This window comes from Stegostoma tigrinum, chromosome 30, assembly GCF_030684315.1.
Source record: "Stegostoma tigrinum isolate sSteTig4 chromosome 30, sSteTig4.hap1, whole genome shotgun sequence".
Taxonomy (NCBI): Eukaryota; Metazoa; Chordata; class Chondrichthyes; order Orectolobiformes; family Stegostomatidae; genus Stegostoma; species Stegostoma tigrinum.
The window spans coordinates 42,238,375-42,305,158 of record NC_081383.1 but is presented as its reverse complement, the minus strand read 5'-3'; the positions used below and the strand labels follow the sequence as shown (position 1 = coordinate 42,305,158).

At 44.3% G+C, this 66,784-nt stretch overlaps 1 protein-coding gene across 1 annotated transcript; it reads left to right on the top strand.

Annotated features, from left to right (window-relative positions):
- Positions 1–9,249: 9,249 nt before the first annotated feature.
- LOC125465670 (cystinosin-like) lies at positions 9,250–42,641 on the top strand. The gene is made up of 18 exons (XM_048559400.2): positions 9,250–9,310; positions 11,832–11,910; positions 12,051–12,139; positions 12,372–12,386; positions 14,208–14,295; positions 15,259–15,396; positions 19,209–19,308; positions 19,875–19,994; positions 23,186–23,356; positions 29,922–30,039; positions 30,686–30,831; positions 33,272–33,332; positions 40,112–40,288; positions 40,537–40,591; positions 41,843–41,990; positions 42,105–42,177; positions 42,404–42,439; positions 42,511–42,641. Exons 1-18 carry the CDS (start codon positions 9,250–9,252, stop codon positions 42,639–42,641), a joined length of 1,806 nt encoding a protein of 601 aa, XP_048415357.2.
- Positions 42,642–66,784: the final 24,143 nt, after the last annotated feature.

Genomic DNA, 66,784 nt, shown 5'->3' with positions numbered 1-66,784 from the left:
AGAGTCAACCACATTGCTGTGGGTCTGGAGTCACATATAGACCTGACATAGTAAGGATGGCAGTTTCCTACCCTAAAGGACAACAGCGACATAGATAACAAAGTGTGGGGCTGGATGAACACAGCAGGCCAAGCAGCATCTTAGGAGCACAAAAGCTGACGTTTCGGGCCTAGACCCTTCATCAGAAAAGGGGTTGGGGAGAGGGTTCTGAAGTAAATAGGGAGAGTCTGTCTCCACCTATCTTCTCCTCATCCAAGTATATTTCAGTTCTGTCTTAATTATGAAAGACAAACAAGATTTTTTGACCAAGATTACAACTCCCCTCACTCACCCAACTGCCTGCACTCTATTCAAAATTGCACACAGTTTTTCATAGAATTCCTACAGGGTGGAATCAGGCCATCCAGCTCATCAAAGTCACACTGACCCTCCAAAGAGCATCCCACCCAGCTCTACCCCTCATTTCCCCTACTAGCCCACCTAGACTTGCATGTCCCTCGACATTATGGCTGATTTAGCATTGCCAAACCATCTAACTTGCATGTCTTTGGACTTTGAAGGAAACCGAGCACCCAGTAAAAACCCGCACAGACATGAGGATAATGTGCAAACTCCACACTGACGGTAACCTAAGGGTAGAACCAAACCTAGTCCCTGGTGCTATAAGGCAGCAGTGCTAACCACTGAGCCACTGTGCCATCCATTCTGTTGTACTAAGATGCCTAATTTTACTTAAACTGAGTTCATTTATACCTGGTACAGAAAAAAAACAGGGTTAGCAAATTTTCTTAATTAACAAACTTCAGTTGTTCTCTCCGGAATGTTTGAATATGCATGTTTAAACTTAGATAAAATTTAGGTTTTAAACAATAAATGTGAAGGTTAGATTTTTAGAAAGACACTAAGATGCCTATCACTCACCCAACTCCCAACACACTGTTAAAAAAAATCATACACAGAACATGATGTGGAGGTGCCCATGTTGGACTGGGATGGACAAGGTCAGAAGTCACATGACACCAGGTTATAGCCCAACAGGTTTATTTGAAATCACAAGCATTTGGAATATTGCTCCTTCGTCAGCACCTGATGAAGGGGCTATGCTCTGAAAGCTTATGATTTCAAATAAACCTGTTGGACTATAACACGGTGTTGTGTGATTTCTGACTTCATACACAGAACAATAATAGAACAGTGAAAATGGAACAGTACAGACAGGAAAGGACGCTCTGACCCACAAAGTTGTGCCAAACATGACGCCAATTTAAACTAATCCCTTCTTCCTGCGCTAGGCCCATATCTGTCCATTCCTTGCATATCCCTGTGCTTATCTAAAAGTCTTTTAAACACCCCAATTTTATCAGCCTTCACCACCTCTCCTGGCAGCATGTTCCAGACTCCTACCTCTCTCTGTATAAAAAAAACTTGCCCCTCACATCTCTATTGAACTTTCCCCCTCTGACCTTAAATGCGTGTCTCCTATTATTAGACATTTCAACTCTGGGGAAAAGATTCTGACTATCAACCCTATCTAGGCATGTCACACTTTTATAGCCTTCTGCCAAGTCTCCCCTCAGCCCCCACCGCTCCAGAGAAGACAACCCGAGTTTTTCCAGCCTCTCCTTGTAGCTCATATCCCTTAATCCAGGCAGCATCCTGGTAAACCACTTTTGCACCCTCTTCAAAGCCTCCACGTCCGTCCTGTAATGCCATGACCAGAACTGTACGCAATATTCTAAAGGATTAATCTTACCCTTGATCAATAATCCTCCTCCTGAAATCAATACTTTCCTTCATGAAGTAATAGTACCACTGTATAATCAATTAAGACCACATTTAAAGCTGAGGGATCAGGAGTCAATGTAAATCAGCAATGAGTAAGTTGATGAAGTTCTCTGATGAAGGGTCTAGGCCTGAAATGTCAGCTTTTGTGCTCCTGAGATGCTGCTTGGCCTGCTGTGTTCATCCAGCTCCACACTTTGTTGTCTTGAGTAAGTTGGACTTGGTGAGAAATGGACATAAGCAATGGATTGGAGCTTTCTTACGATTCTGGATGATCCCACCAAATTTATTTTAGAATCTGGTGAAAGATCAGTTACTCTTTTTGTTTAAAATAGAGGAAGTTTGAAATCCTAAGTACTTACTAAGCGAATAAAGCCTCAGGATTTCATAGCTTTTCTGAAAACCAAGTAAATTTGACTAGAGTTAACAAGAGGTAAACATGGGTTAACAGACAAATCTCACTTAAGGAGAGGCATTAAATCAGATTTCAGATTAGTCTGCAACTCCTGAGGTGAAAGTGACTACCTGGAGTCACAAAAATTCTTTAAAACCTCTTTCTCCTTCATGAGAAAGCTCAGCCTCTCTCATTCAGAGCTGGACTAAGTCCTAACTCTTAGCTCCACTGGAGTAGAGCTGATTCTCATCAAAAGGCACATAATTCTAAATCTCTCTAATATTTGCTCCCAGAACAAATCTTCTTTGTCCTCTTTCCTAGCTGAGCCGACCAACCACTGAAACTTCTTCACCCTGTTATGACCAAACTGAACTCCAGTGTCTAAACACGATTCCCCAGCTCTTCAGCCACACAGCAGGTAACTATTGCTCACCTCCCAACTCTTCTCTGAGCCAGTATCCCTGTGGGCTTCATATGACTGCACTCCAGCGTCTAGTCACTATCACAATTCCAACTGTCCAGGAGGTCCACTGAGCCCCCAGCCCTCCAGAGCTGACTGGGTTCCAGCTGAATGGAGATGGCTAGCAGCACCATGAGATGGCAAACATCTTCAGTTGTTGCTTTCTGACTTTCCAAAACTGGTTGACGCTGCCTGCTGTTCACTGACCCTTCAAAATATCTGACTGACCTACTCAAATACTCTGACATGGTTCTGTCCCCACTTCTCGGTAAAAATCAAACACAGCAACCATTGTGTACCTTGAATGTTACAATCTCTCCAGGCTGTGAGCTTCTGCAGCGTGCGTGGACATAGAAAATTAAATAGATTTTTATCCCAGCTTATAGAGGGTGAAGAATAAGAGGCTGGACAGGTTAGAGTATGTGAGACTGGAGTTTTTGGTTCAAATGAAGCATTTGAGGAGTAGATGTGTTTGGTTAGATAAATGGTGTGACTTATGATAGAGTCCATTGGGTTGACAACTCAGCTCAGGGCCAAGCAGGATACAAAGCAATGGACACGGTCCAGACTGAAAAGGTGGATATGGATTGAAAAAACATTGCTGCTGGAGGGGCAGTAGAGATCATGATCAGGACAAAAGGTGATGGCTTCAGTCATTCTACAACCATCCTGAACTTAATGGCCTGAGGACCAGATCCAAACAGGTCACAATCCACATGGAGGGAGGTGAGTTAAAAACTCCCAAATTTATCACCATCATTCCACCTCGCACAATTATCATAATAAATTGTTGCTGGTCAAGGTCCCAGATCTCTGCCAACACTGTGGGGCTATACCTTCAAAACATGTGATTCACACTGATCACTTTCATCTGAGGGGAATGGGAGGAGGAGAATGCTGCTGGGCTTCTCTTAAAAATCTGGGATCTCCTTTGATCCATCTGCTGATTGGTTTTCTTCATGGGGTGTTCAGCTAGTTCAAACTTTGTTTCACCACTACTTTCCCAGGGATACCAAACTGCATTGTGGGTTCACCCATATCCCAAAGGGAATACATTTAGTGACCGACTCATGAAATTGACTCCTGTGGTGCTGGGTGGAGACAGTGAGCTTTTCCTGGGTGAATTGGTCCACTCTCCCATACACAAATAATCCTCAACTATTTGTCACCTACCACTGGCACGATGTTGAGTTTGTGTTCAAGCAGAGTTGGATCCAGGAACTATCACTGTATCCCTATCACTCTCACTTTGGTCACTCACCCATTGAGATTTACTATCCCACTCCCCAGCTGCCGCCACCCCATCAGTGTCTCTTACCTCCACCACTTAGGCAATGAAAATCCAAACAATCCCATTGGAAGGCAACCTTCCTGTCTCCGCCTACGGGAGGAGCCTGTGGGCTTCATTAAGTAAGTTGATATAAAAGCTGAACCAATAGGGATCTGGAGATTACTGGCTTGATCAGGTGGGTTTGTCATGTGTTTTTGGAGAGATTGGTTTTGGCTGGTGCTGGTTTTCTTACTCCCCCTCCCCCTCCCCCTCCCCCTCCCCCTCCCCCTCCCCCTCCCCCTCCCCCTCCCCCTCCCCCTCCCCCTCCCCCTCCCCCTCCCCCAAATTGAGAGTTTTTCCCCATAGTATATTCCTCTGTGTGTCAATAGTTTGTAGACTGTTTCAGAGGCTATTTACTTACTCTTTGATGTACTGCCCTTCTTTAACCCCATGTTCTTGGGTGTTTGCAGTCCTTTAATCCCATTTGAAAAGTTTTTTTTATTTCTCTTACTTCTCTGCTTGTTCTTTGTAGTCTGTGGCTTGATAAGTTCTCTTTTTTTTTTGAATGAATTGGCAAGTGCTCAGTTTTTTAAAACTGTGACTTGTGGCTATATGGGGAATAGTTATTGAACTTGATTCTTTCTTCCATTGAAGCCAATGGCTAGTGAGAAGATTGATTGATTAATTTCCTTGCTATTTAACCTGAGTTAGTGCCAGGTGTTAACTATGTCCTAATATTTGACATGAGGCCTGGGTTCAAGTCCTGCTTTGTTCCAGAGTTGTGTAATAACACCTCTGGCCAGTTTGGATTCATGCTGATTCTCTGAAATGTTTAGATTGGGGTTTTTTCCTCTTTCTAACTGACCTGTTCAGATGGTATTCCATGCCTCTTGAGCAGATGGCACTTGAATGTAGGCCTCTGGCCCAGGGGTAGGGACATAGCTGTAATGCTGAAAGGGGATTGCTAAAAGCCCTACTTCTGCTTTTACTTTTTTCAGTACTGGTTGCATATTAAGTGTTTTTGAGCCATTGAGGAATTAGATCCCTAGCTATTGGCTGTTTTGGAAGTCCATTGAGTGTCTTCAGGACAATTACAAAATGCTTTCCCCTCTTGAGGCCTCCTTTTTAAAGAAAAATCTGGTATTGCTAGAAATTTCTAAATGTGTAAATGACTTCCTGCTCTACCTCAATACAACTTGTCCTGAGTTGTCTTCAGAGGCTGGTATGTATTCCAACAATGACCTGATCAGAATCCTATACTACAGATTGAGCCAACTGTAGGTTCCTGCCATAAAATCAGTTCCTTGGTCTGACTGTCCCTTTTCTGGCAATGGAAGTTGAGTGGCATTGTCCCCTGCCTCCCCTTATCTTTGACCTCCTACAATCCCCATTACCTCTACTCACTGCTTTATCTTGGCAGGAATAAAAAAATCTTCACTGCTTAAGCCTTTCTAATTCTAAGCCTTCAAAATGCTCCTTTTGTGGTGCTCTGACTTACCTTTTTGGTCTGATTTTCCACATGTGGTGGTAAATTCTACTTCATGACATGCCTTAAATCTTGATGCTAAATAGTAATCTGTTAATCTTTAGGTCTAACTGGTCTGTGTTGAGCTTCTGCAGCTGCAGTAGATTTTGGACCTGCATGCTGTTGGGCCTGGTGCTTCATGGTACAAAGGTTTTTGGAGCTTATGTAGAAAGATCAGTTTTCTTTAGAGGTGACTTGGTTTTCAATAAGTCACTAAACTATTGCTACAAAATGGAAGTGGCTAATGACATTTTCCTCTTAGATTAGAGGAAAACCAAATCCAAAGGATGGAAGTTATTTGAATCCCCACTGAGGTGATAATGCCTCTTCTTAGCTCCCTGGAAGAGAATGTACTGACTTTAAAGGAGCAGTGCTGATTCACTGTATGGAATGTGCTTCCTGAGTTTAATTGAGAACAAGTTGCATTGTTGAGGCTTCAAGTCCCTTTGGCCACAGGTTTTAATGGATGACCTGATCAAGGTGTGTGATACTTGGATTTTAATTAGATTGTTGAGTAAACCGAGGCTCGGCACAACTTAAAACTCTCACCTAGACTGAGTATTCTGTTCCAGTGCAGTTAGAACACTGGCGTCTACCCAGAAATGTGGAAATTACCCAGGTATGTCCTCTGTACACAAAACAATGAATCCAACCCCGTCTACTCAATCATCAGTAGTGATGGAATGTCCTCAACAAAGCATCAAGCAGCACCTGATCAGCGTGCAGTTTAGGTTCCACCAGAGCCATTCAGCTCCTAATCTCCTTACAGCTTTGGTTCAAATATTGGGACAGGAATGGTATCAAGAAACTGGTGTCACTGGGAACTGGAGGGAAGTTTTTCAATAGCTGAAGTCATGCCTAGCACACAGCCTGATTGCAGTTATTTCAGACCAGCCCTCCTGCACAAGAACAATGCTGCTGGAGTTTCTCAAGATGGGGGTTTTAATCAACCTGTTCAGCTATTACTACTCATGTCTGAACTTGGGACTCCTAGTCCAGAGGTAGGTACTCCTCCATTGTGGCACAAGAGCCTCTAAGTGAAAGGAAAATTTCACCTGCCACTCTGGGATTTGAATCTATGCACCTTAGGAAGTTAATACAGAATGCTGGGCTGGTCATCTAATGCCATTAGTTCTCCTCACTACATGCTCTATTATAGTTGTATCTCTGGCAGGGAACTGTCTGAAAGTCCTTCCATAGAACTGGAAGTATGTGTTGGTAACATCTGACAGATTGGTACACTTTCAAATCAATCCAGTCAGCTGTTAGGACTTGGACCTGCCAGTCCTGGTCCAGAAGTAAAGTGTCTGAGATCCAACCAACTTCTCTAAAAAGCCATCCCTCTGAGATTGGAAATGGGAGTAATTGTATATTCATGATGTCTCAGATACTGAAGCAATCAGCAGTTGCCTCACAGGTAGACCTGAATGATCCACACTGGGAGTGATGAATGGAAATGAACACGAATGGCAGTTAATCACTGCTGCCAGCAAATAATTCTAACTATTGCTCCTCCTATTCACTATTAAATTGGAATCACCAGTCACAGCATCCTAGATGTTGCCATTTTCCAGAAACTGGACTAACTACAGTTGAGACAAGATCAGATCAGGCTAGAGATCTTGGTGAATAACTCTCTACCTGACTTTGCCCTAAAGCCTGACCATCCACTGACAAGGAATGCATTAGCAGTGTGAGGAATACACTCTAGTTCCCTGAATGGCTGCAGCTCTGAGAAGCTTGACACCATCCAGGACAAAGCAGCCCACTTGAGTGGCACCACATGCCCAAACATTCTCTTTACTCACACTACCATTCAGTTAGCCTGACTGCAGCTGGAAGGTCATGTCCCAGTTAATATCTTACCCCTTTTACAAAAAGAACATTAAACCACCTTCCTCAATCAGCCAAGGTTGAGGTGGCACTGGCTCACACTTAACTCAGAATGTGGCTGAGATTTGATCTTTTAGGTTTTTAAAAGGACTTTGCAAAGAGCCACTGTGTAACTCTTTATGCCCAAACGTGAATAATTGATCTGCTTTAGTGGGAGGATTGTAAACGCCTGGTCCATGTAAACAGTAACTTGCCAATTGACAGTGGCCAAAATGAAGATAGTATCTTGTGAGCAGCTCTTCAAAAACCTACTTTTACCTCAGCAGAGCCACAAAGGTGCACTGATGGTAGCATTAGGTAAGAATGGCAATGGTGCCTGAACTCTGGTGATTTGAGAAGCAAACATAAATGGGCTGTTTGGATCTAGGTTGTACTAGGTCATGAGAACCTCATGGGATTTTCCTACCTCAGGGCCAGAAGGCCCAGGTTTAAACCCCACTAGTTTTCTACAGCTGTTGTGATAGTTCTAGTTCAGTTTCTTAATCTGGATACAGTTAGAGATTTTGGGGATCCAATTGTCTCAATTTGGAAAAGAATGCTGCAACAAAATACCCCTGGCCAATCCAGTCTAGGTTGATTCATCTCAAATTCTCACTTAATCATGAAGAGCTACTTGCTGACTGAGCTTGTAAGTGGAGGTTAAGTTTCCACCCACTCCCAGATGTTCAAAGTATGATACAGGATAATGCTGGATCATGATAAAGTGTCACTCCAGTATGAAAAAACAACGCCAGCCATTAGTTTGTCCTCCAGCAATGTAACATGCTCAATCTTAGGTGGCATTGACTTGAAGCTTTGCTGTACATAGATCCTATTGTATAGGCCAAGGAAGAAGACTTCTGTCAAAACTGGGCTCAAGCCTATAAAGCAGCACTGATCCTCATTAGATGAGGATACCACTTGCTATGTAGCCATTTGGGGTGTCCCATTTTTTACTAACCTCCTGGGTGAGGAGGGTTTGTCTCTGTCTTTACTCACTTTTCCCAAACCCCCATGGGTCTGTGCAACAATGCCTCTTCAGGAAGGGCCCATTCCCTTGATGTGTTGCAGTCTAAAGGCACTGGAGCCAAATTTAACCAGTTGGTCTGCCCAGCTGACAGCAGTAAGTTGGACAATAGTAGCCAGGCCACGTTTATTTTGTCCTGGAACTGTAACTGGTCCATGGTGTCTCAGGGCTTGGATTTTTTCCTCCTGCAAACAGAAAAATACAGATGAACAGGAAGCAATGAAGACAAAAAACAGACAGCACTTCTCAGCAAAAACCTCTGGGGAATTATGCCCTAAAAGTCAGCACTTTGTTGTCATTGGTGACTAAGTTGGCATGCACTGAAAAGTAACAGCAAGTAAACAATCTTGTGCTGCAGATCAAGACCAACTGTTGCTCACTCCTGGCAAAAAGCCAGGTAAACCAGTGAAATTCCTGTCAAGAAGCACACAGGATCAAAGCCAGGATAAAGCTAACAGAACAAAAGAATCCTGGCCTACAATCCAGTCAATATTAGTATCATTTAATCTAACTGCCATAATGTTCCATCATCATACTTTCAAAATTTGATAGCATAACTTGTTTCTAATGTTTAGAAGTGATATTTTATCATCTTCTCACTTAGCACTGAAAACACTTTCTCCAATTAAAGATAATGAGAACTGCAGATGATGGAGAATCTGATTATAAGAGTGGAGCTGATGAACACAGCAGGCCAAGCAGTGCCTTGGGAGCACAAAAGCTGACGTTCAGCAAATGGTTGAATTATTATTTGGTTGTATGAAATTTGTAACATTGACTGTGCATGATCTGTTAATCTAATCCACTCCAATGTATACAGCCAAGCCTTTGGTCACATCTCTTGCTAGGTATCGATTTAGTTGGGGAAGTTCATCTCCACTAACACCTCTCCTTTTGCTATAGGTTGAAAATTGGCAGTATGAGGCTCCTGGTATTCCTTTTGACTCTCTCTTACAGCCTGATCAACTTGCTACAATGTGGTAAGTTTTCAAGATTAAACCCAATGGCTGTGAAATTGCCCTGGCCCCTAGTGATGCTGTTTATCACTGACAAAGCTATTAAGGTGTCTCTCCTCTTTAAACTAAACTACAATTTTTGTATGTCCCATTCCATCTTTTGCTTTTATTAGTCTAACTGACAATGCAGTTTGCATTTATTTGAACCTCTGGAAACTTGTCCACAAACCTGTTGTAAATATTTTTCAGATTGTTTCATGGAACATTGCATACATACAGAAATAGGGTTACTTTTTTGTATTGACAAAGCTGATCTTTCTCTCATTCAGAATGAAGGGGCTATCGGATGGTCAGAAGTATGGAGCTGGGGTAGCAGGAAAGCTAACACTTTTGGGTTGGGACCCTTCAGAAATGGAGGGGACAGGAGGGTTGGGGCTGGGAAGGTGTGTGGGGTGGTGAGTGAGTGCATGTAGGCAGTAGTCAGGATTGGTCAGTAAGGTGGGAGAGAAGATCAAAAAGCCAGGTCAAGGAGGTGGGGATGAGAGGGACGGTTGGATCTGGGATGAGGCTGGGGGTGGGGAGCTCTTGAAATGAGTTAAGGCCATCAGGCTGTAGGCTCCTGAAATGGTGTTGTGACACTGGAGGTGGCCCAGGATGGACATCCCACCCAGGGAGTGGGAGGGGGCAGTCAAAATGGCTTGTGGCCGGAAGGTGGTGTTTGTCACGACTAGAGCATAGGTGCCCCTACAAAACCAACTCCTGACTAAAATAATCAACGTTCCTGCTATTTTCCTCCAGTTCCATGCTGTTATCACCTGACAATGGGGATATGCCGACTACTGGCTGAAAAGGCAAGTGTTTGCCATCTGGCTCAAGTGCTTCAGTATCTATACTCTGTTAGCATAGAAACAGACTCCGACATGGGACAAGGAACACTTTTTTTTTGCTTTCAGTGGTAGAGGCTGACCTTGGAAACAAACAACAATGTCACTTTGATACTCTAGTGTTGTTTAGTACTTGAGTGGGGGCTATCAGTTAGCTTGGATGGCTGGACAGTGAGATGTAATAGTGATCCAATAGCAGGGGTTCAATTACTGCACTAGCTAACTTTTTCAGGAAGGCCCCTCTTCCTCAGTGCCACCCTTTTACCTGAGGTATGGCAACCATTAATGAGCAGACCTGTGGTCTGCTAGGACTAGGGGCAACTTTACCTCTTTTTTTCAATTTTTTTTAAATTGTAGATTCTGACTAAATAGGTATTTTGCCTACTCCGAGATAGCAGTGCAGTAGAACTCCTCAACTGGTGCTTGCCCACTGCAACCTTTTTGTTTCCTTGAATTTTTATTCTTTCCTAATGTCCTGAACACTCAAACTCCACTCATGCTGTGGGCTGGAGTGAAAGGAATGCAATTCTGAACTTATTTCTTCTAATTTAATCTTGTGATCTGTAATGCTGGCCTCTTTGCTAATACTTGTACTTGAGCTGTACCTAGTACTCTTGTATCCAAGGCAGTGCTGTAAATGGTGACTTTACAATTTTCACTGCATGCATGACTACATGTGACAAATCTAGTATGAGTCAGATTACAAAAATCCATGAAGCCCATTTTTTAAAAAGGGCCCCGAATGTAGGCAAGGTCCCAACTCCACTTTGACCTCAGTGAGTATGTCTAACTGGGGATACTGTCCCAGTGAGAATCTAGCCTTAGAATAAATAGAACAAAACTGAAGACTCTCCCTCAACATCTTGACCAAATTCAAACACTATTTCTCAACTGGAAATACATTCAAGCTCTATATTGGAACTGTATAGGACTGGCTCAACCACATTTGGAATAGTGTACAGTTCTGGTTGTCACATTAACAAAAGGATGTGGAAGCTTTGGAGAGGGTGTGGAGGAGATTCATCAGGATGTTGCCTGGTATCGAGGACACTCTCTATGAAGAGATGTTGAGTAGATTAGATTAGGATTATTTGTCTTAGACATAGCTGGGTGGGCCGGGAGGGTGGGAGGTGTGGCAGACTGAGGGCTTCAAAATCATGCTGAGTATAGACAGTGGATAGAAAAAGCCTGCTCTCCACACCCCACCCCCCGGCCAAGAGTGGGTGACTCAATTACTAGGATTACAATTTCAAGGTGGGTGGGATGGAGGTTAAGGGAGATATGCGGAAGCTCTTCCTACAAAGGATTGTGGGTGTCTAGAATGTGTTGCCAGTAGAGGTGGGCATGATAGTGTGCCTTAAGATGCATGTAGACAGATCCATGAATGGGCAGGGAGCAGACGAGTACAGATCCTTAAATAGGCAACAGGTTTGGAGGATCTGGATCAGCACAGGCTTGGATGGCCAAAGGGCCTGTTCCTGTGCTGTAATTCTTTGTTCTTTTGATACAATGTGTAGTTCCAACAAGAATAGTTACGGGAAAGGGTCTGGCCTGTCCACCAGCTGGTTGGTTTGGAAGGAACTCTAAGTAGCCTTTGAGTTTCCACAGTGCTTTGTGTAATGGGCTACATATGAATGATTGTTGTCACATTGCTTCCACAGAAGCCTCTGTGAAGCTGAGTGTGCCAGAGGTGGTGAGCCTAGAAATCAACAGTGTGAAGGATGTTGATATTGCTTTGAGGTAGGTCCTGCTAAAGTGCCACTTGCAGTCCTAAAGCACTTGGGAGCAAGTGTTCTTAGTTTTAAAAAAACTGGCTATTTTCACAACCATATGGTATGGTTCCTAGTAACAATGGTTTGGTTTTTGTTCATCTCTCCCAGTGCACCCTTGCAGGAGACTATAATCATTACATTCAATGTGAGCTTCTCATCAAAACAAACTTGTATTGTTCAACTACCTGAGCAAGTAAGTAAAAATATTCAGTGCAAAAATGTGGTGACAAAAGGGTTGCATGGTGGTTAGCACTGATGCCTCATGGCACTAAGAACCTGGGTTCAAGTCCACCCCTGGGCATCTGTCTGGAGTTTCTCTGTGGACTAGGAAGAAACCTACATGGACAGAGATAGGCAAGCTAGGTGGACAGGCCAGGCTAAATTGTCCATAGTGTGTAGGCTAGGTGGCTTAGCTCTAGGGAAATGCAGGATTACCAGGACACGGTTTGGGGGTGCAGGGATGGCAGTGGTGTCTGGATGGCATGGACTTGATTAGACAAATGGCCCACTTCCACACTGAATCACAATGCCTACAAAGGAAATAATTCACCACCACCACTGCTACCCCCCCCCCCCCAACCCTGGGAAATGTTGGACCAAATCTTGAACTTTTGGCTGGAGACTCTGCAGATAATCATGTTCCATCTGCATAAAACAGGGTATGTTGGGACTGTTCACAACCATGTGCCCACAATATCTCCTCTTTGCAGCTGGTGAGTGATCTAGTCATGTTTCTCAAACTGGTTGCCTGAGTTTCATTTACATATCACTGAAATGTAATTTGTAGCTGATTTCTAAGCAGAAGGACTATCAGATGTAAAGGCAAGGTGCTGTTAGCTAAAGAAAAGAAATCAGACTGGCATCTCTTTGGGGCTGGTCAGGGCTGCTCTTTACAAAAAGGCAGAACAAGATGGTGGGGAAACTCATGGGAACACCTCCTGTTCTAGCCATTCCATAGGCTAAGATCTTCCATTGGGTTCTACTTGGTGCTTTTGGGTAGCACTAAGCCCTCACTACCAATGCAAACACTGGTAATAGCAGGTGATGAATGCTTCATTGACCAAGGCACCTGGTTCAATTTACTTGAGTGACAACTGATGATGCAATCTGTAGTGTAACATGTCACAAGTAACTGATTACCTTTTTTATGACATAGGTACTCGACTGACCAAACCTGAAGCTAGCTGTTCTAACTAGAGAAGGCCACAATATTTACAGCTGGCCAGCTCTTCAGTTATACAATAAATATAGCTGTGCTGGTCAATAGTGACTCTTTAGGCCAATTGTCTCCAACAAAAGTTTGAGTATTTAGTGTCAGGAAGCACAGATTCTGAAGCTGGTGACTCAATAAGACTATTTTATTAGCATGCTGCTCAAGCATGAGATTGTCTTATCAGAAAATGATCCTGGTCTGGTTTTATATTCTGCAATCTCTTGTCAAACATATCTTTTTTTCTGCTGTAGCCTGTTGGTATGTAGTGTAGGAAACATGGGGTTAGGGACTGGCAAATCTCAGATTTGGCACGAATGTTGTGCAGTGTTTCTGTTACATCGGCTCCCTGCCGTGGAGCAGGATGTGCTGCAGACATGGTTTCACTGGGATTTTAAACAAAAGCTGAAATTACTGGTGAAACCCAGCAGGGGTCAACATCCACAAAAAAAACAATTGAGTCTAGTGACTCTTCAGCAATGTGAGTTCATTGTGAAAGACAAGGCAACTAACATCACTGCCAAGCTTTACTTCATCTGCACCCTACGCTAAAACGTCTCTGCCAAAGAAACAAAGTTTTCCCCAGTTGATTGAATTGGCCTCTAATCACACTCCTTGTCACAATTTCCATACTAAATCTTTGTATGATTTATTAACAATCTGGCCCTTTTTAGTTGACAACTTGTGCTCCTCCCTCTCTTGCTAAACTTCATTGCTCCCCTATTTAATTCTGTATTGGATACCAGCCCATCATCTGCTCATCCAAACCCGGTTGCTAACATCCTTCATGAATCCATCTCATTGGCTGTCCTTGTCAATCTGTGTTCATTCTTGTTCTAATAACTTAAAATACTCGCACTCTCTCCCCCTCCCTGATTAAAATACAATCCCTAAATCCTACTTTTTTTACACTGACTGCCGGACTGACCCTAATCTTTAGCATTCTTTACCTGAAGCTCATTGCAAAGCATGTCTAATGTGACTGGGAGTTTGGCTCCCTCCTAAATCATCTCCTCAATAACTGGAATTTTCTGTTCAGATAAGGGTTCCAAAAGATGTAAATTCAACAAGTTTCACCATTCGAGGAGTTGAAGTTGGCCAGGTGACTGCCCACCTCCAGACCAACAGCAGCAAACTGATCAGGTACACTAACTCATCTCCAGGCTGGGTTGTTGCTCTAAACACTTGCAACTTTGAATCATTTCTTGCCTGTCAGTACAGTCATTGCTCTGCTTAAGAAGCACCCAAGTTTTAACTACTCTTTATTATGAAAATGTCTAGATGTAAAACTTCATAACGAATCAGGCTTGTCTTTCTTTGTAGTAAGAGCTTTTGAAATGTAGGTCAGTATTTCCAGAGGAAGATGAAAAGTAACAAATTGGAGGGACTCAAGATCTGGCACACCTGTGGAAAGAGCAGAATTAAAGTTCAATGACTTGATAACTAAATTAACAATCTTGTCTCTAACACAATGGTGCAATATGATAACTGTATAAATACTATAGGATTAGGCAGTTCAGCTTCTCTTCCCATTCAATGGGACTGTGGCTGATCCAACACTTCAAGTCCACTTGTCTGCATTTTTCCTGTTATCTTGCCTTCTGTACTAATTAAGAATCTCAACCTTAAATGTACACAAGGACTCTAAGCTGAGGGGACAAGGAGTTTCAAGACCCTCTACCCTTTTGAGTAGATACTTGTTTTGTCTGTCTTATTGGTGTCCCCTTATCCTGATGCTGGACTCTCCCAGAAAGGAAACCACCTCAGTATTTACCTTACAAGGGTATTTGGAATCCTTTTTGATATGTGTTCGAAACTCCACTGAGGAGTTCCAACCTATTTAACCCTTTGCTTAAAAGACTGTCCATCAATATCATGGCTCACCTTCATGAATTTTCTCAGCTAGGTCCAACAGACTACAACTTACAAATATCACCTGCCTGCAAACTTCTTCCCCCTCCCATAATCCCTTCTAAAGTTGAGATTTAAATTTGAAGCTTCCTAGAATAGTTGAACAGGCCTATGCTTGAGGGTCCTGTTTTTACACTAATTTGTATGTAACTTAATTTCTCCTCAGCCAGTCTGATGGTCCGAATTATTTTGCAGGGCTCCAGTGAAAATGCGATTTCTAGTGGTACACAGCAATATTCTGCTGATAATAAACCAAGTGATTGGATGGATTTACTTCGTGGCCTGGTCCATCTCCTTCTACCCACAAGTTATTGAAAACTGGCAGCGGAAGAGGTAAAATGTAGATAGTGATTTGATTGTGGAAAATCACACTGCTTCCATATTGCAGACCTCCTAAAGCAAAATACTGTGACATGCTCAGTGTTAATCAAACACCACTGAAGAAACCGGAGTCTGGCACATTAACAAGGGAAACACAATCTCTTGAGTCCTGAATTGATATTGTTGTCAGACCTGTTGAATTTCTACAATGCTATGCAATATGAAGTATATGTTCAGCCTTTGCTAAGCTTGTTCTAGAATGTGATTGACTCTAAACTCTGCAATTCTCAACGCTCATAATTGGGTTGCAGGTTATGCTGCCAATTCCTCCTTTCCTTCCCTTCAAGACATCTGTCAGCATTTGAGTTTAGAGGACCTTCTGCACAAGTGAAAATAGTTGGGTCAAAGTCCATATTAGCTGTTGACTGGTTTACCTAATGGCTTGTTAGGGTTTTTAAAAGTTGAAGTCCTCCTTCCATATGATTGTCCAGGAAATTAAACCTGAATGGGCTAGGGTAAGAATGCACTTGATTGTTAATATAAAATTTAAGTCAGTCTTCTGCTTGAGACATACTGCAGTCCCACAAAAACATTGTAGCTATTGTTCAGTAATGCACAGCAGCTTACAACTTGGTACAGCTTTTTAAAAACTTAGAATGTGATTAAAATTTGTCACTGACATGAAACTCCTGGTAACAGTTAAACTGTACAAGTACCAGCCCCCTGCTGATCTCTTAAAACAAAAGGTTCAGATGTCCTTTGTTTTTTGACAATGCAATTGTCTTCCCTACAGGCAAGGGGAGGTTGTACCTGACAAACCTGTTAGAATTCTTTTGAAGAGGTAACAAGTATGTTAGACCAAGGAAGCCCAGTAGATGTTATCTATCTAGACTTCCAAAAGGCCTTTGATACAGTGCCTCACGGGAGGCTGCTGAGCAAGGTGAGGACTCATGGTGTTTGAGGTGAGCTACTGGCTTGGATTGAGGATTGGCTGTCTGACAGAAGGCAGAGAGTTGGGATAAAAGGCTCTCCCTTTTTTGGAATGGCAACTGGTGACGAGTGGTGTCCCGCAGGGTTCAGTGTTGAGGCTGCAGCTGTTCACCTTGTATATTCTTTTAGATGAAGGGACTAGGGGCATTCTGGTGAAGTTTGCCAATGATACAAAGATAGGTGGACAGGCAGGTAGTACTGAGGTGGTGGGGAAGCTGCAGAAAGATTTAGACAGTCTTTAGGAGAGTGGTCCAAGAAATGGCTAAAATTCAACATGAACAAATGTGAGGTTTACATTCTGGAAAAAAGAATACAGGCATGGACTATTTTCCAAACAGTGAGAAAATTCACAAAGCAGAAGTACAAAGGAATGTGGGAGTGATGGTCCAGGATTCTCTAAAGATTAGCTTGCAGGTAAAGTTGTAATTAAGAAACCAAATGTAATGTTTATCTCAAGAGGGTTAGAATAGAAAAGCAGCGACGTGCTTCAAGGCTTTATAAAGCACTAGTTAGGCCCCGTTTAGAATACTGGTGTCCAGTTTTGGGTCCCATACCTCAGGAAGGACATACTAGCTCTGGAGCATCTCCAGCAGAGATTCTCAAGGATGATCCCTGGAATGGTAGGTTTTAATATATAATGAACAGCTAAGGATCCTAGGACTGTACTCATTAGAGTTTAGAAGGTTGAGGGGAGATCTAATAGAAACTTACAAGATAATCTATGGCTTAGAAGGGGTGGATGCTAGGAAGCTGTTTCCATTAGGCAGGGAGACTAGGACCTGTGGGCACAGTCTTAAAATTGAGGGGGTAAATCTAAAACTGAAATGAGATGACATTTCTTCAGCCAGAGTGATGGGCCTGTGGAATTCATTGCCATGGAGTGCCGTGGATGCTGGGACATTGGATGCCTTAAAGGCATCCAATTGACAAATTCTTAGAAGGAATTGAGGGCTACAGGGAGAGTGCAGTGAAGTGGAGTTGAAATGCCTATCAGCCATGATTTAAATGGCAGAGTGGACTTGATGGGCTGAATGGCCTTACTTCTACTTCTGTTTTATGGTCTAATCCTTGTGGTGCTGACTGGGATTACACTTCACTGCAGTCCTGCTCAGTATTTTGTACTCTCATTGCTTCTAAATGTAGTTGTTTTAGTTCATACTTTGTAACTCCTTACCTCAACATCTACAACAATCCTGCAGCTGTATTCAAACAGTCCCCTGGGTAAGATTCCTCCACTTAGGACAGTGTTCCATGTGGAGTACCCCAGGTTTTCCTCCAGGTGGAACATGAACTGCCTCCACCACCTCAACAGTTCCTGTTTTTCTTGCCAAGACTTCAGGATGTATTTCTTCTGAAGCAAATGGATGTTTTCAACAAGTCAATTTAGCTCATATTTCCCCCCCCCCCACCAGAAATGAGGCTGAAGATCCTGTCTCCCACTAGAATTCCATAGAGTAGACAAAGCAATTATATTGTGTGATACCAGTAGCACTGCTGTTGGGTGAACAGTTAACTAAAAGATGTTTTAACTATAGGTTGACTGAAATTCTCTATCCTGGTTCCTTGTAACATGGGCTAATGTACAGCAGTTTTTAATGGGCCTTCCTACAATGCAATCTTCAGTATACTAGCCCAGTATACTACCACCCAGGGTTGCAGATGACTTTCAACTTGGGTAAAATAGAAACTTCCCTTGACTGGTGTCTGGAATATAAACAGGTGATGTTTTATCCATTAGATCTGGACCCTATCCAGTCTGAGTGGCCAGCCAATCATGACTGACTGTTCTAACCCAATTCTTTTTTTCTTCCCCCAAAACCTTGATCTGCTTTTCTAATCCATAGCCAGTCTTGCTATGGTAATAGCTTCTTTTTGACTTCCTCTTCAGGGCAGCTTTAAAAAGCTGGACTTGAAAGGTATCACTTTGAGGTTCACAGGAAATATTTCAGTTAGTGAATTCCATGCTTAGTTCCATTATCAGCCTGGCTTGGCTTGGCCAAAAGTTCAGTCTAGGGCTTCATGGTTGTAATGAAGATCCATTGGATTCAATCCAATAATTTTCCAAGATAAATGCAACTGAGTTGTTAGCTCCTGCTCACTTTGAATGTTGGTTGGTTTTTCAATGCCTGCTAATACCACAATGACAACCTCTTGTATTCTGGTCCTGTAACTGTTCATTACACTTAAATTCAGCACTGCCAAAGTACTGTTATTTTCAACTATGGTCAAGCACCAGACAGTGTGAACTTTCAGGTTTGAAGAGGGCAGATATCCTCATAGGAAGGATTGTATGAAGAAACTTATTAGGTGTTGCCAGGAAGGGGTGGCATTGGAGTTCCAAAACTGCTAGGACTTTTCACTAGATTGTAGGAATTTGATGGGACACTTTATAGAGGGTTACAAAATCAAAGTAGTATAGATAGGAGACTCAGGTGTCTTTCCCTAAGATGGGGATTTCAAGACTCTAGGCAAATTTTGAAGGTGCAAGGCAAAATCTTTAAAAATAGGGACAATTTTAGTAGATGCAGAAACAGTTAAAATGGTTAAAAACACTTGGATAAGTACTTTACTGAGAGGTTTGAAGAGATTTGGGCCAAATGCAAATAGATAGGGTTATTGTTGGATTATGGTCCACATGGACTGGTTGGGCCAAAGGGTCAGTTTCAATGCTGTGACTCTAGCACTAAAACCTGTTGCTAAGATCAATCATGCACTGTGTTCAATAGTATGATCCCTCTTCTAACAGATTCATCCAAAAGAATAAAGCAGCTTTCCTCTCTGCAGAGACTACTGGGATTTTGGACTGATCTGTTCTTATTCCCTTTGTTAAACAGTGTGATTGGATTGAATTTTGATTTTCTGGCACTGAATGTGACTGGACACTTGGCGTATGGAGTATTTAACATCAGCCTCTTCTGGATTCCAAACATTAAGGTGATGTTTCTAATTGCCTGGCAGCCTTAAGTTGTTAGAGGCATGAATAGAAATGGGCAGTTTTTTCAGGGGGTGGGGGGTTTGGTGTGGGGGCACAGCAGGTGGTCACTCAGTGCTATATTTTTCTCGAGCAATTCCTCACTTTTGTATGGGTCTTCAGTTTGGCCTGCAGAATGATTGTGGTATGTCTTGGGTTCAACTCTTTGAATGTTTAGAGTCACTGATGCCCCCAGTAGGTCTTGTTTCCAACTTTATATAAAAAGCCCATGCTGAGCTATTGATATGACACCTCATTGTGGAGTGTGCCAACATAGCAACAGACTAAGGTTTTTATGTAATCTAGTGAGCAAGCAAGAGATGGTATGAAGATAAACCAAGTGTAAGGTAAGACTTCTGGTGTAGTCTTTTTGTTCTGATATGCTACCAGAAGCCACAGGACCCAGTTAAACCAGGCTCTCAATGGCCATGTCTTTGATTTTACTGTCCAAGTTAAAATGTTTCTTTTTTCTTAATGCCAGCAAGCTGTTCTTTCAGATTTGTCACTGATTAATCAATTCTCTTTGCAGAAACAATTTCTGGAGCATAACCCAGATGGTGTGAACCCAGTGGAAGCAAATGATGTATTTTTCAGCATCCATGCTATACTATTAACAACTTTTACAATCTTCCAGTGCCTTATCTATGAGGTAACAATAGCAGTGGCACAAACTGGGAATCTAACTGTCTGTGAGGGGTTTCCACATTTTACTACTCTTAACAATTACAAAACGCACTAGTCACCAAGGCTATGGGCCAAATACTATAAAATGGGACTAAAATAGTTGGGTGGCTGTCTTTCACTAAATGTGTTGAAGGAACATTTCTGTGCTTATTGGTCAGAAATCAGATCAATGTTGTCTTAAACTTGGGTTACCTATCTAAGTGTCTTCATTTTGGCTTCACAAACAGCTACTTCTCTACACAAACCACTTTTTTTAATATATTGAAACATCCAAGGAGCAGTTTTTTAGTCAGTGACTGCAATAGTCAGACCACACTCGAATGGCTTTGCTTGGAATTCTATAACTCTTCCTGCTGCATTGAGAGATCACAGAACCATATCCTAAATCCTACATTATGGAAACAGGTCACTTGGCCCAGCAAGTCCACACTTACTCTCTAAAGGGTATCCTGCCCAGACTCACCACACATTGCTCATCTTTTATCCCTGGATTTCCCACAGCTAATCTGCCTAACCTACACTTCACTAGTCAGAAGGGCAAATTATCATGGCCAATCCATCTAACCTGCACATTTTTGTCTGCATGTTTCCTCTAATGTGCAAGCTCAACAGTTAACCAAGGCTGGAATCAAACCTGCTTCCTTGGCACTGAAGCAGCAGTGCTAACTATTGAGCCACTGTACTGCCCCTAACCCTTGGAGCACTCAAATGAGGCTTTGTGGGTAGAACTTGAGAATGATTTGATTTGGCTGGGGTGGTGGTTGGTGGTTGGGCTGAGGGGTAATACTTTACTGGGAGTGCTCCAAAGGTCCCCAAAGAGTCAGTGGGGAAATAGAGCAAATATGTAGATGTTTCAGGTATGTTAAAAGTAGTAATCTGGCAATATACTGGCAGGACATCAACCACCCCAATTTATGTTGGGAATGTTGTGGTCTTGACAGTTGAGGGGCTAGATTTCTTTTTGTATCTAGGGAAGATTTTTTATCAATACATAGGCCCAACCAGGAACAGTGCACAGCTTGATCTCTGGGAAAGCAGCCAGATAAGTGTTCCATGGGGTAGTGAGGGAACACTTGGGCGATTAGCAAGCATGTGGTATTCAAATTCCATCTGGACCAAAAGATATAGCTTTAGGTTGGAGGAAGGCAGATTTTATTTAAATGGGGTCCAGTCACTGCAGACTAGGAACAGCTTGCCAATAAGTCTGGAGCAGACCAAGAGGGGACATTAAAGGAGCTGGGGAGAGTACAGGTACAACATGTTTTTGCACTTTCCTGTATGGGGTACAAGAAATTCCAAGAACCCTGGCTATCTGGGTTAATTCAGGACTGAATGAGAAAGAGGCTTCCTTAGCAAGTCCAAAAGAAGCAGTTCAGATCAGGAATAAAGGACATACAGGAGGGAACCTAAGAAAGCAGTTGGAGCAAGAAGGGAGCATGATAAGGACTTGTGAACAGCATTAAGGACAATCCAAAGTTTTAAGCATATTGAAGGAAAGAGGTTAGCCAGAGACACAGGGGGCAAACTGAAGCAGCAGGATATTGAAAGAGTGTTTGGAAAAGACCATAGGTAGAGAAGTTGGGAAGAGACTGAGGAATTTCTTGTTTCCCAGAGGTAATGGAGGCTGTCTCTTAGAAGCAGACAAACTTTGGGCTGGATGAGTTGCATCCCATCCTACTGTGAAGGGAGGCAAGAGATTCCAGTGGCTTGAAGACAATTTTTGAATTTCTCCCTGGCTGCAGGGGAAATGCCAAGTGCTTCCCTTTTAAAGGGTGGTACAGTTGAATCAGAAATTTATAGGCCAATGAGTCTCCCATCAAATGGTAAGGAAACAACCAGAAAATTCTGAAGGAGTGAATTAATACCAGCTTGGAAAGGCATGGGTTAATTAGGATAGTCAGCATGGCTTTGTCAGAGGGAAGTATTGTCTAGCAAGCTGGCTAGAATTTTTCTTAAATACCAATTGTGTGGAAGAAGGAAGTTGTAGTTCATGGATTTTGTCAAAATCCATGAACTAAGGTCCCACATGAAAAACTGAAAGCTAAACAACATAGAATTTTTGGGAAGCGTGGCAAGATGACTCCAACTCCTTTCCTCAGGACAGGAGTGGTGGGTAGTGGTTATAGGCTGTTTGGACACTGGCTTTGGTCCAAGATACCACAAGGATCAATACAGGACCTTTGTTTACGTACACACCTGTTCAGGCATGATAAGCAAATGTGAAAAATTACCAAAACAGCAGTGGTTAATAGCAAAGATCATTGTAGGTAATGAGAAGATTATAGTTGGGCTGCTCAGATGAGCAGACCAGTGGCAAACGATATTTAACCCTGAAGTGCAAGGTAATGTACTCGGGAAGAATGAGATGAGTGTATAATGAATGGCAGGACACTGGGTAGCTTAGGAATGGAGGGATCTTGGGATAATTACTCACATCCCCTGAAGCCAGCAAACAAGAGTAGGATAGCTAAGGCATATGGAACACTTTTTAAATCAGCTGTGGCAGAGTATAAGAAAAGAGAATATTGGAGCTGTACAAGGTGTTGGTCAGGCCATAATTAGAACTGTGCAGTTCTGGTCACATCACTAAAGGAATGATGTAATAGAGTAGTGTGGTACAGAGGAAGCTCACCAGGATGTTGCCTGGGATGGAGAAATTCAGCTAAAGGAGACTAGGCTTGGATTGTTTTCTTGGAGCAGAGAAGACTGAGGTGTGTGAACAGGATAAATATTGCAGCTGCCCTCGGTTGAGGGGTTGATCACAAGGTGGCATGCCCTTTTTATTCTCCTGAAGGGCAGGAGATTCAAAAGGGACTTGAACTTTTTTAAACTCTGCCAGTGGTGAGAATTTGGAATGCACTACCTGGGAAGGTAGCGGAGGCTGGAAACACTAAACCTCCCAATAAAATTGGGTAGTACTTTAAACAGTGAAGATGTGGGACAAGTGGAAGAAATTGGGATTGTAGCTTTGACCACTCAATGTAACTCCTGTTCAGCACATTCTGTCATTTGTAGAGTTTCTCTCCAGTTTAAGATGTGCAAATTTGTCATCTATCCCAGCATCCCACATGACAATAGTAAACTTTTACAACCGCACTCTAACAATATTCTACAAAATGCTTATGAACTGATCCATTGTCTTTGTTTGCTCTACAGCGAGGGTCACAGAAAGTATCCAAGATTGCTACCGTACTAGTGGTGGGTTCATGGTTGTGTGCGCTTGTCACTTTTATAATGGCATTAGTCCATCGAATAACGTGGCTTCAACTTGTCTATTACTTCTCCTATATCAAACTTGGCATTGTCCTGGTGAAATATATCCCTCAGGTAAGATTTTGATATAGTATCTATAATTTAATGCAGATTAAAACAGCAATGTCTGCTTACACCAGTCCTATGGATAAATCTCCAAGCTCAGTGAGCTTAGAGTATGAGGTTGATGTTGCAGTGCACTATTGAAGGAGCACTACTGCTTTCAAGATGTGATGGCATGTTGGCTCAGTTAGCATTGCTCTTCATGGCACTAGGGACTGGAGTTTGATCCCACCCATGGGATCTTTGCAAACTCCAGGCACACACTCTCCATGTCTGGATTTCTTCCAGATGTTCTAGTTTCTTCCTACAGCCCAAAGTTGTGCAGGCAGTGGGGTTTGGCCATGTGAAAAATACTTCTGATGTCCAGGTCTGTGTAGGTTAAGGGCATTAGCTGTTGGGAAATGCTGAGTTTCTGGGTGAGATGCTCTTTGGAAGGTCAGTGTGGACCTGATTGGCGAAGTGGCCTGATCACAACTGTAGGGATTCTCTAAAGTAGTCTGACTGCAGTGGATGGACGATTTGATGGGGTTACTCCAATCCCTAGTGGCAAGTTGAATGCTGTTCTCCAAACAACTTTGTTGTTTCAATCAATAGCAACTTTCCTTGCTCCCTTTCATCCTGCCCTAAAGATGAGCAAAAAGTGACCTGGTAATGGTCCAAGAATCTTATGAAAAATTTGAGGGAAGGGCTTTAAAATGGATATGAGGGACAATTCCTTGATGTGTTCTTTACTGTCAGGCTGCCCTTTCTTTTGAGAAGTGAGGAGCTTCTGTCAGAGGTATGAGTTGGGGAAATTGGGAACCAACAAGAATGTGAAACCAACAGTTGATCAGCTTCTTTCTAGTTTGTTGTTAAATAGAATTTGTAATGAGGGCAGGATAACTATGGCAATTCATATTATCTCAACTAGAGGTTGTTAACTTGGCAAGTTTCTTCATCTTTTTCCTTCAAGGGAGAGGTCACCAAATATTGGGAATGTCCTGCAACAATTCTCTAACACTAATGTTGGAGATGTAAAGGGAGTTGATATTGATGGTGTTAAATTGATAAACTAACATTTGACACCTAATTCACACTTCACAAGACCAGTGTTGCTGTGATCATGGCGTAGAGTGAGATTTGAACACAAGGCTCTGGGTTCTTTGGCCAGGGCCCTACCTGCTGAGCCACAGTGATGCTCTGCTTTGTCCCAGATGGTATTCGGTGGTTTCTGATAAGCCATTGAACTCACACTCAGGTAGGCAACCCAGGAACAATAGGCCATTTTAGTGTTCCAGTCTGTTCTGGCATTCAATTGAAAAATGGCTTGTCTAACTTGCTCACCTGCTTTTTCCTAATACCACTCTCATCTTTTGATTATACTTGGCATGTTAAGTGCAGATACCCTTCAACATTTTCTTTTCTTAAATGTGACCTCTTACTGAAATTATGCCATCTTAGAAAATCTTAGCTAACTTTTTTAGTTTACTGTTGTGCTATTTTGGCATGCTTTATGCCAGAGGATTGGAATATTTTTTAAACTGCTAATATTTCATTTGGAAAAACAATTTTTGGTAGTATCCTTCTTTTAATTGACTTTAATCATTGTTCTGATGTTTAAGAATACATCTGTTCTCTTTTGGGTTCTGGTGCACACTAGCCCCCTCTGCCTTCATATCCTTGCAGTAACACTTTGTTAGCACACACTTTCTCACATTAGGGAGTGCTAAATTCTACCATATTATAGTCACTGGCTTACTAGAGGAGATCCTTACTCCAAGAACTCTTTAATTTTCTTGGAGGATATCCTGAGTATATACTAGCAGATGTGGCCAGCAAGAATGCACACTCAGGCTTTACCAACTGCCTATTTATTAGGCACCTGAACTAACTTACCCCTCTCATTAAAACAATTCCTGCTGGTTTTTTGTTGTATGGAACTAGTCATTTGGGGCTCTAAGCAGTCATCCCCTGGTTTCTAACTTCTTGCATGTGGATTCTACACTTGAACCAAGGTTATTCCCTGCAATGGTACAAACAGTCACTGAAAAGCTCAGCAGGTCTGGCAGCATTTGTGGAGGAGAAAACAGTTAACACTTCAGGTCTGGTGACCCTTCCTCATCTGCAATGGTACCTGCTTCATTCCCTCTAACAAAGTGACTTCCCATCCTTACAGCCTTTTTAAAGTTGCATTTCCCCCAAAATTTAGTTCCTGGCTTTGATCTCCTTGTAACTTTGTCTCTAATGACGACAAAGTAACCATAAACCCATTAACCTATTTGCCAATGTCCCATAGAAGGTATGGTTTTCACTGAGGTTTTTTAATTTCCTGACTATATAAGGCTCTACTGGGCACCTGTGACCAACCTTTTGTAGGGTTTAAGGTTTAGTACATGCATTACTAGCCACAAAAGGCCTGTTAATATTTTGAAGACTCATTCTAGTCCCCTTTTCTCCCTTGAAACAGGGGCAGCTGGTTATGGTTAATTGGGTGGGTGTTCTGTAGGTAAATATACAGCATGGAAATAGACCTTTTTTAGTCCAACTCTCCCATGCTGACCAGACATCCTCAACAAATCTAGTCCCATTTGGCCCATATCCCTCTAACCCCTTCCTATTCATATTTAAAATGGCATCTGGATGATTGTCATAATTGTACTGTTTCCCCACTCATCTGCTGGCAGTTCATTCTATACATACACCACTATCTGAAAATGTTACCCCTTAAGTCCCCTTTAAAACATTCCCCCCCCACCCAGCCTAATCCCTCTAGTTTTGGACTCTACCCTGGGGAAAGACTCTGGCTATTCATCCTCTCCATGTCCCTCTTTTTTTATAAAGCTAAGATCACCCTGCAACCTCTGATCTAGTGTAAAGAGATTGACCCTGTCCCCACAGCTCAAACCCTCCAACCCTGGCAATATCCTTAAATCTTTTCTGAACCCTTTCAAGTTAGCAACATGCTTCGTCTAGCAAGGAGACTAGGGTTACACAACACATTCCAATAGTGTCTCACCAATGTCCTGTGGTCATATCACCTAACTCCTAAACACCACACACTGGCCAATACCAAACACCTTCACCTTTTGCTTTTAGAATGTCCATTAGAACCTGGAAAGATCTCTATCTTCTTATTCCTTTCCACAGTAAACATTGATGCAAAATACTTTTCACATCTTCCCCATTTCCTGTGGTTCCATGTGTAGGTTGGCTTGCTGGTCTCTAAAGGGGTCTATTCTCTCCCTTGTTACTTTTTGTTCTTGTGTATTAGTAGCATCCCTTTGATTCTCCTTAAGCCTACTTGCCAAAGCTGCTATGTCCCCTTTTTTGCTCTTTATTTTCCTCTTAAGCATACTCCTACTGTCTTTTTATTCAGGATTCACTCACTTTCTGCTCTTACACTGACAAGCTTCCTTTTTTCTTTCCTTGACCCAAGTCGTCATGCACTCCTCAACCTATCAGCCTTGTCCTTCACCTTTCCAGCTAAATACTGGATTCTACATCTAGACTCTCTTGAAAGCTTTCTACTTTCCAGCCATCCTGCTAGTCAACTTTTTTGAAAGTTCCTGCCCAATACCATCAGAATTTGCTTTCCTCCAGTTTAGATATCTAACTTTTTATGATCAGGTCTATCCTTTTTCCCTTTAAAAAAACTAATAGGCTTATTGTTAGCCCCAAAGTGCTCCTCCACTGAGCACATCCATCAAATGCCTTGCTTTCAGTCCCAAGAGAAATACCAGCTTTGTCTTTCTCTAGTCAGCACATCCACATACTGTAGAAGGATTTTTTTGTGGGTACTTAACAACAAGTTCCTCTCCCAGTAAGCCTTTAACACTCAGTCCCTATGTGTTTGGAAAATTAAAATCCCCTACGATTACAATCCTGTTCCTTCAGATAAGGTCCCCTTTTAAATGTCTCAATTTCCTGCTGATTTTGTCTGCAGTACAATATCAGAGGTGATCATCCCTCTCTTCAGTTTCACCCAAAACTTCACTGGATGTACTCCCTGGAATATCTTTCCTAACTAAGGCTCTAGTGTTATCACTAATCAAAATGCCACTCTTCTCCCCCACCCCACCCACACCATGCTTCCTATAGTGTCTATACTCTGGAACATAAGCTGCCAGTCCTCCCAATACCTGAGCCACATCTTTGCAATTGCTATATCAGCATCCCATGTTCCCAGCCATACAGGGTTCATCTGCCTTGCCAATTATTCCTTTCATTTGAAATGCACCTCAATTTCAGTTGTGCTTTTTGTTCATGATGGACAGACACACACCCTCCTAGTCTAAATCCTCCCAAGTAGGTTTAGCGAAGTTGTCTTCCCTCTGCACCCTGCTGCATGCTGCCCCCCCCCCCCCCAACCACACAGTACTAGTCCACTTCCAATTTGGGTATAATTTGTGCTCCTTTTTTATATAGGTCAATTAAAAACAATAAGAACCCTTTTCTCCCCTGTCCCCGCTCCTCAGCCACTCCTTTACTCTATCACCGTATTCCTACTGTCACTTCTGCTTGGCACTAGGTGTAATCTAGATATTACTACCCTCAAGGACCTGCTATTAACCTCTTAGCTAATTTCCTATATTCTCTCTACACATTTCATCCACTCTTATGTCACTGTACACATTGGAACTAATGTCTTGTTGGTCACTCTCTGAGAATATTCTACATTTGTCTGAGAACCTTGATCCTGGTACTGGAGACACAGCACACTGTTCTGATGTCTTGGCCACAAATGTCTGTCTGTGCCTCTACTTCTCTGACAGCCTTCTGGCTCTACTGCAGAAACATAGCCATCAGTGCTACATTCCCCTGAATCCCTCCCCCTCTACAGTTGCCAAAACTGCTTGCTGTTTTGAGATGGGGATTGCCACAGAAGACTCTTGCACTACTTTCGTCCTTCTCCAACCTTTTTTCTTCCAAGTAATCCATCTACCTAACTGGTCAGATAATGGGAACTGCAGATGCTGGAGAATCCAAGATAACAGTGTGAAGCTAGATGAACACAGCAGGTCAAGCAGCATCTCAGGAGCACAAAAGCTGACGTTTTGGGCCTAGACCCTTCATCGGAGAGGGCTCTGAAACAAATAGGGGGAGGTGGACTGAAGATGGAGAGAAGATAGGTGGGGAGGGGATAGGTCAGTCCAGGGAGGACGGACAGGTCAGGAGGCAGGATGAGGTTAGTAGGTAGGAAATGGAGGTGTGGCTTGGTGGGACAAGGGGATAAGTGAGGAAGAACAGGTTGGGGAGGTGGGGACAAGCTGGGCTAGTTTTGGGATGTGGGGGGAGGGGGAAGAGGTGAGGTTTTGAAGCTGGTGAAGTCCACATTGATACCATTGGGCTGCAGGGTTTCCAAGCAGAATGAGTTGCTGTTCCTGCAACCTTCGGGTGGCATCATTGTGGCACTGCAGGAGGTCCATGATGGACATCTCATCTAAGAAATGGGAGGGGAGTTAAAATGGTTCATGACTGGGAGGTGCAGTTTATTGCAAACCAAGTGGAGGTGTTCTGCAAAGCAGTCCAAGCCTCCACTTCGTTTCCCCAATGCAGAGGAAGCCACACGGGATACAGTATACCACATTGGCAGATGTGCAGGTGAACATCTGCTTAATATGAAAGTCATCTTGGGGCCTGTGTGTGGTGGGGCTGGAGGGGAGTGTGGAGCAAACAAGGGAGTCATGGACAGAGTGGTCCCCTTCTCCACCGCTTCTCCCACCCCCCCCCCCCCCCCACCCCCCACAACAAGCCCACTGCATCCCAAAACCAGCCCAGCTTGTCCCCACCTCCCTAACCTGTTCTTCCTCTCACCTATCCCCCTCCTCCCACCTCAAGCCACACCTCCATTTCCTACCTACTAACCTCATCCCACCTTCCTCCCACCTATCTCTTCCTCTATCCATCTTCGGTCTGCCTGCCTACCACCACCGCGCCCCCCCCCCCCCCCCCCCCCCCCCCCACCCCCATCCCCCTCTGAAGGGTCTAGGCCTGAAACATCAGCCTTTGTGCTCCTGAGATGCTGCTTGGCCTGCTGTGTTCATCCAGTTACACACTTTATCTTTGGATTCTCCAGCATCTGCAGTTCCCACTATCACTAGGTTTCAATAGATGTTGTGGATGAATGTGGATCACTGAATCTTTTAATTTTGTCCTTCTTTTAACCAGACCTTCCAATACTTTGACGATTCCACTAACTTCCCTGGCAAATTGCTTCAATAATTGGTACTCCAGTCTAGTAGTTCCAGAAATTTTGTAGGACCTGTTACTACTCAAGCAAAGTATCTCTTTTCTTGCAGATGATCACTGGCAGGAACCCCAAGTTCAAGTGTATATTTTGTTTTGCTGTGTAAGCTTAACTGTGATTTCAAGCACTTACTTTCTTTGCCAAGTGATGCTGCAATGATGGGAGAATAACACGTCCAGATTCCAAACACCAATCTTACTCGCTGCTCTTTCCTTCCCTGCCTCCCCACACCACTGAGTGCTTTATACAATATTAGTGTAATATTCACTGCTATTTACCTGACCCCATAAGGAGCTTCATGGTTGGATGGATAGCAAGATTAAGACTGCAGCACTGCTTCTTTCCTTCCAGGTTTACATGAACTACCAGAGAAAGAGCACAGTTGGTTGGAGCATCTGGAATGCACTGCTGGATATTACTGGAGGTGCTTTTAGCCTCCTGCAGATGTTCCTGCAATCATATAACAATGGTAAGCTGCCAGGCCTTGAATACTGAAATATTCTCACTCAGAGGGATGTAGGCTGTAAGGTGACCTTCTCAAGGTTGTGGCGTCAGCATTGGACTTGGAGGTTTTTTAACTGAAATAGCTTTTTGTGCTGGACTTAAAGGCACACCTTGTCAAAATACTGATCTTTACCTTATAACTACCTCCTGTTCCAGCCCAGTTCTGATTTGACTTGACTTGTGGCATTGACTATTGTCTTGACTGATCAAATGTACCTCCTGATCAGGACATTACTGTGTTCTGGCCTGCTCTTCCTAGTGCCCATTCTTCAGTCTTTATGACCAGGGTGGGCAGTTTCCAGTTTTGCAAACAGTGGACATTTAGTTACTCCAATTTGTTTTTGTTTTTACTATACTAGTTTGAGTTGAACTGGAGAAACATGGCAGGCCTGGCAGCATCTGTGGAAGGAAAATGTAATGTTTGTGTGGTATGAATCATTTGGAATGAGTCATTCTGGACTTGAACTATTTCAACTGTGTGGTTTAATCTCAGTGCTGCTAGATCTGAGTTTGCCTAGAATTCTGTTTTCCCACTTCCAGCATCTGCAGCATTGTGTTTAGACTGTGTTCTTAGATTTTTACTTGCTAATATAATCTACTTTGTCTTGTAGATGAAGAGATGCTGATCTTGGGTGATCCAACTAAGTTTGGCCTTGGACTGATATCAATGTTGTTTGATATTATCTTCCTGGTGCAGCATTATATTCTGTACAGAAAGCACAAAGTCTATATGTCACTAAATGATGGAGCTTCTTCTGTAAGCTAGCATCATACACAGGCATCCACATGGCACAGTTCAATTTGTGTGATAATGTTTTTATGTATTGGTTAGTAATGATTTTGAGTACAGTGCAATGTGAAAGACTAGATGAAATGTTAACCATCTTTACATGGTTATTTGTCAGCATGCTGCTTCTGTTAGTTTCCACCTCCTCCCCTTTATTAAAACTGAATACTTGCTGCTACAGGACTAGAGTTCCTCCCTCCTATTGATCTGAAGTAGAAAACCAAAAGTCTTAAGACTAAGAATGAAGCAGATGATTGGAAAAAGACTATCATCCCTTCCACCAAACCAATCTCTCCCAAAGGCAAAAGTTTTCAAAGTGGTGAATGCAATATAACTTGTATGTTTTTATGTAATTCTGCACCTTGGGTGAAGTTGTCACCTTTTTTGTTTGAGCCCATCCTTCTGGGTGTTTGTTCTGAATTGGGTTTCAATTTGCAACTTCTAATTGTCACTAAAAATCTCTCCAGAGAATAGGTATTTAGCAAGGGGTCTGTTGAAAAACCTGCCATTTGGTGATCTTTAAACTGCTCCAATGATTGGCTATTAAAGTGTAAACTGGGACTTTTTCTTTCACTTTGACCTTCAAAACAACCTTGTTCATTTCCTCTATAGTCTCTCTGAAGATACTTGGATTGCAGGTTCTCCCTCTGAACCAAAGCTGAATGGTGCTTGAATGAAGTGTGTAATCAATACATAACACTTTTTTAATTGAACTGTAATCTTGTATTTGTGGAATCTGAATTGACTTTAAAAAGTGCTGTTTTATAATAAACATTTTTGTTGGAAATGTTTGAACTTTTTTCCTTCTCTCCCTCCTCCTTCTGCCCCCTTTGAACATTGCCAAAGGACCAGGCCTCAGTTGTAAATGATATCAGTGACTGTCCTCAAACTGCCTAGAGTTCCTTTTTTGAAATGAGTAAATTGGAGTACATCAATGCACACAGGCACACACACCTGTGTCTTTCAAGTGTCCCCAGCTGTTTCAAGGTCTCCTCTCAATTCTGTATTCAAGTACAGACCCAATCTACTGAACTCTTCCCTGGGAGAAAATCCCTCCTGCCTTTGACTCAAAAGTGAGTGTGGTGACAAGAACAATACAAATCACATGCAGACAAAGGAGTGAAGAAACACCCTAAGTTGGTGGGTGAAGAAATATGGACTCTTTTTAAATTTTTGGTTTCATCGTGAATGATGGTTGAGGCATTGCACCTTCTTGGCTGAGTGGTTCTGGTTCTGATGCCCTTGATCCTAGTCCACATGATAGAGATTCTCATGTCCAGGGGGACTTGTTCTGGTTTTAAACCCAGACTTGGTTTAACAATGGCAGGGGGGTAGTTGGTGGTGCACAGATGGGTCATGAGGCTAGGATGGAGCCAGTAAAGGTGAGTGCAGTTGGGGAGGGGATAGGTCAGCCCAGGGAGGACAGACAAGTCAAGGGGGTGGGATGAGGCTTGGGTGGGGCTTGAGGTGGGAGGAAGGACAAGTTAAGGAGGCAGGGACAAGCTAGGCTGGCTTTGGGATCTAGTCAGAGGGGAGAGTTTGAAGCATGTGAAATCCACATTGATACCATTGGGCTGCAGGGTTCCCAAGCAGAGGTGCTATTCCTGCAGCCTTCAGATGGTAGCATTGTGGCAATGCAGGGCATGTTGTCTGAGTAGGAAGGGCCATTGAAATGGCTTGCAACTGGGACGTGGAGGTTTTTAGTGCGAACCAAGCAAAGGTGTTCTACAAAGTGTTCCCCAAGCCTCCACTTAGTTTTTTTCCACCTCCCCCCCCACCCTCATCTGATCTACCCACTCCTCCCATGTCAAACCCCACTCCCACCTCTTACCTACCAGCCTCCTTGACCTGTCCATCCTCTGGACTGACCTATTCCCCTCCCAATACCCCACCTACACCTTTTTTACTGGTTCCAACCCCACCTCTTCTTGACCTGTCTCCTCTCCACCTATTTTAGTTCAGAACCACCTCTTTCCTCTTCCCCATTTCTGAAGAAGGGCTGAGATCCAAAATGTCAGCTTTCCTCCTTCAGATGCTGCTTGGCCTGCTGTGTTCATCCACCTCTACACCTTATCTCATTATCCAGCATCTGCAGTTCCTACTATCCCTGGATTTACTTCTGGTTTTTTTTTGTACTTTATCTGCAGTGCCAACAGCATGGTGCTGGATTATCACCTTTAAGTAAACTCTTGGAGAGATAGTTACTAAAACTGATTTTTCTCAGCTCCTTTAACATTCTAAGATCTCTCACTGGGGGCTCACTATAATCCAAAAACTGATGTATATTCTCAATTTACATTCAATGGCCTCTTTACTTGTCTCTTTTGTTTATTCATTGTCAAACATGTTTGTTAAATTTCCAAGTATCACTATTAGACTCTAGCTGAAGTTCCCCAGTTTTTTTTTACAGTTCAGGATAGGCTATCCCAAACTGCCAAGTGCTCAGGGGCAAGCAATAAATAACCTACTTGGTGAGGACCTGGTTTTGAGCCACAGGGGCACTAACAGCAAAATGGTTAGATAATAGAATTGCTACAGAGTGGGAACAGGCACTTCAGTGCAGCCAGTTCAGTGTGACCCTCTCAGACCACTCCCCAGACTCATTTCTTCTCTCTCTTTACATACATACATACACATACACACACATACACACACATACACACACATACACACACATACACACACACATACACACACACATACACACACACATACACACACACATACACACACACATACACACACACATACACACACACATACACACATACACACATACACACACACACACACACACACACATACACACACACACACACACACACACACACACACACATACACACATACACACATACACACATACACACATACACACATACACACATACACACATACACACATACACACATACACACATACACACATACACACATACACACATACACACATACACACATACACACATACACACATACACACATACACACATACACACATACACACATACACACACACCCCCATCCCCCCCCCCCCCCCCATCGTTGCCTGAGGGTGGAGTTTGAACCCAGGTTCCTGGTGCTGTGTGGCAGCAGTACTAGCTACTGTTCTGTGCTTTAAATTTGAGTACATTAGGAATCAAACTGAAAGGTTATAATCCCTGAGCCATACATGTGTGCTGTGCTTTTTTTTTTAAAAAAAGCAGATTAGGGAGAAGAATGCATTGCCAAAAGAGTGGGACTCATTTCTGGAACAAAGGCACCATTCCTGAGCTATGAAGACTATACTTCTAGGCTCTGACAATGATGCTCAGTCTGGCTTGCTAGCAAGCACTGGGGCCTAAATATATCCTAGGTAATAAAGTCGCCAGATGAGGAAACTGATACAGGGAAGGAACTACCTTAATGATCAAGGGCAAAATAATTTTCATGAGGTAAGCAGTAACTAACAATTTTATAGCTGGAATTGAGAAATGGATGGATTGACAAGGCCCTCCAATAGCAGTTGTGATGTAATAAATTTGAATGCATTCTCATAATTGACAAGAATATAGCAAACAGGTGATCTGACTAGGGATTCTTTAACATTGGGATTAGCAGAACAGCACAGCAGTGGTTTGCAGGATAGGTAGGGGACAGGCCTTAATAGCGAACAGTGAACCACATTTAGATAACCACCTAAAGGAGGGTGTGAATATTTGACTAAAGGTGATTTCTAGTATGACTTTGTCCAACAGTATGTTTGAAAGGAGAAAAACTCGAAACTGTAACAGAGGTTCCACATCTAGTCAAGGCTCACATTAAAGTGATAAAATAGAAGCTGGTGACCGAAAATAGACAAGCAGCTGAACAGTTTAAGCATTTTGAGGAGTGAACCAGCAGGATTTAGAAAATACAATTGTACCAGAAAAAGCTGATTAGGTTTTTTTTTAAAGAAAAAGTGACGAGAGAAGTGGATAGACAAATTTCTGCGCAAGTTATTTATATGGATTTCTTTCTGAAGGCAGTTAATTGAATTCCTTTAGTTAATTGATCACAAGTTGAAGGTTGTGAATTTGAGGGTGTATTACTAACATTGTTTAGGGAAATTGGCAGAGCTAAAAGAGACAGTGGTGATGATGGGCAGTATCAAGCTATTTTTAAATGTGGCATATAACAGAATTTCCACAACTGTCATTTATTGAAAATGGCCAGAAACAATGCAACTACAGTGGCTGGCAAGAGTGAAGAGACTTCTGAAATATTGCATATTTGCAGGAATTACTCGCTTCAGGCAACCTAATTGAATAACTCATGATGGGTCTTTCCGCATTGCAGATTTCCAGATTTTGTGCCTCCAAGTTGAAAATTTAACAAATAAGATCACAGGGTCCATTAACCACAAGTAAATGCAAATAGCCTTCATCTATTGCCCATTGTGAAGCAATAGCCTTGGACTTCCAAGCCAATAGCACTCCTTAATAGGACTAAACCCGGCTTCAGAGTTTGATTATCCCAAAAGCTAGAGAGATGCAACACTGCCAGTCAATGCAATGATACCTTCTGAACAGGACATCAGCAGCAGTCAAAGGCAATAAGCGCAATGATTTCTTTAAAAACAAACTGGTGATTGTTGCATCTTAAAAGGTTTCTCAGCATTTTTCGAAATCCAGGCACGCAATCTCCTGCAGATGAAACTACAAAAGTCTCATGTCATCAAGATCTTGTAATTAAAGAAGCCATGCTTAGGTACCTTGGTGCCTAAGTCAGCGCTCTAAGTGGCAACATAAACATTTCACTATATTTATTGAGTATATGTGACAATAAAGGCTAATTTTAATTCATGGCGTGTTGAACATCCATTTCTTTGTGAGAATCTTGGAATAACCACAGGGTTTGAATCCAGCCACTGAATACATACAAGCCATTCTTTCAGAATGAAAATGCTGTGCTTAATGCACCTGCAATGACAATTTTTTCCTACAAAGGACGAATCATATGAAATACAAAGTAGTTTGTAGAAGTACTCCCTTCACTGTTTCATTCCCATGAGTGCGATATAACAGACTTTCACGATAACTGTGTTAATAAATCATGCTGCTTATTTAAACACACAAAGAAAGGCTTGCTGCAGTTAATTACATTGACTGCACATACACCAGGGTCAAAAAATCACCCACACATTCCTTTTTAAAAAGCATGTGGATTACAGAGAGTGAAGGTAAGACTATCGGAGTTTTTCATTCTCTACTGGGCCTGTCTGTAATAGGCAGGCGCTCTGATTAACAGGATCTGACTCATCATTCCCCTGCAAGCATTCATGTGGGGCTCTTGAGGATTCGCATTGTGTTAACAATTGATAGTTGGGTTCAAAAATCACATAACCAGGTTTGCAAATGACTTAAAGAGAAGGACATTATGAGCAATGCGGACAAAAAGGCTAAATTACAACGTGTTCCTGGTGGATTATGTGATTGGGCACAAACTGGGAAGTGTGAGTAATGTAATTGTACCTAAAACAAATAGAACAGGGTACTTCCCAAATGGAGAAAATTGTGGAAAGTTAGAAGAGGCTTAGAGTCCTGATATTTAGATCCTTAAAATGTACAGAAAATAATCAAATACTAATAGAATGCATGCCTTAAATCTCAAAAAATCAAATTCGATGGATAGATGTAATTTTTCAAAGATATAACTACACTATGGTTGTGAACAGTCTGGGCACCACACCTTCGGAAAAATACGGTCAATACAGTGTTTGCTGGATGAACACAGCAGGTCAGGCAGCATCAGAGGAGCAGGAAAGTTGACGTTTCAGGCCTAGACCCCTCATCAGGATTCTGACTAGTCCTGATGAAGGGTCCAGACCTGAAACGTCGACTTTCCTGCTCCTCTGATGCTGCCTGACCTGCTGTGTTCATCCAGCTCTACACTGTATTGACACTGACTCCAGCATCTGCAGTTCTTGCTATCTCTCTCTTTGGAAAAAAATATACTGTCCTTTGACAGAATATGATACAGTTTGTATTTCTGGATGGGTGTTGCTGGCAAGTTGTTGCCCATCCCTAATTGTCCTTGAAGAGTCACAGCACTGTGATTGACACTTATTTACCCTCTGAAAGGGTTGACTAAGCCACTTAATTGGTGATGGGCATGAATTATTGCATTGCTATTGATGCCCACAACCCATGAAAGAAAACATTAATGCGGGAACAAAGTTTGACAGATTTTCCTCAACCACTTATTAAGGCATTTCACTGTGGAGTGAGATTACTGATCCACCGTGCTCTCATTGAATGGTGAAACAGATCAAAGAAGTGAAACACATTAATCCTGGTCGTACAGCGTAAAACACTCAGCGCAGCAGGAGGTCAGTTTGTTTTCCGAGTGCCGCATGGGGAACGTTAGCTCCGGACTGAAGGACACATTCTGAAGAGGGATCTTCCAAATGTACTTTGTTCCCTCACATTTATTTCCCTTTAGCTGCCCACAGGTAAAGTCTGAACCGATAGACCTGGTGTCACAAACCTGAATGAAATTTCCCATGATTTGAAATGTAAAGTTTAAAGAGCGGTTAGGGTTTGTCCGAATGAATGAAACACGGAAGGAATTAATTGTTCAATAAGCCGCGTGTTCAGAGGCTGTTTAGAGATTGCAATCAACTCGACAGAAAGAATCGATTTACTGGGAACTGCAGTAAAACCCCGTGGGGCAGGAAGCGGCTAAACTGCGATTGGCTCCTCACCAATTGCTGGCTATAAAGCGGGCTGGTGCTCAGGGCCTTGCACAGCTTCAGGGACTGCGATAGGACATTCGATGTTGTGTTGGCTCTGCCCCTCCTGGCCTCTGCTGTGCGTGACCCGGAGCCGGCCTGGAGGCTGCCGTGTGGCCCGCCCGCTATCAGCAGCACTGACTGTATCAAGCGGGGCTGCTTCTTTGAGTCACCGAGCCTCAGTGGGCAGCCGTGTTTCTACAACCTGAGAGAGAGCCCGGGTAAGCAGCACCCACCTCCCGGATCCCACAGCGAGCAAATGAGCCTGACACTGAAGCGATCAGCGGGGACTTTGTTCCTGTTTCCTTGTGCAATGGTGAAGGACTGTTTGTGGGTGTCAGTGGGAGGGAGACAAGCTCACCTGTTCCTGAGAAAATAACCCAGCAATGTGGCACACTCACTCTCCCCTAGAGTAGGGGATGGTCCCGAGTGAAGTGGCTGGTTGGTTTGATGAGGGATAATATTATTTTGGTCAACTTTGGATCTTTCCTCATGCACTGGAAGTAGTTGATAAACAACTAAGCCTTAGTTAGGGTTTTGAATAGAAATCAGCTTGGTGTAATTAAGCAAAATTCCCAGTGCCTTTTTAGTGTAGTGAGTTACCATCTCGATGTAACTATGAGCAGGGTATTTGCTCACTATGAAGGTTGCAGTTGAAATAATGCTGATTTGGAAGTGGTCCTGTCACCCCTCTAAAAGGGGCAAATCTGAAAAGTGTGGTGGTTAATGAGTGGTTTCTGAGCCCTACCCCAAGCACTAGGATCTGTGGATGTGAGTTTGCTTGCTGAGCTGGAAGGTTAGTTTTCAGATGTTTTGTTACCACTCTAGGTAACATCATCAGTGGGCCTCTGGTGAAGTGCTGGTATGTCCCACTTTCTATTTATCTGTTTAGGTTTCCTTGGACTGGTGATGTCACTTCCTGTTCTTTTTCTCCAGAGGAATGTAGATTGATTTGGACCTACTGTATGTTGATTGAGTTCTGGTTGGAATGCCATGCCTCGAGGAATTCTTCTGTCTGTTTGGCTTGTCCTAGGATGGATGTGTTGTCCCAATCAAAGTGGTGTCCTTCCTCATCTGTAACAACTCTTGCCTACATCAAAGACACTTCTGAAATGACTGCCAGACTACTTGGACCTCTTGGCATCAGGGTAACCCACAAACCCACCAACACACTAAAACAGCAGGTAATGAACTTAAAAGACCCTACACAGACAACAAGCAAAATGAATGTCATCTACAAAATACCTTGCAAGAACTGTGACAAACACTACATTGGACAAACAAGCAGAAAGCTAGCCACCAGGATACATGAACATCAACTAGCCACAAAACGACATGACCCACTATCACTGTATCTTTACATACAGATGAGGAAGGACACCACTTTGTTTGGGAACACATCCATGCTAGGACAAGCCAAACAGAGACACAAGAATTCCTAGAGGCATGGCATTCTAACCAGAACTCCATCAACATACACATTGATTTGGAGTCAATCTACCATCCCCTGAGAAAAAGAACATTAAATGACATCACCACCAACCCAAGGAAACCTAAACAGAAAGTGGGACATAACACCGGTGCTTCACCAGAGGCTCACTGATGTTACCTAGAATGGTGACAAAACATCTGAAAACTAACCTTCCAGCTCAGTGAGCAAACTCTCATCCAGAACCACAACCTGAGCTAAAATCTTCTCACTTGCTAGGATCTGTACAGCAAACCCTATCATATTCAACCCTCTCTAGATCAGGGAGAGAAGCTTTAGCAGCTATGGACCAGTTTATCTAGTGTGGTATGTGTTTATTGGAACACTTTAGCAAGTTGAATCTTGAGCCTTGAATGAATGTAAACTAGCACCATCTTGTGTGTGCTAGATGTCCTCTTCCTGAATGAAGACAGCTTAAAAACAAGCAGTGGATGTTGCCTTTATCTTTAAACTAAACCATGTACATTCTTTCTTGCTTCATGGAATGGGATTGAGACTTGACCAGGGATACAACATTGACTGGTGTGTCTCTGAAAATATTAACAAGGAGCTACAAATAGGCAAGGACTTGTACAACAGATTTTGCATTTTGTTACAAAATGTAGGCATGTTTTTATATAATGTCATGCCTGGCATCATATATTATAAAATGTCAAGGCAAATACTGTTAATCTTTGCAGTTGTGAAGTGTTTTGTGGGGCTGGTGGCCAAGCACAGGTCCCTTTGTCCACACTATCACTGGGACAAGTCTCCACTCCTTGGCACCACCTCACTTTACCAATGCAGATAGGGTTTTTTGGTCATTCAGTCTTAAGCTTAGAATTCCTATGGCTTCAATTCCTCTGAGGCACCATTTATGTAGAAGACTATCTGCCTGAATACATTTCTTTCCATTAGAAAGATACCAAGTAGCATCACAATTGCTGATGTTTGTTGTTGGATCTTGATCCTTCTGTCAATGACTGGAGGCCACAACCACAAAGTGAAACTGAATACCTCTTCACTTTTGCAGTGTGTACAGCAGATGGCCAGTTCGTTGTAGCGATCACCAGAAACCTGACCTGTCCTGCCCTCAACCTGTCATCTCTGTACGTGAAAGATCAGCAAGAAGCTGAGTGCAGGCCTAAGCTCATCAGAGGAGCTTGTAGCCTTCCGCTTCCCAATTACATCTTGTGGCTCAACCCAGCAGGTGAGTATTGGGGGGTCTGGCATTCAGTCCCTTTTGAATGGGCCAGCTTACTATTAATCAGTGCCCTCCATTGCAGGAGGAGACTGGCAGCTTTGTATGAAACAGACATCTTGGAAGAGGAGGGTTCAGATGGGGCCACAGGGCTCAATAACCAGGGACAGTGCACTCAGGTGAGAGGGCAGTGGGCTTTGGTGTAGAGGGAAGGGTTACTGACTGAAACTCCTCCACCTCTTTGTGTCTCTTGACAGCCTGCACATCCAGTGCAAGTACAAGGGGGAGCATGAGGCTGGCTTACAAATCAATGTCTGTTTACATGCTCCCTCCACCACCAGCTGCTTCTGAGGATGGGATCCTGAGGCTGGAACTGTGAATAGCAAAAGGTTGTGCTGCCCTCCTAATAGAGCACTAGGAATGTATTCCTTCAGGGAGTGACTGACTTGTTCTCCTTGTTTGTCAGATGGCAACTACAGGCATGGTACAAGGACAGTGACTACCCCATTGAGAGGATCCTTCGGGAGTCGGTGTTTGTTGAGGTTCGTGTGAAGGATTGCACTGACCCAATGATTGTGCTGAGATTGCGTGACTGCTGGACACCCCTGTGCCAGCCCCTGACCATGAGGTGCAGTGGAGTCTCCTGGTGGATGGGTAAGGACTCTGAATGGAAAGACTGGTCTCGAATGAGTGTGGATTTGAGTAATCTGACCCAACTGTCACAGTTGGGCCTCAGCCTGGTGTGCCATTTTTTTTGTTCAATCATGGCTGAAGTGAGACTTCAATGTGCTATTGCATCTGCTTTCATGCTGTTTGACCTGCCCATCATCAGGAATCTGCCTCAACATTTGTCAAGGCATTTGTTTTTGGAAGAGGATTGAGATTGGTGCCTGAACCTGCTAAAAGTTAAATATTACCCCCCCACCCTCTTCTCCACCGCTCCACCCACGCCCCCCCTGCCCTGTCACTCTTTGCATTTTCAGACACTCTCTTGGGCAGCTTTTCCTCAGTATCCACTCTAACATCTCTGTCATTGTGTGAAGATTAAATCAATCCTGGCTGCATTGACTGAAGGCCTCCCTTTAGCCACATAGGCCTGATGGTCAGCTGACCAAACACTGGTCTGGGCTAACATTGCCCCCTACACCAGCAGCTGCCTGGTGTCACTGCCACCTTTCAAATGTGAGACCTTGTCACCCTGTATGTCGGGATTTCTGTAAACTCCCCAGGGATTGAGTTAAGGGTAGTACTGTTTCATGTTTGCTCTGTCTAGATTACAAGGACTCATCCTCATCTTAATCTTTCAGTACTTTCTGGTTGTCTGGCCTGCTGACTCCCTTGCCCTCTCCCTGATCAATTAGCTGTACAATACCATGCCTGTTTACTTCAAGGTTTGGAGGGTGTGGGAGTGGGGTAGTGTCAGCTTTTGGTTGATTCTTGTCTTGACAATTGTAATTCCTCCTTGTCCTTGCTGAACATGCCTTGACCACTACATGTTTTGTAGTTTTTTTGAAACAGCTCCGAAGAGCAAACAGTTGTTAAACTGACCACATCCTGTTCCAGGTGCCCCTATGAGGGTGATGACTACCTGACTGTCCTGCACCCAGTAGATGCCTCTTCTGGCCTGCAGTTCCCAGCCCATCATGAGTGGTTTGAAGTGAAGACCTTTGTTTTCTTGGATGGAGTGTCTGAGCAGCCCCTCTCTGGACAGGTAACCAAACTGATGGAATTGAGACCAACCTCATGAAACCCTCTTGCTGACTCTCTGTAGTACACCCTGGGTACCAGCTACAAAATGCTCACTTGAGTATAAATTCCTTCCTAGGTTTACCTGTACTGCAGTGCTGAGGTTTGCTCTCCCTCTGCTCAGGATGACTGTACAACCAGATATGGTCCAAGTGAGTTCCTTGATGTTTTCTGTTGAGCTGAGATCCACCCCCTCTGTCCCTGATCTTCAATGTCCCCTACATCTAGTTAGCAAGGATACAGCATCTTGACTGTAGTCTCAACATGGATTCTAACAATCTGTCCTGTCCCTCTTGACCCAAATAGGGTCATGCAGGAGTCCCCCTCCACGAGGGGACCTTGGCAAGTGCTCCTGGTCCTGTTGTGTTCCTGTTGCAGGAGAACAGCCGGTCTCAAAGCTGCTGAATGAGAATGGTAAGTGATATTTCTTCTGTGGTTCATGGAGTACTCTGCCAATGTCTTAACACCTTTGCATTTCCCAACAGGTGCTGCTGGATCTCCTGTTGTGATTGGAGTAGCCATTGGGTTTCTGGTGTTGCTGTTGGTGGTGATGGCTGCAGTGTACAGAATGAAGAAGCCAGCCCTGTCTGCCCAGTGTCACGAGATTGAACTGTAGCCCTTGAATACCAATAACCAGTCAGAAACATGTCCCTGGGGTGTGTTGAAACTAAGACTAAACTTCCCAGTGTTTGCAGAAGGGCGTTTGAATTCTGAATCATCGATTGAGGATAGCAATTAGTTGTAGAACAAATGGTGAGTGGCTTAGTAACTCAGCTGTAGAATTCTCCCAGCCTTGACCTGATCTTGTAGCAACATGTTCTATGGTTGGTGCTGGTGAATGGTGATGTCCTCCGCTTGGCTAACTTCTCCTGAAACTGCTAGAATATGAAGGCTAAACCTCCAGGTTACTACCTGCTCCGCAAATTCTGTTCTAACCTGTGGATTTTGACTACCTTCCCCTCTGGACCCTTGTCTACAAACTGTAAATAGGTGAGACCACTGCCAGAGCATGTGGTCTCTACCAAATAATCATATGGACATGCCAACATCACCTACCACCCCAATGCCAGGTCTTGCATGGCTGCCTCTTTGAAGTCTTGTAATGGTAATTGGCCTGCAGTTTGAGTTTGTTGCTCAATAGCATTCAGACAGGGCAACCCATTAATCTGAGTTCCTCTGTTGGCTTACGTATAGGGATGTGTTTGAACTTTTCCCTACGCTTTGTATTCTGGTAGTCTAAAAGCCAAGACTAAGGTCACTCCCTGAACAAGGGGATCCATTTCTCAGATCAAGATTTGAGTGGGGTTAGGGCAGAAAGCAACTATAGAGTAGTGAGCTTGTAGAATCCTGCACAATGGCACTTGAGATCATGTTGTTTGACATTAGCCTCATGAACATCTCTACGACAGATGAAGAAAGTGGGAGCTGGCTGATTCTTCCAGCCAATGCTGAATGGCCTACTGTTTTATTGTTTCTCCTCAGGCTAATGCCTGTCCTGTCTTTCTCACACTGCAGACTAGTGCAGTGGCTTCCTGGTGAAGGATTCATTTCTCCAATGGGCTCATGGAACCCACTCACCTGTCATGAGGCTTTAATTCCAAACTCTCATCTCACTTTTTTGTTTTGGCTTGACTGTGCTCCTGATTCCTGTCTAATGCCCCATTTACATCCTTTGGTAGTGCTTCATTCAACTGTAGTAAAGCATTCTGTGGGTCTAGTTATAGCATGTGTGCTAGAACTTTGTCCTGCTATTCTGTCTTCACCTTCCTGACTAGATCAGGTCCTGATAGCTATGGGCTCCTTCCCTTCCTCTCTTGGAAGGTTGGAAAAATATTAATACTTCATAGAGCAAATACTCTTACTGCTTGTCTGCAGGCCTGCATTTTTTGCTAAATTGGGGGCTTGACAAGGGACAGAAAGCATGCAGATGCAATCAGGGCTAGGAATCAGCACAGGCTCAGTGGGTCAAAGGGCCTGTTCCTGTGCTGTATCATACAAGTTGACTAAAACCGAATTCTGGCATCTGACTGCAGTCTCTCCAATATCCTCGACAACCATTTTTCATATTGCATTCCCCTTCCAATGAACAATACCATTCCATTTGCCTTCCAGCATAGTTACTATGCCAAGAACAATAGAAACAAAATAGTGCAGAAGGCAGGTGTGTCCTGTCTATGCTGACCCAAAGATATCCATATCTACTTTCTACACCCACTTGCATACTCCCATGATCCTACAGTATGTAAGGTGCAGATCTAGGTTCTTTTCAAAGGAGTTTAGGGTCTGTGCTTCAACCATCAACTCTGGCAGTGAATTCCATTCATGCATCAGGCTCTGTCTAACAATGTGTTTTTTCCCCTCTTGTACTTCTGCCCCTTAGCTTGGATCTGTGACCCTGGTTTTTGAACTGTCTGCCAAGGGAAACAGGTTTCTCCCATTAGCTCTGAGTGCCTCTCTCAGATCTGTAAGCCTCCACCATGTCGCATCCTCAGCCTTCTCTGTTGCAAGGAAAACCATCCCAATCTCTTCTCTCCAGCCTTAGCAATATTCCATGAAATCTTCTCATGATCACTGCAGCAGTCTGTCCTTCTGGAATGTGGTGACCAGAACTGCCCACAGTACACCAGTTGCAGCCTCACCAGCGTCTTAAACAGTTTTATCCATATATCCCTACTTTTGTTTCCTACACCTTTGCCAATGAAGGAGAGCATTCCATACACCACCTTTACAACCTTACCTAATCGTACTGCTACCTTTTGGGACCTGTGCACTTGCACACCAAGATCTCTCCCTTCTTCTACCCTGCTCAGGATGTTTCTGTTTATTGGATATTCCCCTTTAGTGTTTGACCTCCCTAAAGGTATTGCTTTGTACTGCTCACACTTACCTGCATACTAACATCTTTGTGATGAATGTACCTGGACACCCAGCTCCCTGTGAATCTTCAAGTTCTGTAATTTCTTTCCATCTAACCAATACCCTGTTCTGTTACTGTTCTTGCCAAAACAAACCAGTTCACGCTTTCCAACATTCTCCCACCGTCCGCCAAATCTCACTGTGTACAGTGACTGTGCGGATGTCTATTCCTGTGCTGGGCCCTTGTACTGAAGGATGGCAACATTGTGACAGACAGCTCCTCTCTTTGCCGATCCACCACCATTCTGGACTCTTTTTATGAAAGGTCTTTTTTCAGCATTCAGCAGAACAATATGTGAATACCTCACTGCTTTTCATGTTCAGAACTGTGCCTGAGCACCTCACAAAATTGGCAACACCTGTATTGTCCACGCTCTGGGTTTAGACTGGACTCTCCAGAAATTGCAAATCAATCTCTAGATCACTGCCAAGTGTGATCCTGGAAAAATGTGACTGACAGTCAAAAGAATAGTGTTTTTTTCTCTTTTTTTTTGGCCGCTTTTGTTGCCATTTTTTCGTGCAAGCGATTCTTGACTGTATAAAAATATTGTGAAGGGGACAAAAGGCTGATCGGCTGACAGTCATTTCCATAATGAGTCATTTTACTTTCCAATTGGTTGATAAATACAGCGAATCACAAGGATGGATCAACTGTCCAACAAATGGTTGAAGAGTGCAGGCAAGTCATGTTGTGAAACCTCCAGGAATCCATTTGATCACAATTTGCAAACTTAAAGATCCACAAAATCCCGCAATGTGCCGGTACTGGCCCTCAGCTGCACTTATTATGAAAGGGTAATATCCTGGTTGTTTTTTTGTCCATGAGCGTAAGGGTGTCACTGGCTAGGCAGTAGTTATTGCCCAGAGGGTTGCTGAGAGTCTGGAGTCACATGTAGGCCAGATCAGGTAAGGACGGCAGGTTCCCCTCCCTCAAGGACATTAATGAACCAGATGGGTTTTTCTGGCAAAGGATTCATAGTCATCATTAGATTCTTAATTGCAGATATCTTATTGAACTCAAATTTCACCATCTGCCCAGGTGGGATTCAAACCTGGGTCCCCAGAACACGATCTGGGTTAATCGTCCAGTGATAATACCACTAGGCCATCACCTCACCAACAAATGGCTGAAGAGTGGGGGCAGGTCATGTGAAACCTCCAGAAATCCATTCCATCACAATTTGCAACCTTAGAGATCCACAAAATCCCACAATGTACTAGCACTGGCCCTCAGCTGCTCTTATTATTAAAAGGTAATATCCTGGGATTTTTTCTTAATCCTTGAGGGTAAGGGTGTTTACTTTGTTTTCAGCAGGGAGTGAGGGCCTCCATGTTACAGATTATGAGGTTGGACAATTCTGCAGCAACAGCTATCAGAGCCCACTTTTAGGTGCACTGCGACCTATCCTGTGCTCATCAAAACCAGCGGCAGAACCACACCAAACAATGGGAGAGGTGGTGCGCTATTGCTCGCCATTTGGTGGTGGGGGGGAGGTGACAGGTTAGTGGTGTTACAGCTGGGCTGTTAACCCAGAGTCCCAAGTAATGTTCTGGGGACCTGGGTTCAAATCCCATCGTGGCAAATGGTGGAATTTGAATTCAATAACAATTTGGAATGAACAGTCTAACAATGGCTTTGAATCCATTGTCAATTGTCAGAAATCCCCATCTGGTTCACTAACGTCCTTTAGGGAGGGAAACTGTCATCCTTACCTGGTCTGGTCTACATGTGACTCCAGACCCACAGCAACGTGCTAACTCTAAACTGCCCTCTGGGCATGAGGGAGGGGTGATAAATACCAGCTTTGACCGTGATGGCCTCAGACTGAATGAATTTTCAGAAACACCTTGCTCTCATGCTAACACCTTTGACCTAAGCCTGCTGCATTGTTGTAACACTCAAGGAACAACACCTCAATTTCCACTTAGATACTTTACAGCTTCGAGGACTCAAATTGAATTGCACAATATTAAACACCTGTCCTCAATTTTTCTTGCATTCTCACCAACCTCCCCTCTCCCCACATGGCTGTATCTTGTTTACTTTGTTGTCAGCAGGAAGACCCATTTTCTCTGTATCCCGCCTTAATTCAGTCCCATGTTCCAGCTCTATTTCTCTTTCATCACAATTAGTAACTGCTGATGTCCCGCAGTGAGCCTCCACACCATTTGTTCCCCTCGCTCCTCTCCCCATCACTCCATCCCTGTCAAATACATAAAAACAGTTTTCCAACACCGACCCGTTCTGCTGAAATCAGGTCAGATTCCAAACTGTGTCTCTCTCCACAGATGTTCCCACCGGTAACAGGAAGAACAAGAGTGCATTGATTTAAAATGATGTGGAAGGGGTGAAGTGAGAAAAGGTTTTTACACACAGCGGGTAGTCAGGGTAGGGCATGCACTGCCTGGAAATGTGGTGGAGACAGGTTCAACTGAGACATTCAGGAGGGACACTGTGGGAGGTTATTTGGATAATCCTGTGTGGGGAGAGAGGGAAAAGGCAGCACAGGGAACAGAACCGCTGATGGGCCGAATGGCCTCCTCTGCACCGGCATAATTCTCCGACTCTCTTTCCGACTTGCATATCCAAGCAGAACCGATTCTGTAATAAACTAAAATTTTGCTCTTACTGGAACCCAGGGTCCCTTGTCAAGATGTAACTGAAGCAGGAATCTCGCATTAATCCTTAATTAGGATCAGTGACAGCTAAAGCTTCTTAAACACGAGAAAGCCGTGGGCCGGGAGCTAATTGCTGTCTATAAAGCGGGCTGGTGCTCAGGGCCCTGCACAGCTTCAGGGAGCGCGATGGGATATTGGGTGTTGTGTTGGCTGGGCCTGTGGGCCGCTCTGCCCCTCCTGGCCTCTGCTGTGCGTCACCCGGAGCCGGCCTGGAGGCTGCCGTGTGGCCCGCCCGCTATCAGCAGCACTGACTGTATCAAGCGGGGCTGCTTCTTTGAGTCACCGAGCCTCAGTGGGCAGCCGTGTTTCTACAACCTGAGAGAGAGCCCGGGTAAGCAGCACCCACCTCCCGGATCCCGCAGCGAGCAAGTGAGCCCGACACTGAAGCGATCAGCAAGGACTTTGTTCCTGTTTCCTTGTGCAATGGTGAAGGACTGTTTGTGGGGAGTCAGTAGGAGGGATACAAACTCACCTGTGCCTGAGAAAATAACCCAGCAATGTGACTCTGTGCGCGCGCGCTCTCTCTCTCTCTGTCTCAAGTAGAATTGGAGATTCTTTCCGAGTCAAGTGGCTGGTTGGTTTGATGGTGGATAATGTTTTTTTTTGCCAAATTGAGTTTTTTTCTCTGCGTTGGAAGCAGTTATTGGGAATCTTCATGAAATTCCACAGCATACTGTAATGTTCAGGTGTTTGTCACTCTTTACAGCTGTTAGTGGGTTATTTCAGCTTTGTTTGTAGGAAGGTAGAAACTGCCAAGTTGAAATTTACTCAGAGATAATGGGGACTGCAGATGCTGGAGATTCCAAGATAATAAAATGTGAGGCTGGATGAACACAGCAGGCCAAGCAGCATCTGTGTGCTCCTGAGATGCTGCTTGGCCTGCTGTGTTCATCCAGCCTCACATTTTATTAAGTTGAAATTTACTGTTTGTTTTTGGACAGTGTTCCTGAGTCCTTATACAGCAGAATCAAATAATGCCTGTGTGGAGCCTAATGGATTGATCTCCAGTAAACAAGTTGGTGTTTGGGGCAGTTACACGAGTTGGTCTGTGTAGTGTCTCTCTCCTCTTAGTGCAGAGATGAATTAGAGCAAACCCTGTCATACTGAACCCTCCCCAGATTAGAGAGGGTCAGAGGGAAGTCCTGGCAGTGATGGGCCAGTTTATTGACAGTCACTTGAGCAAATCAAACCTCCAGTTATTTGGAGATGTTTGGGTCAACTCCATGACAAGGAATCCACTTGATTGACAGACAGATAAAACCCATGTAGAGTTAATTAGCTTCCTTACATTTTTCCTGTGGCCCTTTTCCCACCTTTTTCTTCCCTGCACTAACCCCCCCCCCCCCGCCCAAACAAAGTAGGGGAAATGACAAGTTGGCAATATTTGTTTCTGTGGTTGAGATAGTCGAGCCTTGTGCATTTGGCATGTTCCTTACACACTTCTGTCCAAACTCTGCAGCTTTGAGTGTTTGTGTGACTAAACATTGTAAATGAAACCAGAACATGCTGCCTACCATAGAAGGTAATAATGGTATCTGACTTTGTGGTAGTAAGACTTCTGTTTTACTCTTGATTCCACTCGAACAGGCCAGTAGTGTGATGGTTAGGGAAGGTGCAAATGCCTTGAAGGATTTCTCAATTTAATATCATGGCAGGGATGGGGAAAGCCTTGATTAAGATCACTGGTGTGGTTCTGAAGTAGGAACAGACCTGTGGCAATGTGTTGTTGTCTATGAAGGTGACATGGCTTTTGAAATAATAGTTGAAGTAAATAAGATACACTCTTTCATGGAGGCATCAAGTGGGGATATTGCTGGATGTGAAGATCCTTGAGGCTGTGGGGACTTGCTGAAACTGAGCCCCTGTTGTGGTGTCTTTGTTGCAATGTTAAATGGGGGAAGGCTGTAATTCTTTCCGCCCCCCCCGCAAAAAAAAGGGATTGAGACTTGATGAGGTCTCAGTCATTCAGAGGTCTCTGTCTGAAGCAGACAAGGCCTGGGGACACAGACTTTCCTCAAAGCTGAAGAAATGTTTTAAACACCATTACAGTATTAATGACCAAGGGATGGTTTGAAGGAATGGTCCTTTCAGGAAGTGAACTTGCAGGACTGATGGGAGCTGGGCAGTGACCCAGATTCTGCATCTGGGCTGAATGGCCTCTGTAGTAAGGGCTGCTGACTGATCTCTGAACAGTTGAGGTTGTCTTGTAGAATTGTAACCCTTCTGCCCTACTCCTGATAGTGGGAGTTGTGGCTAAACACCTTTTTACCCAACATTATAAGACTTAGACTTGACTCTTTTGTGCCCAGTTTTAATCAAGCCCTGTTCTGAGCACCACTTCTCCAGACCCTGTGACAATGACACAAGGCAGTGCTCTGCACTGAATTTTTGATCAACTTCCGAGATCAGCCTGTCACTTGCTCGAAGGCTCAGTTTGAGTTCATGAATAATAGCTTTGCCAGTTCAACAGGTGATGGTCCTTCCATGTGGTGCACTGAATCGGTCTGAGAAGTGAAGCTCTTGCTCAGGGCACAGTTCACGCCACAGATGTCACCCAGGTTGAATACAAGAGGCCTGTAGCTGGATCAGCTTTCCTTGTGCTCTTTTATGGGCCAGTGATCCTGGAGATTTTCTCTTGATGCGCACAATTGTACATTTCCCAAATGCTAATTTTTGGCTAGCCATGCAGCCCACTCCTACACACACATTGTGGTGATCCTCAACACAGTTCCTGCTTTCAGTCCTTACCACCTGATGACCATTCCCTGTTCCCTCTTTGCGCTCCCCCCCCCCCCCCCCCCCCCCCCACACCCAGGCACAAGTGCACTTGCCCCTGCCCTCGGGTTTGGCACTGCGGGTAGACTGACTTTTTTCACCATCTGTTCCAGACATTGCTACTGCATGTGGCCCTTGCAGCTGACATTCCAGCACATCCTGCCCTTGGCATTTTTCAGCTTCTCCTTGCCTTAGAAGGCTCCCTTAATGGTCTTCCTGGGTAAACAGAACACCTGACTGTTTCAGTTGTGTAGAACACTTTCCAGCACTTACTTTGGGCAGACAATCTGTCTCTCTGAATTTTTGAAACTTGAAAACATTTCAGACCAGATTCAGTAGCATAACAGTTGTTGTTGTTTGGGTTATTGAGTCTTGATTTCTCTCTCAATGACTGGAGCCACAACCATTGAGGAAACTGAAGCTTTTCTCTTTCTCTATTTGCAGTGTGTACAGCAGATGGCCAGTTCATTGTAGCAATCAGCAGGAACCTGACCCGTCCTGCCCTCAACCTGTCATCTCTGTACGTGAAAGATGGGCAAGAAGCTGAGTGCAGGCCTAAGCTTATCACAGAGGAACTTGTAGCCTGCTGCTTCCCAATTACATCTTGTGGCTCGACCCAGCGGGTGAGTATTGGAGGGTCTGGCATTCTGTCCCTTTGAATGGGCCAGCTCACTATTAATCAGTGCCCTCCATTGCAGGAGGAGACTGGAAGCTTTGTGTATGAAACAGACATCTTGGGGAAGAGGATGGTTCAGGTGGGGCCACAGGGCTCAATAACCAGGGACAACACCTTAGGTGAGAGGGCAGTAGGGTTTGTTGGTGTGTACAGGGAAGGGTTACTGACTGAAACTCCACCACCTCTTTGTCTTTCGACAGCCTGCATGTCCGGTGCAAGTACAAGCGGGAGCATGAGGCTGGCTTACAAATCAGTGTCTCAGTTTACACACTCGCTCCACCACCAGCTGCTTCTGAAGATGGGATCCTGAGGCTGGAACTGCGAATAGCAAAAGGTAGTGCTGCCCTGGTAATAGATCACTAGGAATGTATTCCTTCAGGGAGTGACTGGTTTGTTCTCCTTGTTTCTGTCAGATGGCAACTACAGGCTGTGGTACAAGGACAGTGACTACCCCATTGAGAGGATCCTTCGGGAGTCGGTGTTTGTTGAGATTCGTGTGAAGGATCGCACTGACCCAATGATTGTGCTGAGATTGCATGACTGCTGGGCGACCCCTGTGCCAGCCCTGACCATGAGGTGCAGTGGAGTCTCCTGGTGGATGGGTAAGGACTCTGGAAAGACAAATGGCTTTCTTATCACAATGACTGTATCAATCTGTTCCTGTCAAGGCCAGTGATACTAGACAAATGTTTCTACAGACTGGGAGAGTAAAAGCAGATTCATAATGCAATTGATTCAGTTTGTCATGAACTAACCCTCTTCCAATAGCAGCCTGCTTGCCCTTTACAGAATCTGCAGTAAAAGCAACATGGCTTTGTGCTGCTGCAATGGCCCGCATTGCCCATTCTAAGCTTAGACAATGTACATCTCCTCGAATGCACGTATGTACATGAGGCAAGGACACAGCTCAACATGTTGTCTCGGACAATAAAAGCCAACAACGAGAGAAACGGAGTCGGGCAGTATCTGTAACCTCAGATCCCATGCAGATCCTTCCATGTCTAATCACCCTGTTTAGCCATGTTAGACCCTGCCCCATTCCCAGAACAGGTGTCACCTATTCCCAGAGGTAAAGCAAAGAAGTCAGGTACTGCCAGTAGAAGCCTTGTGTCTTCCTGCACTCTGGAATGACTGGTCAAATTTGCTGAATTGTTTAAATTGGGGTCGTCTGGTGCTCTTGCTTAGTTCAGTTTTTCACCTGACAAGCACATCAGGGTGTGAGGAGGTTTAGCACCACTTTGTTGGATAGCTTTTAACTTCCATTTGACGACTGATTCCAAAGAAGTTAGTGGGAGCCCTCTTCAATCTCCCTTTATTCAAGCCCCTCCCCTGGGAGAGCCAACTGGGGTTAGAGCAAGGGAAAATGTTTCCTTTTTTCTGAAGTTCTTGCATTATACTACCTAATGGCCAAGATGTCATTGCAGTCCATCAATATCTGTCCTACTGCCACTGACTGAACCTTCCTGTTCCAGGTGCCCCTATGAGGGTGATGACTACCTGACTGTCCTGCACCCAGTAGATGCCTCTTCTGGCCTGCAGTTCCCAGCCCATCACAAGCGGTTTGAAGTGAAGACCTTTGTTTTCTTGGATGGAGTGTCTGAGCAGTCCCTCTCTGGACAGGTAAGCAAATTCTCAGAATGAGACCAAGCAGATGAAATCCTCTTGCTGACTATCTGCACTGCAACCTGGACTCAGCTACAAGAAGCTCCCCTAAAATCTCTGCTTCTTTGCAGGTGTACTTGCATTGCAGTGCTGAGGTTTGCTCTCCCTCTGGCCCAAGTGACTGTGCACCCAGATGTGGTTCAAGTGAGTTCCTTTTTCCTTTGGAAGGCCACTGGTGTTTTAAATGGCTCTTATTGAGCAAGTAATGAGCCATGTGAATGAAGGGGAACTTGCAGGTGGCCTTTTGCCTAAAGGCATGTCCAGGTGCCACAGTAAATGAAATTGTAGTTTCCCTACAGTGTGGAAGCAGGCCATTCAGCCCCACCAGTCTACACCACTCCTCTGAACAGCATCCCTCCCTGACCCATTCCCCCTACCCCTGCACATCATTGGACTGTGGGAGGAAACTCTCTCCAAGACAAGGAGAATGTGTGGAGTTTGCACAGTCACCAAGGCTGCAGTCAAGCCTGGGTCCCTGGTGCTGAGGCAGCAGTGCTAACCACCAAGACACTACAGTGCAGGCACGTAACATGCAGAAAGTGACCCTGTGGTTGGAAAAGGAAACATGCATGAATGGGTCACCTAAGCTGGCAAGTGAATGTTGCAATTCAGTTCGCGAAATCTCTTTCGGGTCCTTCATAAAAGCACCCGTGCAATTGATGAAATGGATTGCAGATAGAGATTGAAGTAGCAAAGAGAATTGATGGGTAGTATTGTCACTGTGTGATGGCAATCCAGAACTCCAGGCTAATGTTCAGGTGGACTCTGATGAAGAGTCTAGGCCCGAAACGTCAGCTTTTGTGCTCCTGAGATGCTGCTTGGCCTGCTGTGTTCATCCAGCCTCAGATTTTATTATCTTAGAATGTTCAGGGGATCTGACTCAAACTTCACTGCAGCAAGTCATCAAATTGTGATGACTGTTTAATTGCTGTGAACACTTTTTGAAAAGAATCTTTCCTCGTCCAGGAAGGGAGCCTTCTGTCCTGGCCTGGCTTAACTGATACTTGTCTCCAGACCCACAACCATGTGCTGACACTCAGTTGCACTGCTCCCCAACCCCTGCTGCCAATCCACTGGGATGGGCCATAAAATCTGGTCCTCACAGATGCCCCGTCCTGTGATCTAACCCCCTGCCTCCTCCTTTCGGAGGGTGTAATGTACAGTGGGCACAAGTTGGAATCAAGGTATTAATATGAACCAAGCACCTGACATTGACAAATCATCAATTGAGATTTTTTGGCAATGACATGTCCAGCTCACTTAACACTTGTTGCTCTGATAAATGCAGCAACGTGGTTGTGTACAAGGTGTACTCCTCCTCTTTCCCTGACTTGAATTTTTCTCACTGGGAGTCCAGTGGCAGCCTGAGTGAAAGCAATCACTGCCCAAGTGTCACACTTTTCACTACAAAACCCCTTTAAACTTCAGTTTTGTAAATAGTTGCTGACTGCATCTAATTGCAGATGTGGATGAAGTGCAGATGTCTACTTGGAAACATCTTCTTCTGATCTTTGAGTGAGCTCTACTACTAACTCTGTGGTCAGAGATAATGGAACTGCAGAAGCTGGAGAATCCAAGGTAACCAAGTGTGGAGCTGGATGAACACAGCAGACCAAGCAGCATCTCAGGAGCACAAAAGCTGACGTTTTGGGCCTAGATGAAGGGTCTGGACCCGAAACGTCAGCTTTTGTGCTCCTGAAATGCTGCTTGGCCTGCTGTGTTCATCCAGCCTCACATTTTATTACAGTGTAAATTCAATGTTTTTTTTTTTCAGTTTTATTGGTTGAATCAAGCTAATTGATAGGCTTCTTTTGGCAACATGAGTTTCCTATTGCACAACCAATCACCCAAGTGTGACTTTCAGACTTGTCTGTGCACCTTCAGCTGCTTGGAAAGTTAGCAATATATCTAAGCTTGGGAAACACCCTTTACCTGTTAAAGGGACTACAGACTTTCTCTTTTTCTTCCCTGCCTTCCAATTCACAAGTACTCTGCACAATTTCACAATGCTGCTCTGGAACGAATCATCATCATCAAAAGTTAGCTTCACTTCTTTCCCTCAACACCATGAGATAACTGACATATGCATCTCAGGATTAAAGTTACACCTTCTCATAGTAATTCTGCCTGCATATGTAACACTGGACCCTACTGATTCCAATCTTTCTTTTAAATGTTGCCATTTACAGCGTGTATTTCTCTTTTGAACATGTGATTAATGCACCTGCAATAACACTTAGCCCACAACATGGACAATCTGTAAATTAAATGCTTGTAACAAAATACTCTCCTCATCCAATCTTTCTGGTGGGTGGGTGGGGGCACTGTTGCTGTCCACTGGCCCACAGCACCTGGGTCTGATGCTGGCCTGTGGGGACTGCCTGTGTGGTGTTTGCCCCTTTCCCCGATGCCTGTGGCTGGTGGTGGGAAAGGGTGGTTTCCTCCAGGTGCTCATGTCACCTCCCACAGCCCAAAGATGTGTGGGCTAGGGGGCTGGGCTATTCAGCATAGCCCATAACGTTCAGGGGTGGGTCTGGTTGAGATCCTCCAAGGGTCAGTGGGGACTTCTTGGACAGAAGACCCTGTTTTCATACTGTGGGGATTCTGTTATTGTAACAAAAGTGTGAAAATACCGTAAGCCAAGAACCCAACTTGGGTTCATTTTTCCCCTCTCTCAACAGTGGAATATTTTCCCTCGTGGATATTGAGGTTCTTTAGAAAAATAACTGGCAGTTCAGTTCTCCTTCTATATCAACACAGCTCCAAATCCTACACTGCTGGTCACGATAGTGAATTTGAGAAATTTGGTGCGGTGAAAACTGATGCAGTAGTTAACTTGGCTTTTAAATTCTCAAAGCTTCCTGCAATTGCTGTGTCCTCCGAGATTTCATGTTTTTCAGCAAAACTGTCAGTGATGCCATCACACTACTAAAGCTTGAGCCAAAATGCTGGTAGAAGCTTTTTGTTCCCTACACATGACCGGTATGGCAAAATTCAACCGCGTCCTTGCATAATCTAGGCCAATAGAAATGCTTTTGTATCTTAGCCTGAGCCTTGGTCGCTCTGAAATGACCTCCTTCAAGTGAGTCATGTGCTACCTGCACTACTTCCTGTCTGTGTGCTCCTGGCAGCCTAATCTGGTTCACTTCTGCCTGGTCCTCATCTGGACCAACCTGCCAAGGTCTCCACTTTCACGTTAGGAGACTATCCTTAAGACAATAACATTCAGAAATACAGTGAGATTCATTTAGGAGGAGGATTGACAATATAAATCTTCTATTTTCTCATCAGTTTTGTCAGAACTCCACTGGTCTTTCAGAACTAAATAGCTCTGCCTGAGCCTCTACCTGTGCAGGCTTTTCTCGTGCCATTTCATCAATCAGGGTCTTGTCAAACTGGACATCAACACCTCCATCTCTCTCTTTGGTTTTTCCTTCTTGCTCTAACTTGTGAATGTCGGATCTTGTTACCACAAAGTCCCAAAAAATTCCAGGGTAATTTTATTTTTCTTTTACTTCCTCAGTTCCCTGATTTATTCTTTGCTTTCTCCACTAGAATGGGCGTCAGTCTCACCTTTGATCCTGCTCAGCCATTTCCAAGAACAAACCGTATTCCTGGAATAGATACTCTTTCACTCACTCCCACCGTCACTTCCCCAGTCATGTTTGGACATCTTAGCCTGACCTTACACAGGGGAACACTAAGTCTCTCTCCATTTATTCCACATACTATCACTCTCTTGAGTAACATTTCAGAAGGAGTGGGAATACTTTCATCAATTGTTGTTAGACACTGACCAGCTCCCGCGTCTGTCAATATTTTACCTTCTTCCCCCGCTCTTCCCGAGTAAACATTACCCACAGAAATGAAGCCTCTGCAGAGATTGGGCACTATCTGACTATCCAGCCCAACAACGCTGTGTGCTCTCCTGCAGCTCCTCAACTTCTTTGCAGATTTCCTTCACAACCTCAGCTAACCCCACTGGTTGAGCCTCCTTTAGCACATCCTTTTCTCCAGTGTCGTTCTTAAACCATTGGCACTGTGATTGTGTCCCATTCCATTACAGTGAAAACACCTGAGGCTACCTCCTCACCCTCTTGGGCTTCTTTTTCCACATGTGGAAAACCATTCCCAGTGTGATCCACTTTTCATCTTTCAATGAAGGCTCTCCCTTTCCTCCCCAGTCTCTATCCGTGATGGAATGAAATTGTTGTTGGGAGCTGGATTTCGATCTGTGCATGAGTGTGTATTCATCCTGAATCTCAGCAGCTGTTTTTGCTGTTTGAACTTTCTGTTCCTCAGCGTGAGTTCTTATCATTTCTGGAACTGTTTTTAAACCCCTCCATCAGAACAATCTCTTTAAGATCCACATGTTTCTCTTCTATCGGTCGTGCCCCCAGCTATCTCCTGAAATTGCTAATGTTTAATTATGTCAAACTGACAGCGGTCTGATCTGGTTCCTTCCCTTGTATATTTCTGAACCATTACCAATCTTCCTTGGGGACCAATTCATAGACACTCAAGATAGCCTGTTTCTACCTCTTCTTATTGTCTAGAGACTTTGTTTAACATCATGCTAGTCCTGCCGACCAACTCAGTCTAAATTAACCTTACCCACACAGTCTCTAGCCAGTCCATCTGCCTGGCTGGTTTTTCCAAGGAAATCACACTGTTTCTAAGATAACAAGGTGTAGAGTTGGATGAACAGGGCAGGCCAAGCAGCATCTCGGGAGCAGGAAAGCTGATGTTTTGGGCCTAGACCTGGACAAGCTGTGCTGGATTTGGGATGCGGTAAGGGGAGGGAAGATTTTGAAGCTTGCCCACATCACATTTCATAGTACCTGCCTATGGAACTGGATCATCCCCAATGGACTACAGTCCATATTCAAGCCTTCCCAATCTGGCCCCAACCACGACAATGTCTACATTCAGAACATTGAGACCCTTCAGAAGCGTTTCTCCCTGTGACTCCTGAAATCCACACTCGCAGCAATGCGCTGGCATCTCCGGACACTACAATCCAGCCTACCCCAGGTCAAAGACTCCCTTTCCCAGACCTGCGGAGGACCTCTCCTGTTTTTTATTCTCTGTAGGATCAACAACCTGAACTCTCAATTCTACTCTTTATTGGACATGAAAAAACCGTAAGTACAGTAAACTCACTGGTTCCTGCCACTCAAAACAGGCCTCCTCCAGCTCCCAAATCCGCAGCCGTACCCAGGACCTTCCCCACAATGTACCCACCGCTACAGACCCCACAGATGACGTCACATCCGCCACCACCAGGTACATCACTTCCGGGACAGCGAACACCATCGCTGCTGAAGTGACCACTTCCATTTCCGAGCCAATCACCACAGACACTACCGTCACTGCTGCTGCCACTGCCTACCCTGCTCCGCCCATCACCAACGCAACCCCGCCCACAACCAATGCAGACATTGCTCTGCCCACAGCCAGTAGCTCCAGAGGAGCCACCAACACTGAGCCCTGCTGAGGGTTCACCATCACCCCCCACCTCCCAGACCTCCCCCTTACTGAGGACTAACAGTCAGTCCTCGATGAGGGACTCACCTTTGTCCCTCTCCACCCACACATCAACGAATCCCGGCCACATTTCGACATTGAGCAGTGTTTCCTCTGCTTCCGCCTCCGCGCTTACGTCTTTAACTGTGAGCCGAACCCTCCCTCTATTGACCCCCTTCTCCCACCTCCAACACAAGCCCTCCCCCAGACACCACCCCAACGCCTCCTACCCTCCCTCGAACTCTTCATCTCCAACTGCCGTCGAGACATCAATCGCCTCCACCTCTCCACCCCTCTCACCCACTCCAACCTTACACCCGCAGAACGTGCAGCCCTCTGCTCCAATCCCACCCTCATCATCAAGCCCGTGGACAAGGGAGGCGCAGTTGTATGGCACACTGACCTCTACATTGCCAAGGCCAGGCGCCAACTCACCGACACCACCTCCTACTGCCCCCGGATCATGACCCCATTCCTGAGCACCAAAACGTCATCTCCTAAACCATCCACAACCTCATCACCTCAGGTGACCTCCCACGCACAGCCTCCAACCTCATCATTCCCCAACATCGCACCACCTGCTTCTATCTGCTTCCCAAAATCCACAAACCTGCCTGCCCTGATTGACCCATTGTCTCCGCCAGTTCCTACCCCATCGAACTTATCTCCACTTCATTTTCTCCCCCTAAGTCCAGGAACTCCCTACCGACGTCTGTGACACTACCCACACCCTCCACCTTTTCCAGAACTTCCAATTCCCCAGTCCCCAACACCTCATTTTCACCATGGACATCCGGTCCCTTTACATCTGCATTCCCCATGCAGATGGCCTAGAGGCCCTCGGCTTCTTCCTATCCTGCAAGCCTGACCAGTCCCCCTCCACCGATACCCTCATCCATGTAGCTGAACTGGTCCTCACCCTCTGCCGCACCTCTTTCAATTCCTCCAACTTCCGACAGACAAAGTGGGTGGCCATGGGTACCCTCATGGGCCCAAGCTATGCCTGCCTCTTTGTAGGTTACGTGGAACAATCCCTCTTCCGTACCTACACTGGCCTTTAAACCCACCTCTTCCTCCGTTACATTGATAACTGTATCGGCACGGCCTCATGCTCCCACAAGGAATTTGAACAGTGCATTCAATTCACCAACACCTTCCACCCCAACCTCAAGTTCACCTGGACCATCTCTGACACCTCTCTCATTTTCTTGGACCTCTCTTCTCCATCACAGGCAACAGCTGGAAACCGATATCCATTTCAAGCCCACTGACTCCCACAGCTACCGAGAACACACCACCTTCCACCCACCTTCCTGCAAAAATGCCATCCCCTATTCCCAATTTCTTTGCCTACACTGTATCTGCTCCTGGGATGAGGCATTCCACTCCCGTACATAGCAGAAGTCCTCGTTTTTCAAGGACTGCAACTTTTCCCCCACCCCCCACCCCCGCAGTGGTCAAGAACACCCTCAACTGTGTCTCCCGCATTTCCCACAACTCATCCCTCACATCTCGTCCCCACAATAACAACCAAAACAGAATCCCCCTCATCCTCACGTACCACCCCACCAACCTCCGGATCCAACGTATCATCCTCCGACACTTGCGTCATCTCCAATCCGACCCCACCACCAAAGACATTTTTCCCTCTCCACCCTTGTCTGCTTTCCAGAGGGACCACTCTCTACATGACTCCCTTGTCCAATCCACACTCCCCTCCCGCCCCACCTGGCACTTTACCCAGCAACTGCAGGAAGTACTACACCTGCCCCCCCACACCTCCCCCTTCACCCCATCCCAGGCCCCGAGAAGACTTTCCACATTAAACAGATGTTCACTTGCACATCTGCTAATGTGGTATACTGTATCCACTGTACCCATTGTGGCCTCATCTACAGCGGGGAAATCAAGCGGAGGCTTGGCGACAACTTTGCAGAACACCTACGATCGGTTCGCAATAAACAACTGCACCTCCCAGTCGCGAACCATTTCAACTCCCCCTCCCATTCCTCAGACAACATATCCACCCTGGGCCTTCTGCAATGCCACAATGATGCCACCCGAAAGTTGCAGGAACAGCAACTCGTATTCCGCTTGGGAACCCTGCAGCCCAATGGTATCAATGTGGACTTCACAAACTTCAAAATCTGCCCCCCCCCCCCCCCCACCAAACGCATCCCAAAACCAGCATAGCTCGTCCCCACCTCCCTAAACTGTTCTTCCTCTCACCTATCCCCTCCTTCCACCTCGAGCCACACCCCCATTTCCTTCCGACGAACCTCATCCCACCCCCTTGACCTGTCCCCCTCCTCCCCGGACTGACCTATCCCCTCCCTATCTTCCCACCTACCCTCACCTTCACTGGCAGCATCCCCACATCTTTGACTTGCCTGTCTCCCCTCCACCTATCTTCTCCTCTATCCATCTTTGATCCACCTCCCCCCTCTACCGATTTATTTCAGAACCCCCTTCCCCTCCCCATTTCTGATGAATGGTCTAGGCCCGAAACATGAGCTTTTCTGCTCCGAAGATCTGCTTGGCCTGCTGTGTTCATGCAGATCTACACCTTGTTATCTCGGACTCTTCAACATCTGCACTTCCTATTTTCTCTGCAAATGTTTCTATGTCTTTTTCAACACGTTTTGGTAATGTTTTGATGTCTTTGTATGAATCCCGCCCAAGTCTTTGGCTTTCATGCGTTTGCTCATCATTACTCTCCTCCTCACTAAGCCTATCTTCTACGTCCGTATTAAAGTCAGCTATCCTTTTTAATTTGCAACTTTTGAAGTTCAAACTCTCTTTCTTCTTTTCTCTCTCTGCTTGTAACCATAATTAACAGTTTCAGTTCCCTTTCTTTTCTCTTCTATCCAGGCTCCTCTTCATTTTACTTTATCTTCAAACTCCAATTTTCTGACGTTCAATTTATTTTTTTTCGAACTCTATTGCACTGACCTCTGTCTCTGCTTTTCCTGAAGGCCTGACTGACTCCTTTCTAATTTTCAGCTTTCCTCTTGTCCCTACTTAAACCCAAATCTAACCTGTTTGCGAAGTATAAAAGTATATCCTTCCTCTCTCTTTTCTAAACTTGGCAAATTTGGGATGCATCCTCAAACCCCAGAACCTCCTTAGGTAGTGTTAAGAGCCATTTCTCTCTTTTTTTTTTTTGCATTAACCAATCGAAATTAAACAAATTTCCACTTTCCACCTAAATTGTATTTAACAATCTAGGACACTAATTCCTCACGGCTCTGTAAATCTGTCCGCATCCATTCAGGTTGCAGACACAAAGCAGGCAGATCCCAGACTTGAGCCCGTAATCTGTTATGGGGAACATGAGGCTAAATGAAATAAAATTCCTGGTATTCAATCTATAAGAAATAAGTAACAATTTATTTATCTAACTCTAACAGTGAGCAAATGAACAAAACTACTCATAAACTGAGCAATACAACGACCCCCCCAACTCCTAACTATTCTCTCACTGAACTAAATACTACTAGTATGCTATTCTAACAAACACAAGTCCCAGCTACATAATCCAAGTAATAGGGGGAAAATGAATTAAAACTTAGTCTCTCAACATCCACCCAGAATGTTTCACTCGGGAATGCTCTGCCTTCTCGACTGTCCCTCCGTTCAAAAATGCCTTTCTTGTGCTGTTCTCAATGCCTTTCTTCCACTCATCTTGCTGTCAGCAATGATATCTCTGAATGTTTGTGTGAGGATTCTTAGCTAGAACTGCTGCAGTAGCTATTATGGACAGAGATAATAGAATGTGAGGCTGGATGAACGCAGCAGGCCAAGCAGCATCTCAGGAGCACAAAAGCTGATGTTTCGGGCCTAGACCCCTTCATCAGAGAGAGGAAGGGTCGAGGCCCGAAACGTCAGCTTTTGTGCTCCTGAGATGCTGCTTGGCCTGCTGTGTTCATCCAGCCTCACATTTTATTATCTTGGAATTCTCCAGCATCTGCAGTGCACATTATCTCTGCTATTATGGACAGATGTTGTTTTCTCAGAGAGAGCTTCGCGATTTCTGTCAGGAACGTGTTTATTTCTCAGATGGCAGTTTACTCTCACACCGATTTTCAAACACCCTCTCCTTATGTACCTTGGATGACATCTCAATTTTCTCACAATAGCATGATTCCAAGGTTGTCAAAATGATCAGATTTAATTAAATTCAGTTGGTTTTGAATCACTAAATGCTTGGTTTCAATTAATTGGCTGATTCAAGCTGGGTGTCAGAATATCAAAACGAGCCTAAGGTTTCTACTCACACAACCAATTGACAGGCATTTGAATTTCAGAAATGTCTGTACATCTTCAGCAAACTACAGATGCTTACACAGAAGAAAAAAATCTCTAAGCTGAGAAAAGCACTTTACCTCTGAAAGGGTCTACACACTCTTTCCGCATCTCTTCCCCCTGACCCCATAATTTTTTCAAACAATTTCGGGCTTCCTGCCTTCCAATTCACAAGAACTCTACACAACTTTATAACACAGCTGAAATTAAAAAGATTGTCTTCAAAAAAGATATGCATAAGTATTGCAACTGTTCAGAATGGATAGTTGAATGTAGCAGCTGTGGCATTGGAGATTCCTGGGAATGGTATAGGTGAGTGTGTGCCAACATTGGGAGAGCTGTGTCACAGACCAGCCAAGCAACAGCCTGATACATTCACAGAATTATACTTTACGATATTCTAGATTATACTATCACCAGCCCTGGATATGCCGTGTCTCATTGGCAGGACAGTTCCTGCAAAGGTAACAACACCGTGGTATAGATTCAGGAGGGAGCTATCCTGGCAGTGCTCATCAGTGACTGCAGACCCCACAAAGTCTCGTGGCATCAGGTCAAAGATGGGCAAGGAAACCAACTGCTGATTAGCAAGTGCTGTGCCCAGCCTGAGGCTAATGAAACCATTTTCCTCAACGTTCAATGCCATTTGGGAAAAATCAGTGAAGTTGGCAAATGTACAGACTGTACTCTCGGTGAGGAATATCAATGACACCAAGAATGACTTGGCAGCAGCACCACTGATAAGGTCCGAACAGATGTCACTGCTGGACTGGGTCTACAGCAGGTTGAGCGGGAAAGACATTGTGTTTAAGATGATACTGTCTGCTCATTAGACTCCGGGAGGTTTTTCCCTTTAGCAGAGACAATCACGCCCAGGAAAGAGGATGGTGGCAGTAAATCTGTGCTGGATTTTACACCAAGATGAGCTGCGGCAAGGCTCCATCTTACAATAACCGGCTGTTTCGGGACCACACTGTGCAGCCGGTTTTGAGCAGAGCAGAAAAGTGACATGCTGTTGGTGCATTCCCAGGTATCATTCCGTCACCAACAAAGTAATAGGAAGTGGGAAAACAGTATTGTCTCATAGCAATTATAAACACTGTGTCTAAGAAATTAAAGTTTCCCTTGTGTCATGGTTTTAAGTTTAGTGAATATTAATACATGAGGACATTGACGAAATATTCTAATTCTCCTTCAGAGTGAGACCAAACACCCCAGAGACATTTCTGTCAATACAGAAAGAGAAGGTATTGTTACTGTGTGACAGCATCACCCACGAAATGAGTTAGTGGGAATTAAAAAGTACAGTTCTTTTTAAGAGGAAATCTCAATAGGCATCCAAATACTTTTTAAATAAGAGCTTCCTGGTGACTGGGTGCTCAGTAATACACATTTTCCAATCAGCCATTTGGCTCCTGTCCTACATGGGCACAGTCAGGCCAATGACCTGGAGGTAATGAAGGGTGTATGTTCACAGCTCTGTGTTGGAGAAACTTGGCAATGTGAAGAATGAATGTCATCGATGTTAAAAAATAAAGCGACTTGCTGTAAGACATTAGCTTGAATTGTAAATCAACAATCGCTAACATGTGTGACCCAATCCATTTTAAACTGAAACAGTCAGTATCCCATAGCCTCCTTGTGATGTGAATGAGATTTCCCCATTTGTACACTGATTTCCCACGACACCTCCTGGAATGACATTTAGTCATTTAGCGCGAGTGTTCTTTTGATGACTGACAATCAACCTGTCTGAGCAATTATAATCCCTCACATTCCTTCAGAGTGCAAATTGTTCCTGTTTTAAAACATGGCTGTGTCTCTCTTGCTGTGCAAGGTCTGTCATTGGCTTCACCGTTGCCAATACTTTCCACTTGTTCATTTATCAAGGTCCCAAGTGGCCTCCGGTAATGAGAATGGCCACCTTCTGATCTAACTACAAGAGCGTATTGTAGTTAGCTAGTCTCCCACTTATTCACCTCTGCTACCGTTTACACATGATAATGATTTGATATATATTACAGACTGATAGGAGGACTTAGATCAGATTCTTCATGCTCTGTAGTTGCTCTCTGCACCAGTCATCACGCCAGCAACAGGATCTGATCAAATGGCAGTACAAACTTTGATCTTGTCTCAAGACATTGCTGAGACTGAGAGTTTCAGTCAGCTTTCCCTATCTCGTCCTGTCCCTTTAGTTGGAGTGAAGCATGCTTCTGGCTGAACACAAGTTTGAGCCCTTGTGTTGTGTTGTTCACATCATAGATCAGCGAATTCATTTTTGTCGTTGTATAGATTCATCCGAACTTGATAATCATCCTTCAACCAGAAGGTGTAAGGGATGACAGCATTGAAAGAATAAATAAACCTCATTAGAATGTGATTTCTCAACTTACTTGAATTTCTTGTTCTTGTTTAGATAAAGCCCCTATTCTTTGAAGTAAAGAACAAGAGGTAATGTTGTGGAACCAGAAATAAATGTTTTAGAGGGAAGGTCGTGTAGAAAGTTTGCTTGTCCGTGAGATTCTGGGGTCAAAAGCCACAATCTCAGAATAAGATGGTCACATATTTAAGACAGATGGAGGATTTACTTCTACACAGCAGAGGTCTGTTGGGGGTGGAGTGTTAAATAGAGGGAGACAGGTTTTAAATCAGCAAATGAGGTGGGACAGGCATGAACGTGAGGTTGAGAATTCCGATAGACATAATCTGACTCCGTTCCACCGTTCAATAGACTGACCAGTCTGTTTGCATCCTTAGATCCTATGGCCCTCTCTTATGTTTAAGACATGAAAGATTTGAGGAAAAGAAAGAAATCAGGGATAAAATCTCAGATGATGATTCAAAAATTGAAATATCACCCTGAAACGCAGTTTTGATTAGAATAATGAATCAGGTTTCCAGTGCGAGCTACATTCATTACATTAAATGAGATGTGGAAACAATGAGATTTGGAAATTTGAACATTGTAGCGAATAACTTGTTGAAATATCCCTCTCATACAAGGAGTGATCGATTCCTAAAACCAGAACGTGGCGCAGAAGCAGGCCATTTGGCCCATCAGATCTGTTGCACCATTTGTTCACTGATAATACGTTTCTCAGTCGCACTGTCCTGCTTTCTCCCTGTAACCCTTACAAAGGACCAGAGCATCCCCTCATTCTCCCGGAGCTTGAGTGAGGGCCTGCCTCCATTCGTCTGTCCCAGAGAGTGAATGAGTGAGTGAGTCAGTCAGTTCATGTTCAGGCTCCTTGATGCCTCAACCGGTCGAATGCAGCCTTGATGTGAACGACTGTCACTCTCACCTCGCCTCTGGAGTTCAGCTCTTTTGTCCATGTGTGAACCAAGACTGTGATGTGGTCAGGAGCTGAGCGGGCCTGCTGGCAGTGCCGCATGGGGAACGTTAGCTCCGGACTAAAGGACACATTCTGAAGAGGGATCCTCCAAATGTACTTTGTTCCCTCACATTTATTTCCCTTTAGCTGCCCACAGGTAAAGTCTGAACCGATAGACCTGGTGTCACAAACCTGAATGAAATTTCCCATGATCTGAAATGTAAAGTTTAAAGAGCGGTTAGGGTTTGCCCGAATGAATGAAACACGGAAGGAATTAATTGTTCAATAAGCCGCGTGTTCAGACTCTGTTTAGAGATTGCAATCAACTCGACAGAAAGAATCGATTTACTGGGAACTGCAGTAAAACCCCGTGGGGTCGGTCGGTCGGTCTTCTGCTGTGCGTGACCTGGAGGCTGCCGTTTGGCCCGCCCGCTATCAGCAGCACTGACTGTATCAAGCGGGGCTGCTTCTTTGAGTCACCGAGCCTCAGTGGGCAGCCGTGTTTCTACAACCTGAGAGAGAGCCCGGGTAAGCAGCACGCCCCTCCCGGATCCCGCAGCGAGCAAATGAGCCCGACACTGAAGCGATCAGCGGGGACATTGTTCCTGTTTCCTTGTGCAATGGTGAAGGACTGTTTGTGCGGAGTGAGTGGGAGGGAGACAAACTCACCTGTACCTGAGAAAATAACCCAGCAATGTGACTCTGTCTCTCTAGAGTAGGAAGTGGTCCCGAGTGAAGTGGCTGGTTGGTTTGATGGTGGATAACATTGTTTTTGCCAAATTGGCTTGTTCTCCTGCATTCGAAGCAGGAGTTGGGAATCTTCATGAAATCCTACAGCATACTGTAATGTTCAGGTCTTTGTGACTTTTTGTGGCTGTTAGTGGG

Excerpts from the sequence above, each read along its gene's own strand:
- LOC125465670 (XM_048559400.2), top strand. The coding sequence starts at position 9,250 with ATGAGGCTCCTGGTATTCCTTTTGACTCTCTCTTACAGCCTGATCAAC. Across the intron at positions 15,397-19,208 it reads GAAAACTGGCAGCGGAAGAG|TGTGATTGGATTGAATTTTG; the intron begins GTAAAATGTAGA and ends TTTGTTAAACAG. Across the intron at positions 41,991-42,104 it reads AGCAGCCCCTCTCTGGACAG|GTTTACCTGTACTGCAGTGC; the intron begins GTAACCAAACTG and ends ATTCCTTCCTAG.